Source organism: Oncorhynchus tshawytscha, linkage group LG17 (assembly GCF_018296145.1).
Source record: "Oncorhynchus tshawytscha isolate Ot180627B linkage group LG17, Otsh_v2.0, whole genome shotgun sequence".
Taxonomy (NCBI): Eukaryota; Metazoa; Chordata; class Actinopteri; order Salmoniformes; family Salmonidae; genus Oncorhynchus; species Oncorhynchus tshawytscha.
Window position 1 is genome coordinate 22,174,680 of NC_056445.1, and position 63,569 is coordinate 22,238,248.

The following is a 63,569-nucleotide window of genomic DNA, read 5'->3' on the forward strand; positions in this document are numbered from 1 at the left end:
GCACACGTCCATTAGCCATACTGCATATTTGTCGCGGAGCTTGAAAGATAATGATGAATTAACATTAACACTATAGCTGTAGAAGAGAAGGAATGAAATTAAATTCAAATGTTATCATAAGTTGAGGCTCAATCAAATGTCATTTAATTAGACCTCGTTGTCAAATGTTAAAAAAATAACACTAATATTTCACATACTTAAAAAGAGTTATGGTATGGTACTTGATTATACTAAACTGGTCAAGGAATTTATAAGATGCATTACTAAAGAAATCAAGTCGTATTTTTCAGTAGCTAATAATCAGAGCAATTTCTTTGTTGCATTTTTAGTTTATTCTGGGTACTACTTAAGCAATAAGGCCCGAGGGGTGTGGTATATGGCCAATATACCACGGCTAAGGGCTGTTCTTATGCACGATGCAACATGGAGTGCCTGGATACAGCCCTTAGCAGTGGTATATTGGCCATATATCACAAACCCCCGAGGAGCCTTATTCAGTGGTATAAAGTACTTAAGTAAAAAATACTTTAAAGTACTACTTAAGTAGTTTTTTTATCTGCTTTACTATTTATATTTTTGACAACTTTTACTTCACTACAGTCCTAAAGAGAATTATGTACTTTTTACTCCATACATTTTCCCTGAAATCCAAAAGTACTCGTTACATTTTGAATGCTTAGCAGGACAGAAAATGGTCCAATTTGCACTTATCAAGAGAACATCCCTGGTCATCCCTACTGCCTCTGATCTGGCGGACTCTAGGCACAACTCCTTGTTTTTACCTAATTTCAACAGCAGAGAGATCCAGCCAGGTTTATTTCACATTTTTATTGTTCATGTTACATGACATTGAAACAGCTTCTCTGATACAAAAATCCCCTTTGTTCAGGCAAATATACAATTTGAATGTTAGTTGATCCACAGGAAGCAGACACTGAACGGCAGGACACTGATGCTGACCCAGTGCTTCTTTCAGGCCAGGTTACAGATAAGGCAGATGGTTTTGGGGTAACACATTACTTAAACCCTCTGGCATGAAGCCTACTTTACGTTGTCAAATGCATGACACGCAGTTTGCATGCCAGTGTTTGGTCATTTAACATATATTAAAGTCAGCTGTCGTGACTACAGCATGTCATGCTACGACAGTCTTAAGTATGAGTGATATTGAGGGCATAGCGCTGAAATCCCCTCCCCAACCCAATTCTTGAGTGTCTGAGACCCCAACATCTGTGGTCTCGCTCTGGTCCTTCATTGGGAGAGAAAAAAAGGAGAATATCACTGTATGGCGGTCTTACACCTGGTGCCGTGCCTGACCCTAAGGTTTGCTCCCTAGATGAACTGAAGTTTGCAATTATTAAGGCAAAGGTTGGTTTCTGCATTCTCACTCAATAGTAAGGTTTTTGTCAATACACTTCATGAAGTGTATCTTCACATATAGTAACTGAGGCTGAGGAGGAATTTCAGCAAAGACCCAGCAGCCCCTATCGATGCGGACCGCATCTCAAATGTGACTGTAGGGTGGTTCTTACTAAAAGCAAGTGATCTGAACATCATTGATCTTTTGACAGCGCACCAACATGCATGGCATGAATCAAATACTTCAGCTCAACATAGGCAATATCTACCTAAGTCTCGCAAGACATCAACACTGACATTCTACTTGGACCCTGCAGCCCCTGTAGGACTGAGGAATCAGACAACATTACCGACAAACCATTCATTAATTCAAGGTCTACGTCCTCCAGATATGTAACTATAAAGAAATGAAAAGTGATAGAGATTTTCTACAAATGTACAAGCTTCCATAAAAGAAAGAAATATCATCATAGAGCAAAATCAAAAACATTGAATACTAAAATAACAGTCAGATTGTAGAAGACTTCTGGTAAAATCCCTTACAACCCCCCACACACATAATTCAGTGAGTACCATATAATACGATTATTTACAAAGCATATACAAGTTGTCAGAAAACCATGTTTGTAATCCAAAACATACACATTACATAGCATTTCATTTGAAATATCAATTTGTTTCATGCATATGTAGATCCACAAAGGATCTGTAAATGTTGTCCATTCTGGCTGGATCCAATCAGAAAAAGCATCTGCTTTAACACCTTAGAAAACAGGTATTCTATGCTTCGAATGCAAACTGTGAATGTTTTTTCAGCACGGCACAATTTGCACAACATTTTGAAATTCCTTTATCGTGGTGTTAATGAATCAATTAGGGCATTTTAAGACACGATGGTCTGTTGAAATTATGTAAATTACAGTAACAATAGTCACAATTACAGTAATAAACACATACTGTTTATGTTAACTCTACTATCAGCAGCAATCTGGCATAAAAAAATATCTGGTATAAACATCACCAAATGACAAGCCTGCTAAGTAACAGTGGATGCATTTAATTTCTCTAATCTTTTCCACATTTGACATTATGACCCATATTGAACTTAAAGGGGCAATCAGCAGTTGAAGCAATAACAAAGTGTAGTCCCCGGCTGTTCCGGAAAAAGCTGAAGGTTGAGATATAAGGATGCAAGGACTGACCTTCTATGATATAAAAATGATGGCTTTTAACCATGTTTTGAGGCTATATATTGTTTACATTTACGTTGTTTACAAACATTGGAGTAAACTAATCATATATTTTGGGATCTGATGGGGTACGACGGTTAAACTAAGCTCTTGAGGCATTTATAAGTTATATTTTTCAAGAATCAATGGGTACAAATCATTAATTTACAAGTAAAAAAATGTAGCAACTGCAGATTTCCCCTTTAAGATGTGAACTGCAAACACAGATAAAACAATGTATCTTGTGTCCCAGAAACAGCACAGTCTGGAAGTTCAATCCATTGCTTATTTTACCCAGAATATTTTTTCCCACAATTGAATTTTGTCACAAGATATCGTTTTACACACTGGGATAGAATAAAAACATTCTCATGGGTTATAGGATCGCTGTGCCAAGTCAAATAGCTAAATAACCTGTATGGTATACTGCCAGTAGACCTTTAACTCTCAGAGTTCTGTTGTTGTTCATCTTCACTGAAACTAGCGTTCACTAGTTGTATTTCATAGCACAGTTTACTTCACATGAAGTTTAGGAAGAGATGGAGTTACAAGTTGAAAATGATCTCAAGCCAACAACATGAGCTCATCTCCTGGTAATGTTCGCTGCAATTGACCCAAGGGCTCTGTAGTGTGACACATTGGACAAGAGTGAACAAGAAGGCAAAGAAAGAAACACGTAAACTGTCATTCAGTAGATCAGTAGACGTTTGGCCAAGTACCGGTACATTCAAAACTCGGCAACATTCAAATCTCTGCGACAATAACACAGAATGTAGTCTCTTGTTTGAAGCTCAGTCTACACGGCTGTTTCAGAATGGCTGACAGTGTGTGTTGATCATCACTATAAGTGTTGATTGGGAGAATGGACATGGCTGAAAATTTTAACTTGGTGTATGTGTCTGTCAATGTGTATGATTGCTAACGTCTGATCTCATGATTGCTGTCAAGGGATGTTTGAGAGCAACACACTAGCCACTGAGAAATTTGTGTGTGCACATAAACTGTGGTGATTTGATTGATTGTAAAAGTATAACATACAATATAAAATACTTTACCAAACCTAATTTACAAATATCCCTCAGCAGAACTTTTTCCAGGCTCTAACTCGGAAAACGATACTACACCTGTCATATGTACCGTTACATCGACTTTTCTTACTCCCCCTAGGTGTACAAAAATACATTTTGACAGTAAGCAAAATAGCTCCAATTAGTGTAGATGGCGTACTGTATGTGTGTGTGTTTCTTGTGTGTCTGGATGTGTTAAAAATACATTAAAACTTGAAACACATGCTAAAAGTGCTTTTTGTTTTTGAACCCTTGTCCCACCTCTCTCTCTAATATTCAAGTGTGCAGAGCCCATTGCCCTGAAGCCACACCTGCAATAACAACCAGCTCCAATAGTGGCAGCTCTCAGATCAGCTCTCATTCTCTTTGGGTTCTCTTGACAGTTTAATGGTTGAGGTCCCTGCTCGTATTTTTCCTTTGCTCAGGTAATATCACAGAGTAGGGATGATGGGCAATCTAGACAACTACGGCAGGGCACGCAGCAACAGCCACAGCGTCTGACGTCTTTTCTCCCGTTTCTAACCATCCTCCTTGATTACTTCGTGTCCTTTCGGCGAGCCCCTGTTGTGGAGGATTCTACAGAACTAAACCATCCAACAACAACAAGAAAGAAAAAGGATAACGAACTTAAAAGAGTCTGTTTCAGTCGTAGAACGTAGTCCCATCCAGTAATACTTTGTGGAAAGGGGTGGGGGTTGAGAAAAGCGAACCGCCCCTTTACAGTACGCTGACGTACTCAGTCTGTAGGTGATGTGTGGGGGCACCCCCCGGGCCCGGTGACCTTACCCCCAAGGCACAGTCAGGGGAGGGGGTTTGAGGTGAGAGGGGGTGGAGGTAAGGGGGGTCGTCTTAGTGACCACTGCCGGAGCCGGGAGGGTTGTGGATCCAGTCCATCACGATGAGCGACAGGCTGCTGAACATGAAGATGATGCCCACCACCAGGAAAATGGCAGCCTAAAAGACATCAGGAAAAATAATAATGACACTGTGAGAGGAGGTTGTGTGAAGTGTTCATATCTGTACATTCAGTGCAATCATTTTTTGGCAAGAATCTCAGTGGGCCTCTGGGAAACCCTGTTTTAGGGGACTGCTGTAAATCAGGGTTGTTGTGGATGGGGGTCAGTTCTAATAACAGCTATGGTGTGTCTGTGTGGGCATGTTGATGGGTGCTAATTTCGTCAGGCTATGTCATGTGTGTGTCATATGTTGCGTGTGTCAGTCAGAGTGGCTGTTCTGTGTGTGAGTCACCGTATGTAATTTTGAGTTGAGTGTTTGTGTGCGTGTGTTTGTGCACCATCGTTTCCTGCACAATTACCGAGATCTTCTGCACGGAGCGCATCGGCACAGACTTGACCAGGCGTAGATAGAAGGCAGCAGGGAGGATGAAGATGAGCATGGTGGCTGCAGAGGAGCCTGGCAGAGGGGAAACAGGAAGAACACCATCAGTCATTTAGTCTTTTCTGTCTAAACAAATGTCCTCACTTAGACAGAACTAGCCTCAGGAGGTGCGGGCGTTTGAGCCAGCCCAGCACTAACACACCCCATTCAATGAAATACCTCCACATCAAGACATCAATCAGTGTTAGTACTTGGTGGGAACAAAAGCCTGCACACACCGTAGCTCTCCAGGAATGGATTGGGGACCACTGCTGTGGTTGAGGACTCACCGATGAAGCCGAAGATGTCTCTGATGGTGGGGACGAAGATGACCAGCAGGTTGTTGAACAGGAGGATGAAGGCGGCGATGAGCATGTGACGCACCCAGCTGAACTCCCGTTGGCTGAACAGCATCGTATTGATTGAGGAACGGATCTGCAACACAAACCTCTTTATAATGTCTGATCAACCGCGACATACTGACGATCAGTTGACAATTAGGATACCACTTGTAAAGTGTTTTTTATGTATTGATTAATACAGCATTTTTTTCTTTATTTCTCTTTCACACACACACACACACACACACAAAATGTACACACAAACGCACACACACACAAACAATTACACACACATAGTCAAATTCAAGGGAGAGTAGGTAACAATATCGTCAGTCACGTCTGCAAACTAGTCTAAGCCCACAGGCCAATTCCCACAGTTGGCTGCTGACTGAAGTGTGTCAACTGCAGCAGGTGAGAGTCTAAGTAGGCAGCCAGGCAGAGAGGCAGGGAAGGAGGCCACCAGCTAAGAGGCTGAGAGCTGCACAGCTCAAGGCATTGAGTAAAAGACTTCACTGGGTGAGAGGTCATGGGCATCAGGTGAAAAGGAACTACTATGGGCCAGCCGGCCACAGGGGAAAGGTTGAGGAGGCGGGGCTTAACGCGCCATTCAAAAGGCAGAGGATTAACTCCGGGAGAGCCACCTGCAACGGCACCTTGGTATTGCATCAGCCGATGACCAGAGAAGGCAGGACTAAAGGCAGCAGGATAGGCGTGTTCTGCCTCCAGGCAACGTTTGTCACTTAACAATTTCCCTTTTTTCCCTTTACTGATATCCTCTCATTTGTTCTTATCACTAATGATACCTTTCCTATGTACACATTTAGAGAGCAGAAAGACGAGACGCTTGGCTGGTTCATGTTTCAATCTAAATACTTGTTTGGTGAGGGTTGAGGGCGCGCTGCTCTCTTGAGTTGTGGATCTAAAGCCAAAATGGCCGACACTGACACCTTGCTGAAAGAATGAAGGAGTGGCAGAGATTTACACCCTTATTTGTTTTAAGGGAGTGGCAGTAACTCTGCAAGGCAAAATTACCCTCCCCCCTATTGATAATAAACAATCCCCTCTCCCAGCAGTCACGGCATAATTGGGCCGGTGAAAACCTGGCACCTGGGCGTGACATTTCTACCCACCTGTACGCCAAGGCTCTGAACTATTCAGCGCCCAACAGAGATCCTGCCTTTGGAGTGCACCATGCAATATTTGCCTGCATCTCCCTCCCCCCACCTGCTATGACAGCTCTCACTGGGGTGAGATATGTGGCAAAGCGCCACCGCTGCTAAGGTACCCAGGTCTACCAGGCCAGCCAAAAGCTAGCAACATGGCCCAAAACCAGGGAGCCTCCTGGGCTCCAACCAGGTGAAAGATGCTGCAACCTTTTCAGCTACAGCTAGATATATGGCATAGTATTACTACGCCTTGGTTTGCCCCTGCTTTTTTCATAGGGGAGGAAGACATTAAAAAAGGAAGAGCAAAAAGGTAAATCCTCCTTAAGAGAAACAATCACACCATAAAGTCAGGAATAAGATAACTTGAGATTTTTGAAATCCTCAATTGACTGACCATCAGAAATAAAACCCATGTTAATCCCTTTTCCACCACATTTAACAAGCCTATTCAACCAATATCAAAGACAGGTGACAGGGTTCACTTTGTAAAGCCAGTCAAATGATCCTGAAAATATTGTATTACAGCAATAACAAGGGCAGATATATAATTAACTCACAAACTATAAGCTGTTTTTCCATGAAGTCACTGTGAAAAGACAGCATGCATGGCAGGCTACTTTTGGTCACAGCCAACTGGGCATTGTGCTTGTGCACCATAGGATTTGTCTTCTCTGACCTGCCCTCTAGTGGAAAACTCAGCAGCAACCTAACATCCCCATCACAATAATAACATCACTACTAGGCCAATGTAACCATCATAACTGACTGCAACACAAACAGAATCACTTCTCATTACAGAGCCATAAGCAGCAGAAAATACCAAGGTTAATAGATAGAAGGACCTATTTCCTGCATGTATATTTCTCAGACAAGTGGTCCCACTGCTTTATTTAGAAATACGATCAAGAAAAGGTCAACCACCTTGAGATGAGGCCATAGAATATCACAACATAACAGATCATATCACACACCAACATTCAATAACAATGTAGTAGGTAAATTAAAATGACTCATGAAAACAGGAATCATAACACTTAAGAACGCTTTAAGTGACTTTTTAAACATCAAAATGAACAGTTGACTTGAGGCAATTTAATTATTTCTGTTCCTGTTATTGAGGAGCCATGAAACAAAGAGAGCATGGGAACTAGACAAGTCTGCCTACCACATCTAAACACTGTTTCATTAAAACCTGCTGGTTCGTGACCAAGTATCTTTACTGTTGCCTTTAGGTTCTTTACTGTTTGAGCCCACCCTTTCACCTCGCCCCTCCTACACAAGCCCAGCCCTCCTGCTTGTAATAAAGGACATAGTGCTTGAGAGACAAAGCAAACGTTAATCTAAGTGCTGAAGGCTTCTCTGCCAAATGAAGGGCAAAGGACTCTCAAGGGAAGATCTCACATGTCACGTCTCGTGATTCAGAGGGCTGGACACCTGGCAACGTGATGCCAGCATGACTGGTTACTTTCATCTCACCTCTCCTATGTCTCCACAGCTATATCCTCCAAGATTGTTCGGTGAACTGAACTCACTGCCCTGTAAATGCTGAGGTGCACGTGATGCTTTGTTGAAGCCTGAGCAGCAGTCAAGGTGGGGAAAATCAATGGTTTGATGTTGCTGCTGGGTTATCTAGGCCTGGACTAATGTGTTTGGAAAAGATGCCATGCATATGCTATGCCCCACAGTTTTTCAGGTGTAACAGACCAGTAGCTAATGGCTACAGAGAACACGGCAGCAGACACATCAACATGATTGTGTCCAAACATGTATTCCACATGCTGTACTTTCTTTATGTTCACATCGCCTCCCTTCATTTCTGTGCTTGACTACGGCCTACTCAAGGAGCCTTTCTGCTATGGGAGAGGCTGTACAGACACTCCTGGTGCCCTCTGATTCAGAGGAGTTGGGTTAAATGCGTTAGACACATTTCAGTTGAATGCATTCAGTTGTACAACTGACTAGGTATCCCCCCTTTCCCTAATGGATGATGTACACCTTCAAAGGATGCCACCTTTCCAACAAGTCAGTTTGTCACATTTCTGCCCTGCTAGAGCTGCCCCGGTCAATTGTAAGTGCTGTTATTGTAAAGTGGAAACGTCTAGGAGCAACAACAGCTCAGCTGAGAAGTGGTAGGCCACACAAGCTCACAAAATGTGAGTCCGATGGACGAATCTGGGAAATCTTAATGCTGCAGCATACAATGACATTCTAGACGATTCTGTGCTTCCAACTTTGTTGCAACAGTTTGGGGAAGGCCCTTTCCTGTTTCAGCATGACAATGCCCCCGTGCACAAAGCGAGGTCCATACAGAAATGGTTTGTTGAGATTGGTGCGGAAGAACTTGACTGGCCTGCAGACCGTCCTGACCTCAACCCCATCAAACACCTTTGGGATGAATTGGAACGCCAACTGCAAGTCAGGCCTAATCGCCCAACATCAGTGCCCAACATCACCAATGCTCTCATGGCTGAATTAAAGCAAGTCCCAGCAGCAATGTTCCAACATCTAGTGGAAAGCCTTCTCAGCAGAGCAGAGGCTGTTACAGCAGCAAAGGGGGGACCAACACATTATTAATGCCCATGATTTTGGAATGAGATGTTCGACGAGAAGGTGCCACATACTTTTGGCCATGAAGTGTATGTGACGCAGCTGAGAGTAATGTCGAGACAAAGGGGTTTGGTTCAGTTAGTCATCCTGATAAGCCTCTCCCAGATAGGTAATGCTGGCTACTTGGCAACAGCAGCAGCATGGCACTAGTTAAAACCTGTTAAAGAACGTGATGATTATGTCGATGGGCGAGGGAGAAATAACTTGTCTTATTGGTCACCATATCCAATTTGTTCCATCAAACATGATTACTTGATGATAACTTCTAATTTGTAGTAACCATCTGGATATAATCTACGCTCAATGGGGAGAGTTTGTGCTGCAAGCATGCAACACAACAACACTGGGAACAGTGTCCTTCGCTTCCGCTTGCCACAGTAAGGAAAGGGTAGCTAGATAGCGTAGCCAATAACAGACCCTGGTGACAGCTGAAGCACATTTATTGTAGTTTTCACCAAAAATGTACAACTCCTGCATTAACGTCTGACGTTACATTCAAAAACATATATATACTCAGATAAAAACAAAATTATTTCAACTTCGGCAGACAAGTTTCAAATTCTCGCTGAAGTTTCTAGCCACAAGCATAAACTAGGTAGCTGGGAAGGGCTCATTGGGACTGAGTGAACCCAATCCATTCGTCTCTACTCGACTCTCAGTGCGCAAGAAACGTAATTAATTTGGGCACTAGGCGTGTCCATATAGCCTCCCTTCTGACACTGCATTTTGGTGTCAGCTGCAGTAGTCAGTGAGTGCATTGTCTCTCACTCCCTCCCTCTGTCTTTCTCTCTCCCTCCCTCTCTCTAAGGGGGAGGTCATAGTGAGGGTTTTTCCACTGTCTGCTCAGGGCTTATCTCCTGTAAACTTCCACTGGGACTGTGAGATTCACTCGCACATTTCCATAACCAAAGAAGCTTTCACTCCCACAGTGAGAGAGCTGGTGAGTGTGAGTTTCTGTGTGTGTGTGTGTGTGTGTGTGGGAGAAATAGTGTGTGCGTGTAAGAGTGTGGGAGTATTAGTATAGCCCATAGACAAGGTGTGTGTGTGTACCACTGCAGCCCACAGACAAAACGGATACTCCCCCCACCTCTCTTTCTCTCTCCAAGCAGGGCTGACTTGAGCCATGGGGCTGACAGTTCTCCCCTACCCTCTGCTGGTGGCTCAGTGTAACAACATGACCAACACATACTCCATTAACCCTTCCACCCTAAAACGGTCTCTCCCATCACTCCTGCAAGCTACAGTGACTGTAGGTAAACAGTGGAAGTTTGGTGCCGTTCCCCTGTATAGCACTTTGATTGCTTGGAGAAAAAAACATTCCATAAATCTATTCTATTATTACCATCTTAATGTTCCTTGGGTCAACAAAGTCCTTTGAGAGGATCCATTCTAACAGGCACTGCTAAGTGCAAATACATGGTTCATTGTTGGCTACAAAGGAGGTCCATGACACTTCTGATACCCTCAGCCCTTTATGGGCTCCTGTGCCAGGCTAGGGCCAAGACAAATATAGCCCACAGCCATATAGGGGGGTCAGGTACGGCCATGCAAGGCCAACGCTCTCATTCAGTGACTCACACACCAGACAGGCAGGCAGGAAGGCAGGCAGGAAGGCAGGCAGGAAGGCAGGCAGGAAGGCAGGCAGGCCGCATGAACAGGATATTACATAATAACCAGTGGAACAGAAACACAGTATCAGACCTGAACTGACGCTACAAACTAAGGCTAAACTGTACAAACCAGGGCTAAACTGCAGCTTACACTTGAACAAAATAAGGATGGTAGCAAATGACTTTAAGGTATTTATTTGCAAGGACAGCATCTGGTGACAATGTGCAACTTAGAGCAGAGGGGGAAATGAGAGACAGGGGAGTTGTGAACATTACACTGTATTCCTTGCCAGCCAGGCTAAAGAGCTTGTGACGAACAAGACGTCTATTGTACCACTGCTTTTTCACATTGACATTTTAGTCATTTATCAGACGCTGTTATACAGAGAGACTTAAGTGAATACATTTCCGTGCTTTCACATGCTGTGTCTATTGATGTGTGTCCATCTATGTGTCTCCTAGAAGGAAGAGACTGAATATGTCTGGCATCATGTGGGGAGCAGTGTAGGGGTGTAATTGTTTCAAAGCTGTGTATGCATGTGCGTGTAAAGTTGTGTTTATGCTTGTATTTGTGTGTCTAAAGTATGATTGAAAATATGATTGGAGGAGGGACAGAGTGCTCTTGTAAGGAAGCTTACGACAGACAAACAGAGCTTTGAAAACCTGGGCTGGTTCTCATTTGGGACCTGGGGAGTTGGATTGACGGGATTGCTGAAAGTCAAATAATGAGTCAGCTAACATCACATCAGAACAGTATGTGCTTTACTAAGTTCAGCAAGAAAACCAGCCGTGTCAACACACCCACTCACTCAGCCAATACAGAAGGAGACCCTCATGTTGGTATTAAAATATATAATGGATGTTTAGCTCATTTGGATAAAATGACCTAGGTGTTGAGCAGCGTGTGAATGTGTCTGCATTAATTGTAGGTGTGAGAATATGTGCATATGTTTTGTGTATGTGGGTGTGTGTGTGTCTGTGTGCATGCATGCGTGTGTGAGTCTCTGCTTGTGTGAGTGTGGATGTGCGTGTGCCTGTGTGCATGCGTGCGTTTGAGCAGATGCCTCGTTGTACTTACAGGGAACAGGACAATGGGGACAGTCAGGGTGACAGCGGTCAGGACAGCCAGACGGACCAGCAGGAGCATGGTGTCAAACTTATACACCTTGGTGAAGGTGTGGAGCAACTCCGCCTCCACATTTCCTGTGTTTGGGAGAAAGAAGGAATACGAGCTGTCAGAGACATACCAAGAGAGAGATATGGTAAACAAACACACAATGGTTATAGTAGCTTACTAGTGTATTTTAATACATACTACTGTCTCTTTTTCAAACATTTCACTTATAAAACACATATAAACACTTATAAAACATTAACACATAACGGCAATAAAATCAGAAACAAAGTAATACAATTGCTGTAAATGTATCTTATTGTGCTTGTGTATCGTACCATAGAAAGTGAGGTAGCCGAACAGCGCTGAGAACATGTACATGACCAGCATGGCAAGAATAGACAGGTTGGACACGTTCTGCATCTTTCTCCGGGAGCGACTGGGGAAGACGCAAGTTGAGATGTGAGTTGTATGGAGAAAATGTACCGCAGCAATTTATATGAGCGTCTATGCAAACGTGTCTTTTGTAATTCACTTGGATGCACTTACTCTTTGAGTTCACTGTAGATGGGTAGTATTTCAGGGTGGCACACAAAGGAGAAGGCTAGGATGGGAACAGTGTAAGCAGTCTGCAATGACAGGACAAGAGATTGTGGATGAAACACAGGCCCAGATACACACTCACAGCAGCTAACTATGTTTGGTTTGATTTCATGTACGTTAAGAATTGCGTTCTTCTAAACCTTGATTAATTCCGTTTTGGGAATGTTTTTCAGAGGATATTGTTTCCAAAACACAGAATTATGACATGAAGCATCCCGACTCACCACATATACACACACACACACGTATGCACACACCCCACCCACATACAGTAGCTCCACACCTCACCAACTCACCTGAGAGTTGAACACAAAGTACTTGGGCGTGCACATCTCCTCCACGTCGTCGGGGTGTGGTTCGAAGCGGACCCCTGAGGTGTGGTGGTCGTCCAGGTAGGAGGCGGGGGACATGTCAGCTCTGGAGAAGTCCATGAGGACGGTGCCGTTGTGCGGGGCGTGGGGACCCAGGGCTGTTCCATTCATACTGTGGTTGGTATGGTACATGAAGGGCATCGGGCAGGGGAGGTTGTACTTCTTATAGATCAGCTGAGAGGTATAGAGGAGACAGAGGGGTGAGATGGGGACAGAGAGGTGAGATGGGGACAGGGGTAAAGAGGGGGGAGAGGAGTGAGATGGGGACAAAGGGGTGAGATGGGGACGATTAGCAAACATAGAAATGCATTATATTACATAGGCAGCATTCCATTATATTGCAGAGCAATGAGTTCCTTCCATCCTGTAATCTTTCATTCTGTCTTCAAAGAAACAGACGCTGAACGCTAAACTATGTAATTTCAGGGTTACTAACTACATAGGATGTCTCTCTGATAGCTATTATGGTATAAAACCTGTGTAAAGCTGAGTGTGGCCGCACACACAGATTTATTTCATTAATGATGATACAGACTGTGTCAGGGTTTAATATGATACAGCACTAGACAGCAAGTGGGCCAAAGTAGAGTTTAAGATATCAAAAGAAGGCTATTGATAAACTCATCTCTAATCTCATGTACGGTAACTAACCAGCTGAACACCACACCAGGCATATTCTAAATGTTACTAGGAACTACCATGGCATGCAAATCACCCACATTGCCTGTGAGAGCAAAGCCAGAATTGGCATAATACCCTACAAACTGTCAGGATGACATTTAAGGAGGATTAAGTAGGTATGTTCAAGGCGCTGTGTGCCAAGAATACAAAAGCAATGTAGGCGAAATGTACTATTTTGGCAACAAGTATGTTCTGTCTGCCTTGAAACATGACTGGACAGAAAAAGAATGTCAGAGTTGATAAAAAGCTGTAGTTGTTGGCATATTGACAGAAGGTGAAATGTAACCGTCTTATGTCACATCTGATGCTACTTTATATAATATCAACACCATCATCCGTCATTGTTCAGTCATTGAGAGGGCTAAAAATGCTAAACTAGCGGAGCAAGAGGAGGCAGATTAAACTTACCACTCCCAGGAAAAACACCATGCAGGATAGGGAGAATCCACTGGTGTAGCCAAGGTAGCCTAGACACAAGAGAGAGAATTAGAGAGAAACTCATGTACTATCAAGCAAATACTCACACACATTTATGTAAACAAAATATACAAAGACTCACTATGAAACACACTCGCAACCGCACACCCACACACACACCCTCACGCACTCACACATACACCCATACACACACCACTTACCCAGGTTTTTGAGTATGCAGAGAGGCAGGATGATACCGATGGACACAAACACAACCAGGTAGTTTCCGTTCATGTACCATTCACTGTAAACAACGCAGAAAGAACAGGTCTCACACACAGAGCATCAATCCATCCATCTATCTATCAATACACCAACCAAACTGTGTAGTATGTTGTGCCACCTGTGCCAAATGAACTACAAATAATAGATTTTATGAAATAGTTAACCAATGACAGACAGACACCTACCCAGAGCTCTGCTCCAGTCCCATGAAGGCACGGATCACTTCTGGCAGCTCATACTTTACAATGAAGAGGTAGCTGGACATGGCTGTGTGCAAACAAACACAAATGTACATTTCAATATAGAATCATAACACTTCAATGAATGCAACATTAGCTGTTCACTTACCACCAATATTTTGAAGGGTTATCGATCCAAACGCAGCCATTTTCCCCGGCCAGCCAAAAGCTCGCTCTCCCAACTTTTCATAGATGAGAGAGCCTGTTAGAACAACGACAATGTGCTGATGAGTGATATTCAAAGATACAGAGGAAAAAAAGCAGAAAGGCGAGGACAGATAGACAGACAGAGGCTGATGAAAGACAGACATGCCCATGAGTTAAAAAATGACACCTACCTCCTTCTTTTGCAGTCATTAGCAGCAAGTGAACGGAGTACAACGACAAGATGGCCACACCCAAGAGTAGGACTCTACGTTGGGATAGAAACCAGTCAGACATTAGCATTGGGCTATACCATACGGAAATATTACGCAAATCACGATGAACAACACTTGGAGGGGAATCAACCGGGTTACAAAACACCCTACATAATAACTTTCACCAGTTTCCCACCCTAGTCACTCTCACTCTGTTTTCCCCATTACCTATTTAGGGAGGTAAACTTAGCTTTACAACTGCAGTCGTATTTAACTTGAGGGGGGAGGGGTCCGGATGCTTTCTCTGGCATGCATTTATTGCCTATTTGAGAAGACCATGTTCCAATGCCTAAAGCACATGTCAAAGACACTATCATGCCATGTCAATATATGTGCCAGCTCAGACAAAATAGTGGTAGATTAATGCGTGTCAGTGCTTAGAGACCAGACTAAACTCTGAGCTATTATATAAGTCAATAAAGTAACTTGGGAGTTATGTATGGGATGTATGGGTTTCCTGCATCGGCTGAACATGATCAGCCTTAAATCCTTACACTTAGAGGTCACAAAGGGCCTTCGTCACCAAGGAGCCTCTAACCCAATCATCCAGCATTCAATGGGCTCCAACGTATTAAACTAACTGTTTAATTACATATGTTGTTTTTGAATTGAGAGTTACACCTCTACCCCTCACTGTACTATTGTTGGCCAGAGACAGGCAAGCAGGTGAATGACTGTATCAAATGGGTGTTATGTGATACCACCTTACAGAATGTCAGGGAGTCCCAGAATAGATGGTGCAAATGATGAGGGGGACTGACGTTAGGGGACTCCCTGTTAAACTCTTTATAATCATCACGTAAGTAGGTTCCTAATCTCCTTCCTTGTCTCCTGTCCTTCAATCACTTTCAGGGATATATTTTTGCTTAGTGAAAGTACTCAGTCACCAAATTCTTTCTTGGTAAAGCCCAGCCATATACAGTAGAAACAGGGCTGAAATAAAGCATCACCATCCTGTTTTGGACATTTGAGAAACCTGGTTAAAGGGACTAATTGAACAGACTTATGGACCTTAGTCACAATCCGGGGAAGCTGGGAATAGATTGGGTGATGGGGTTCCGAGGCGGGGCTGTGACATGGATGTTCACGCTACCTTTGCATAAATGCTGGGGATGGCATGTCACAAAAAGGTCCTGACTTCGAGCCAGAGTTAGTGTCTGTGTCTGCCTATTCTCGAATACATACCCCACCACTCACCCTGTTGTCAAACCCCACTTGCTATACCAAGGACTCTGAAGCTATTTCAGTCCTATCAGTAACACTATACGATGCAGACAGAATACTTTACTTTATTAGCTGGTGCTTTAATCACTTGACTGTTGCAGAAACCAAACATTGACCCCGTTCCACATGGTCTCTATGGCAGAAGTTGACACACACTTACACAAAAAGCACAATGCCAGTGTTGGCCATGGCGTAGGAGAGACCCAGGATGCCGCTGCCCATGATCGCATTACTCAGGTTGAAGACCGACATACCAAAGGAGGTATGTCCTGGGTGCTGAGAGAGAAAACGTTAGAGAGAGAGGGTAAGAGAGATTACTATGAGTTCAACTGATCGTAAACAAGAACATTTCATACACACACACACGCGCACACACACACACACACACACACACACACGTGTATGCACCACCCGTCACACACACACACGTAACTATCAGTTCCTAGGAAAAGGTTCCTCGGAATGAAAGTTTGAATAAAAACAGACAGCTTTTGAGGAAATGGTCAAGGTTGTTGCTAAGAGATACAGTGTCCATAAGCAAGAGCAAACAGGCATGTGTTGTCATCGATAGTTCATCATCAGTCTTCTTACGTATTCTTCTTGATACTCCTCATACTTCTTCTTCTTCATAATCCCATTAGTGAGAAACTTGTGGCTCTCTGCGTCTCCATCCTCATCCAGGAAGTGACTGCAGATGTACAATCATTGAATCAATCTCTAGTTTAAAATACTTCTTTATGGCTAGTTTATGAAAGCTATGTTTGGACTTTATGAGTGGTTACAGGGTCAGTTAAGCTAGTTCCAGCTTCTATATGTTCATTTACATTTTTTGGGTGATTGAAGAAATTACAGTGTAGCTAATCTGTTGGTGGTTTACAGTGAAGCTATGAGCTGAGAGATTCTCCTAACCAGTGTATTGAAAAGCATTGTGTACATTAGACAATGATAGGTAGGAGACAATAAATGTATGATAAAGAACATAATTTCTGAACAGTTTGGCAAAGAACACATTCTAGTTGCAACAACTAAGGAAATGTGCTTTCTTTCCTGTTTTCTATCTGTAGAAAGTCTCAGATAAAATAATTCATACAGTATTGAACCACACCTGTTGATGGTGGCCTTCTCTGAGTCGATGGGCTCTGTGAAGCGGTCGTCCAAACTGTCTGTGCTGTCATCGTCTGCCTCCGTGCAGACTTTCTTCAGCTCCATGCGGTCCATGGTTACGGCTATAGTGGTGCGGGGCTGGGGAATGGGTCACGGTCCAAAGCAGAGCAGTTGTACTCGGTAGGTTGGCGTGCTTTATCTCAGCCTTACACTATAGGGCAAATACCTGCAGAAAACGGCAAAGGGAGAGATAGTAAATATTCAGAGAGCTGCTGATGTGGCAGGAAGCCCTTATAACCAGCAAACATACAACCAATCATTCAATGTTGTCTAAACGTTGACTAAAAGTTGTGGGCCTCAACTAGCCATCATTTCTTTGTAATGACACGTTGACTAGCCCTCTATAAAGTGACAATATCCCTAATAAGATACAAAGTAGTACATGTCCAGTCAAAAAGGCCATGGCCACAAGTTCTCTGATTTGACTGTCTAACCTGTCAACAATGAGCTAGTTACTGTTAATGTTATGAAGATACATTCAATGAGTTGTATCTGACTGGCAAGCATTCTAGGGCCTTGACAAAGGACACTTCAAGGGGAAGAAAAGGTGTCGTTCTACACAGACCCTTCTGTGTCACATTCCCCTGAACCCGCAGCACCATTTTATCTCCCCATTCGATACATGTTGGCTGCTCACGCACTTCAGTGAACTATGGCGTTGTTCATAAACGTTCATAAACAATGTTCCTGTCACGCATTGGAATCTTGACGTTCCATGCTGACTGGTTTTGGATACCTTTTGTACTCTGCTATACACTGACAGTTAACAAAATGGCCTCTAACTGTATCAAGTTCAAAAGGATTTTGTAGTCGATGTAGAAGTAATTGTAGTATTTTTTTGCTTAACAGACTGTAAAATCCCATATCAATTGTGACCTCAATTTTACATATCATATTTTTAGAGATTAGCACACATTATTTTCCCCTAAAAGAACCTCTAAGTAACCCTTTCAGACACAAGTCCATGTTCTTTTGCTGCTGTGCAGTTTCCTTTATGATGCTATAACCACATTCAATATAAAACGTGGTGGTTATAGCAAGTCTCAACATTATGTCAAAAACACGCCTGAATCCTAAATTCAGGTCAAAGAGGTCGGCTTATGAGGCAGGCAAGTTTCCAACCAAATGTTCCTAACCTCTGGGAGAGCATGCTACAAAGACCTGTCTGTATTGCTGTCCACGGTAAACCCAATTCAATTGAACGCACCGAGTGCACTGAAGTAGTGGGCCAGCAGGAGGCATGTGTTCATATTTCCATTCTATTGAACATTTGATTGCTGCTATTACATAACAACAAGATGGGGCACTGGGGAGCGCACACAGAGCTCTGCTAAATGATTTTAACAGCCAATTACCCACAGTGCTGTTCTTCCCATACAAAGGCTTCTTTGACAGGAATGGGTAAAAACAGCCGAGCAGCCAGGGCCCTTGTCCATCCAGGTTCCCAAAAGTCGCACCCTGCTCCCTCCCCTGTCCTACCGACCAACACCCCAGTAAAAACACAATGGTGAAACACATCTAAACCTTAGTAACACACATGGATGTACAATGTTGTGACAAAGCCATAAACAAACAGCTATGGAACATAACCTCATCCACCAATCCAAGTCCATGAATTAACATTTCAGCGCTGCCCATCAAAAAACAAGCATTGTAAAAACTCTTTGAAAGGAAGTTTTAGTGCTAGAAAATACATTTCAGTCACATGCTATTTCAACTCTGGCTATTTACACTCTGGCTATTTACACTCTGGCTATTTACACTCTGGCTATTTACACTCTTGCCCCAGACATTGAAAGGCATTAATGAAACTGGGCCAAGTATAAAATCCATCATCCTCACATGAGCGCGCCACATGAGCGCGCCACGTTAACAGTCAATAAAACATTACGTAAATGAGCCTATGCACAGTAGGTCCTCCATGTTGTACCCAGTCAGGACAGAGATCCATGGCCTTCAGGACTGAAACAGGTCATGTAAGGAGTTCCATGTTTCCCTTTAACTCCATTCTGTGGAGAAGTCATAGACAGACTGAACCTGTATCTTACCACACACCTCTATTGTTGTGACTGCTGTCACCTACCCTGTATGGAAACGCATAGCCAAGCCAATCATTAGCTGTTTGTGAAGCATTTTTCTACATACTGCTGTGTGTCCTAGTACATTTCCTATGTCTCTTCTAGATAGACAGATTGACTGGTAGGCCTCTATCTTCGTATTGGTAGATATTTGTATCTTTGTGATCGAAAGTGTGCATTGCATACAAATACAATCAATCATGGTCCCAACTGTACACCTCCCCAGTGTGCTACCCTCGAGGAAATAAGAAGGAACCTGCTCAACCAGACTTCACCCCTCCACCCAGGCAGCTAAGCACTCCACTGCTCCCCGTGCGTATACCTTGTGTTATGCTATGACTAAGCTACCTATAGCCATAGACCCAGCCCCAGCAAAATCCTTGAACCTTTGCCTTTCATGCACATCTGAAATGTATGCTTTACCCACTGTAGTTAAAACCACTGCTACTTTTGCATATGATTGTTTGAAACACGTTTTATATTGAATAACAACAACTGAGTGAATGTGATTTAAAGTTGTTACAGTGTGTTTCTCAATGTGTCTGTGTGTGCATTTGCTGTTTGATAAAACCAATGTGATAAATGCACGCAAGTACAGACGTAGGATTTTAATTTGAGACCATTTTTGTTACAGCAGGAAAAGAATCCTGCAGCAACAGGAAATGTAAATTATTACGTGGATTATAATTAATGGACATTTTGTGTAGGGGTTGATACCTTTTTCGTTAGGGCAAGTCAAGTCTGAAATTTTAAAGTGAAAATCACAAACTTTAGAAGCTTTTTTAAACCTCAAATACACTACAAGTTTGCATGTCCTGCTGTTAAGGAAAATTCCTGCAACAACAGGATGATCAAATTAAGATACGGCACCTGTATGCCAAATCGTTGCATTATCAAACACAATATTTGATACCAAGCCTTGTACATTGTGCAAATCAAGAACCTTCTTGAAAATGCCTAACGCCTAAATCTAATGTAGTGTGCTTGCATACAACAAGGCACTTTTAATAGAAAAGTCAGTTCTGTGACACAACAAACACTGATCAAAACTTGAGATTCTTCTTATCCAATTTGCCAACAGCGTGACATCAATCATCTGAATGGGAAAAACATGAACTTCATTTGTTTTATCTGTCCAAAAGTAGCAGAAAAGGAGTCTGTGCAACTTACATAACACTCAACTCCAAGTTTAAGGACACAACAAAAGTACAGTACCAGAGGATCCCATTCTTACTGGAGGTACACAACACATAATTAGCTCAAAAGATTAGCTCTGTCTAACTCAAACTACCACTCAAGTTATGCAAGTCCCACTTCAGCAGTGGCTTGGTTATCTCAACAACCCAACAAAACATCTAATAAACCCACAAACAAATGCTCAAAGGAAACCAACTGAATACTTCAACCAATGAAATACCTCCCACAATCTCAAAAGCACAAAACAAACTAATTCAGCTAGGTGCATCTAGTTTCTCAAGAAAACTGTGGAAAATTCTCTACTTTTTTCTACAAGATTTTTTATTTTCTCAGCAGTTACAACTTAGTGCCTGCCTATTTGAATAACAAACTTAGACCAAGGTAACTAAAGTTCCCCGACATGAGAAGCAGATAAATCATGTGGGAAAGGAGATATACTCACTCATTCAGAGATGACAGTGTTATTTTTTTGCTTGTTTGGGGGGAGAATGAGGACAGTGCTAGTGAGCAACCAGGAGAGGCAAGAGCTGCTGCTTTTTTGTAACCCAGGTGAGAGGAAGGCTTTTAAAGAGCAGGGGAAGGACCCACCCTGGCCAATCACGTCAGGAGCCTGAAGCCAAAAAATGCCCCGCCCTCCCCCTTTCCCCTAGTGAATAAAAAAGAAGCAAGAGAGAGAAAGGCAGAGAGAGGAATTAATCAGTAGAAGAAGAGAGGGAGGGGTTAGAGAGAGAGAGAGGGACAGCACACAGACATCCTGAAAGCTCGGCCAAGATTGCACAGTGAGCGTTGTTGCATCAACTGCTGTTTGTTCTGTGATGGCCCGCCAAGCACACACCCCGGGTGGTCATCCCTGGGTGCAAATGGTACCGTCCTCATGCTGCGGTCACTGTCCTACCCTGTCCTGCCCTCAACCACACACCCTTCCCTTCCCCCTAACCCTACCCCCTACTACCATGTGTTGACTCAGCGTACCGTTAAGCATTCAGAACCTGCCAGAGACAACTGGCATCCACTGGGGAGGTTGTGACACTGCCCGCCAATCAGGGGCCACAGCTGAGTGTGCCGCTGAGCGCAAGGTCACACTCCGCTGAAGGATGGGGTCTTAACAGTCCAATTTTGTAATCCCCCTCATACACACGTACACACACACACACACATTATACACAGAGAAACTTCAAATCAGACACATGAAATGCTTCTTTTGAGTCCACAACCCACCACATTTTCTGAAATAAAATAAATATGACTGAAAGTGTTGTCTAGTCCACACCTGTTACAGCAGAGAGTATTTTCTGGTCCACACCTGTTACAGCAGAGAGTATTGTCTAGTCCACACCTGTTACAGCAGAGAGTATTGTCTAGTCCACACCTGTTACAGCAGAGAGTATTGTCTGGTCCACACCTGTTACAGCAGAGAGTATTGTCTAGTCCACACCTGTTACAGCAGAGAGTATTGTCTAGTCCACACCTGTTACAGCAGAGAGTATTGTCTGGTCCACACCTGTTACAGCAGAGAGTATTGTCTAGTCCACACCTGATACAGCAGAGAGTATTGTCTGGTCCACACCTGTTACAGCAGAGAGTATTGTCTAGTCCACACCTGATACAGCAGAGAGTATTGTCTGGTCCACACCTGTTATAGCAGAGAGTATTGTCTGATCCACACAAGACATCTGCAGAAGCAGAGCAGTATAGTCACATAACATCACTCACACATACAGATCTAAAATCTCCACAGAATAACCTAAATAGCATGTTGTATATTCACATGTACTATTTGTAACTAGTTACAAGTTAAGAGACAAAACAAACCAATTTTGCAAGTAAGTTATCTCAAACATTCAAAGACTGAGTCAGTCAGGACGATCCAAAGCTGGAAGATATGTCAACTCCATTTATACCTCAACCATCATTCACGGAAAATGATCTACTACTAAGCATCAATAGCCTGAAAACACAAACAAAAATACTCTTCTATGCTACCATTGGCAATGCATCACCACTGTGGCAAATTACATGGAAAATATCCAGCCTATTCAGAGGTGAGTGCAATTTATAAAAAGAAGCTCAGAAATTCAATCAGAGCTCAATCAGAGTGAAATTTTAATGAGAAGGTAAGAGAAATTAATACAGGGAGAATTAAATGAAAATGTTAATTCGTGTGACAGTCCTACTGACCATGCCTGATATCTTCACAGATCTTCACAGACTTCCTTCTGGCTATGGGAGCATTCCTTAAAAGGTGTCACACTTCTGGAGTGCAACGGTTTCACACCAAACGGTCTAAAATCTTTGAGCCAATCATTAGCGGTTCTAGACCAGCCCAGGTCACACAGGAGAAGCGACTGACTGGAACAAGCATTCTCCAGCCACTACTCAAACGCACAGAGATGTGCTTAGTCATTACAACACAAATTCTAAACTACAACACAAAAAGCCTTGACATCAACTTTATTAAGACAATAACTACTACATTGGCTGAAGCAAAGCTCAACATTATAGAAGCCAGTGAAACATTCTAACCAAACATTGTTTTATCATGGCATTTGTCATGTCATATTACATCTCTCACACACAAGATGCATATTTACTCGACCTCACATGGATTGACCACGGAAATAACAACAGCTTAGCCCTCCGACCAGTTGCACTCCTTACCCCAGCTATTTCCCCATGTCAAAACATTCCCATCTTCAAACACTCCTTTTTCAAATGTGGATATAAATGAAACCTTCCTGTAAATATTGTTCCAGTAAACATTTCTTATTGACATTGAGGAACTTACGGAACACTTTGCATTGGGCTCATCTGTATATTAGAGGCCATCTTCAATCAAATCAATGTCCTTTTCTGAAAATCTCAAACATCTACCTGGAGGATTATACAGTACCAAGCATTGTGGATAAAGGGGCTATAAATAAGAGCCAATGTTTTCCTGCTGTATATCAGAAGTTTCAGCTACATGGGCTGAACTTTCTATGGTATTTTTTTACAGTAATTTGAACTCTCTCTCCCTCTGTGTCTCTGTGAAGACCAAGAGCCAGATCCCTGCATTAACTGCATTACTGGAAGTACTTCAACTGTGGTCTCCCAAAAACCCACTGGACTGGAGGCAAATACTCCCCCTCCAACTTATTCACTTTTTACGAGGGGTCTCTGACGTCGGCAGAGTAGGATCTGGCCTGTAGATGCCCTATAGTTGAGTTATCTCTGCAGCAGGAGACCCACATGTTGGGTTAACAGCGGTTGTCAATTACAGGTCAAGGGGCCTCCTGACCTCTCTTATCTTCCAAAACAAAAACACCAAACCAGTCCACTGGCACCAGCAGGTAACTGGAACAGCTGAAACACCATGTCACCGCAATAATACAGGGTCTTGTCCAAAGAAAGACGCATGCACTCTCACAAAATGTACACAGCACTCCAGTCACCAGACTCTTGCCAGCGCAGTCGTTCAGCTAGCCTCATTCCAGCAGCCTCCACAGTTCTCTAACCAATTATAGAAAACAGGAATTTTAAGGCAACCAAAATAAGTCGGTACTCCAGACGCCATGTGACGTGCTGCAAATAGCTCCGGTAGGTGGTGAATGAATGGCCAGATGACATATCACCAGGACGGTAATGGAAAGTGCCGCTTTTGTTGCATCAAACAAACCAACATCTCTTTCCGTCCAACATCAACATTGCTGGAAGAATGTCTGGGCCCTTACATCATAACAGTTTAGAATGTGTTGAGAGACACATTTTGATCTTTGCTATGTAACTCTATGCTTACGTCTGGTGAACCATTGGAAGCCATTAGCCTGTGCACTAACACTGGCATTCAAAAGCAAAGAGGATATAACACAACGCTCCTTCTGGTAATCCCTCAAATGCTCAAAGGTCAATAAGGAATGAATACAGTGCAAGAGATACACCAGCCCTTCCACACACTTGTTACAAATACAACAAGTGTAGACCTTACCATGAAATGCTTACTTACAAGCCCTTACCCAACAATGTAGTTCTAAGAAAAACAGGGGTTAAGAATATATATATTTTTAAATAACAATAACAAGGCTACATACAGGGGGTACCGGTACCGAGTCAATGTGGGGGGAACAGGTTAGTCAAGGTAATTGAGGTAACATACACATGTAGGTTGGGGTAAAGTGACTATGCATTGATAATAAACAGTGAGTAGCAGCAGCGTAAAAAAAAAGGGGGGTCAATACTAATAGTCCGGGTACAAGATGATGTCAAAAAAGACTCAGGTTACAGTGATCAGCTGACACCTCAGGGAAGTTTAGGAGAAAGTCAAGTGTATCCTGCATGTGGGACTACTCCGAAATTCACAGAGTAGAGTTACATCCGTGAAGATTCTTTAATGGCATTGTCGAAGAGGTTTACAACCAGTCAAAGCACATATCAAGAAGCACCAAGCAGAGACGCATCAGTTCCCTTTTTTACAGTATGACTCGGCCGGGGATTACATTAATATCTCCACAAGGTTGGTGGTATTAATGTGTTCTAACCACCCTGTCAGTCAAGCTGATACCCACAAATCAACTATTTAGATGTTGTCTGCACATGCAAGTTAATTATGAGTGGCATGTACATCTCGTTCTCTCTCACAGACGTGTCACATTCTACATGTCCACTCTCCGAGTCTCCCTGCCATAATTTCAGCTCCACCATAAATGCCTTGGGTGTTATGGGAGCCCAGTTCAAGATGGGGTTGACTCGTGTAGCCTACCTGGATGCATCTGATCCACTGCTTATCTACACTAGCTAGTTACTATTGTTGGCTGTGTGAGTCCTTGTATCCATCTGTACAACTAGAAAAGCTTTGAATGTCGGCCACTGATCAGTTTTAAGCCCCGTGTTGAATTTAGGTGTCCCTTCTTTCCATTCAACTCGCGAGAATGGTTTCTGAATGTCGGAAACTCAAATTTGCAAATGCAGCATTTAGCTATTCACATAGAAAAGGTTGCTTCATAACACTGCTGCTATTCACCTGTATGGTATCAGTAAATACCCAAAGGTATCCATCCAAAAACTTGCAAGGTGTTTGGTTAGGCCTTTGCCAATAACATCTAACAAGTAGGTGTGTTCGCTAGCATTCCCACAGGTCAGAGCATGTGAGTTGGCATCGATGGAGATGAACATGTGGGTTGAGGGTAAAGCTCCAAAACATGCAAATATTTCCATGAGGATCTCCATACACATTGACTACAGCCAAATAGTGCATTTGTTAAGAACCAAGTTAGCATTGAGAGCACAAGATATCTTAAAGAACCCATGTTAGCATTAAGCACAAGTTAGCCCAAAGAACACAAGTTAGCATTGAGAGAACAAGATTGCCTCAAGAACACAGGTTAGCACTGAGAACACAGGTTAACAATGAGAAAACAATTTAGCACTGAGAACACAGGTTATCCTTGAGAACACAGGGTTGGATTCATCTATGGGGTTTGACTTAGAGCATAGCTGGGCTGGAGTGGGAGAAATTATCTGATAGCGGCTGAGAGACTCCCATCAGGCCAAAGTCCACATAGCAACAGAGCTAAATATAAGTCATTCCTCAGAACCTCACATCTCTACACTAGCTGTGACATGCCTGCCATGCTTTTACCACTTCATGCAACACTTACACCTGAATCTATCAAACCAATACAGTGCTGTAGAAGTGCACAAGGCAAACTGTTCAAGAGAACATCTGGTTTAGTATAAAAGATCTTGGCAACCCATGTGAAAGTATCAATATTGTTCAAGTTCATTCTCTCAGTGAAATCTGCTAAACATGAAACACACGAGAATCTGACTGCCGATAGGTACTTATCAAAGTAGGAGGCCAATCCTTCTCTTGCTAGAACAAATGGCGTACCTTCGGTGTACTCGTAGAATCGCAATGGTCGGCAGTGGCCAACAACTTGACTTTGAGCCAATCAGAGAGCACAAACCTACACATGGTGAAGCCGAAAGGAGTGACAATAAAAAGGGAAAAAGGAGAGCTAATCCACCCTTTATAATTAGAATTGTTCTACCTAAAACAATAAAGCTGCATAAAACATAGAAAATCTATAGCAACTGTTTACATCTTTTACGTCTAGGTAAGGAGTTTTGTACTTTTTCTGGTAGGTTTGATAATGTGTACTAGCTTATTAGTTAGCTAGCTGGCTAACGTCAGCTTGCTTAGTGAGCAACCGTCACACACACTTCATAGTAACAAATGGGGTGGTAAGTGCAGCACAATACACACAACACTAACCAAGCATGCTACCTAGCCACAGTAGCTAGTAAAATTATAATTAAATCACAAGGTATTTGTTTCCATGAAGCAGCAGCTGCCTGTAGCTGTTGAGAGTCAATGCAGTATCTTTACTTTACCTAGCTAGCACATCATGCTAACCATTTAGCTAACGTTAGCCAGCTAGCTAAAACTGTATATATGGACTGTATGCGATCATGGAGAGTACATACAACTCTACTGCCACCTTCTGGCATGGTGTATTTTAATAAGGCTGAGTGGCTGACGACTTCAAGGTCTTTGCTGTCTGAACATAGAAGAGATTGGCTGCCAACACTGTTGAGAGGTGCTAAGTACTGTCGGCAGGCAAACGTTTGACAATCCTACTAGTGTGTCTGAGCCATTGTACTTCAGAATTGGAGTTGGGCTTGGTCAAAGAAAATAGAGGCCATCAATGTACAAAGGTACAGTATGAGTTACAGTCGCAAGCATGTACTGTACTAATCATAGGAGGTAGGTTGCACCTTAATTGGGGAGGATGGGCTCATAATAATGGCTGGAGCAGAATATGTGGAATGGTATCAAATACATATGGTCTCCATGCGACTATGTACATACGTATGACTCAGTGACCTTGTTGTACATACTTCTTTGCTCATGCCTTAGCATCAATACAGGCATTTCTCATGCTGTACATAATTTTGTAAAAATAATAATGAATGTACATACTCATGACAATCTTGTGAAGAGTGCGGTGATATGTATTGGTCTTGTCAGCACAAGAGCCTGATGTATGAGGCCCTGCTATTACTACGGTATAATCAAATACAACAATGTGTGACCAGGTTTGTGGTGAAGAGGATCACCCAAAGCATGGTCCCTGCATGTTTGAGCTGGACCTCTGCAGTAAGATCTATTTTGTTGGCCTGCTGGGATTCAGGCTGTAGTCGTTGTTGCTTCCTGGTACTGTACATGGTCCGTCGTAACTTTGTTTGTGAACACTTTCCCCAGGTCCCCCATGTTCTGATGGTCTTATCAGTCCCTATTGATCTGTCCATGGCTTTTGTTGGCTGATGACGAAGTTGCACTGCTTGACGTAGGCCCACATCTGAGTGGCCTTGAATTTGCTAGGCGAGGAGGGTGCTCCCGGGGACAGGTAAGGCCCTGCATGTCATTAGCCGCTTGCTCATAATTGCGCAATATCCGAGCCAGTACGTGCTGGCACCTGAGACATTTGAAACCGAGACTCATTTTTTAAAATAATTTATTTCACCTTTATTTAATTTCTTAGGGATAGCCCCCCCCCCTTTTTTTTGCCTAAATGACATACCCAAATCTAACTACCTGTAGCTCAGACCCTGAAGCAAGGATATTCATATTCTTGGTACCATTTGAAAGGAAACACTTTGAAGTTTGTGAAAATGTGAACTGAATGTAGGAGAATACAACACAATAGATCTGGTAGAAGAAAATACAAAGAAAAAAACAACCGGTCTTTTTCTACCACCATCTTTGAAATGCAAGAGAAAGATCATAGTTAGATAGAGCCATCACTCTGGTTGTAAATATGCAATAGGATGTGGTATTACATTAATCAATGCAGGTTAGTCTCATAGAGATAAGATCAATTATTAAGAGACCTGGTTCAAAGCCATTTCACAAAAATGAAAGCTAGTCTAAGAAATATTTCTTACCATCACTAGTGCAGGGCGTATTTAAGTTCCATATTCTTATTGTTCAAACTATTTAGTCATTGCATTATGCAATAGTAGTGGTAAGAATAGCCAGCCCTCACATTGTATGCCCTTCTCAGATTTCAAAAGGACATAGTGACAGTGTTTTGGAAAATCACCCCGAAATCCTTTGATTCCTTGGTGGAATAATAGTGGATTAGTGTTAATAGTAGCTGCCATGCACCACGCACCTCAAACACGACTTTGCGACCGGCTTAAGGGTAAGTTTGCTCTGTTCCACACAGTCTCAATTGCATCAGCCGTCATTGCTCGAACATGAACAGCTCTGGGCTTTTTGACCTACATCTGTTCGGTCATTCAAGACCCTACATCACACACCTCATACTGACCAATGAAAAGAGCATGCCCATTTCTCTACCCCCACTGACATGTGTGTGCAGAGAAAAAGTGGCAGGGCCTGCCCCTGCATTTGAACACACCTGCACACTGCTGACATGAAGGTCTTTGACATAGAATGAACCCATTTTCTATTAGACCGTAAACAATCAAAGGTGTACAGTGTTCTCTGTAATAGCCTAGGCTTCTGTCTGTCACCGAATGGTTACATCAGTAGATTAGCTGTGAAATCAAGATATCAAATGTGAAAAGTATTTCTCACAATTTGCAAATCATTTCCCATCTTTGTCTCTATAATTTGTGTTACCATTTGTGAGAATAAATAAAAAACACCACATCTTTACACTTTATTAATAATAGTCCCTTTGACAGGTGTCAAAAGAGGCTCCACAGAGATGACAAATTTACCTTATTTTATGGATACCTAGAAAATAGTCTGTGGACACAGTCAGCAACCCAAGATGTGGGTTGGATTTTACCAAGCAACAATTTAGTAATTGCATTGTAAAGTTCAAAATAATGGGAACTGTATGACCCCTTTTTGTATGCTCTATATAACAGACCTGTACTTTCACCATGATACATTCGGAAGTTAGACATTTTGTTGAAGCTTCATGTTTAACTTCCTGAACCTTCATGCCATAAAAACATTTCACTAATTTGTGAAATTTTGCTCAAATACTAACCTATACGTGTGCTGCACTTTTAAACATCAGCACTTGTCTACATATGTGCGAAACATTACCATTTAGGGACACACTTGAGGTCAGGTCATCTGAATTTGGTTGCCCAACTCAAAACCAATATTACTTAAAATAATCCCATCTCACAGTAGTCTAAAAAGTATGTTATTGGTGGCAAAAGTAACATACTAATGCATGCAGTTTCAGTGGAAGTTCACCAGACAATACATATAAATCTTTCCCTGAGTCACTTACTTTATTTGTATTTATGATATATGTCTGAACCTCTGTTATGGTAGGCTCACTGGGTTAATAATGTATGCTACAACCGATGCTGGTACAGAGAGGAGTGTTTTTAAACCACATGGATTTGAGAACCCTGCACTTTTACAATATATCTAGGTTTACATCTTCAAATAAAAAAGTAGCAAATAGAGAAGTGAAATTAAATCTGAATATTATCTGAGCCTATCCCTATCAACGACATAAAGAAAAAGTATACGGGTTAAAATGACTTAACCCTTTCGGAATCTTCCAGATATACGCTCCTCCCCAATCAACGAAAGAAGGTAGAATCTGTCTGTAGGCTAAACCACACACTCCAAAATACCTTTCTCGTTTATTTCACATGTCCAGATATTTCTACTATATTTATAATTGTAAAACTATTAAAAACACACAGATACAGAAATTGTATTCAAAAATAACTATTAATCCTATGTAAACTTTATAACTCCGACAGTGTCGTTGTGAAGGTTATTGAATGGTAAAAATAATAATTTCCACGTTCCTTTGTAGTATGCGAAATGCACACGCAGGGCAGTTGCAAACATTGGAAGAAACTGCATTGTTTCTTATCCAAAACACATAAAAATATTTAATTCATTTGGCTAGTAAGTGAATTACACATGTAATATCACTTACTGGCGTTATAATAATAATTAACGGTCTACAATAAAATATTCGCCATTCATGTAAACTACACGACACATTCGACACGTGTTATTTTCGCGAAAAAAATATATTATTTAACATTCCGGCTACACCAAACACAGAAAATATACTCCAGGGCTAATACCTAAGAACGTGTTTTAAATATCCCATAGTTCCTTTAAACGACACATTTATTGGCTAAACAAATTACCTGAGAGATTAAACGGCAATTTTCAGCCTTGGATAATTACTCTTGTGGATGTTTTGTCAATAATGTCAACATTAACCATTAGCTTTCCGGTGCGAATTGAAATGGGATACAGTGTTTCAAAATTCCGACGTTGACAAACAAGTATGCAATACCTACACAACTATTGGAGAACATATACAGGCTAAACATTGGAAAAAAGCTTAAATGGGGACCTACCTACATAAATTTTAATTGTTCGGGGCTTCAGAGGTGGAGGACAAGTAAGCGTAGTGAACACCAGTAAGGGAGACCCTTCCCATTTAACAACCGAGGGACACAGTGGAAATTTCCACCATGTGATGGCAACTCTTCAAGCATCATGTTTCACTACCAAGACACCCTCCGACTAAACGCAACCAATTGTTGTATCTCACAGTCCTCGATAGGCAATGGCAGAACATAAAAGTTGTATGTTGTATGATGGACAGTGACTGTGGTCGACTAAAATATGTCAAACGTAGGCAATATGAAGAGCACAATTGATTTTGGAGCGCCTTCACGTTGGTGTAATTCATTTGTTGACACTACACATTCTGTTTGTAGAGTAGACGCAGTCAAGGAGTGGGCACGGTTACCATTGTTTGCGCGCGCTGCATAAAGTTTACAAAAACCTTCAATTGTGGATGCATTTTCATTCAACACGTTCACTTTCAAATTAATTTCAGTTTGATAACTGATTTTAAGAAAGTAATTACTTATATGAAATAATTGAACATTGCAACAACCAACAGTGTTTTTCTAAAGATGTCTTGTCTTCGTAATCCTAGAACTAAATCCTAGAGCATTAGGGAAAGTGTTTTGCAGTTTATTACTGTAGGGCAAGCTATGCTAAAAATGAAGACAATGAGTTTATTATAGATTACATTTTCATAACCCAGGTATCATAATAATGCATTAAAAACAATTGCCACCTAGTCAGTCACCATCATTTCAGGTAAAATATTGATATAGGACAAGTAGCTTAATTATGTTGGCCTTTTGCATTTTGGTAGGCCGTAATTGTAAATAAGAATTTGTTGTTAATAACTGACTTGCCGAGTTAAAATAAAGGTTATATAAAAAAAATATTAAATAAATATGCTCACTCCACTTTACAACAATTTATGAATGGTTTAATATATGTGTAATATATACAGCCACAGAGATCTCATAAAGACATGGTGCTAACTTTTTTATTTATTTTTTAGCTACATAAATTGCCTAACAACCTACTACAGATGTAGAATCATAATTTGATCACCCTGTTGCGGGATAACTTTTCTTGTAGTGTATTTGAGGTTTAAAAACGCTTCTGAAGTTTGCAATTTCCACTTTGAAATTTCAGATTTGATTTTCCCTTACAAAAATGTATCAACCTCTACAAAGAGTTATATGAATTATAATCCACATATTTCTAATTTCCTGTTGCTGCAGGATTATGTTCCTGCTGTAGCAAACTGGCTCAAATTAAGATCCTACAACTGTATGCAATTGTCTGTATTTAAAAAAATTATTGTTACAAGGTAATAACACCCCATATAGTGACCTCATAGTTGGTGAGCTGAATAGAAAATGTTCTATACAGTAGCAAGTCAGATGCGAGGACGTCAATGGAGCCAATGTAATCAAAGAACAGAGTGAGCTGTATAAATTGGATACATAAAATAACCAGCTCAACTGGCTATACTTTGCTTGTCTCAGCAGCTCATAAAATCAGCTTTAACATTCTCAAAGCTGTGAGTCAGCAACGAACCGATAGAGCAAGCCTGCTAAGCAAACTAAAAACTATATAATACATTACCAAAAAAATTGAAAATCTTCATTCATGCACTGAAGATGATATTGACACAAATTATTTTCCTGCAATTAACAACAGATTTAAAACTTTGGCATGACAAGGTTTCATCAATAACTCCACAAACCAATCAAAAGGGACATATTCAGCCCAACTTGGTTTCCTGATAAGTTAAAAACAACTTCCTGTTCAGCGAGAAAGCAGTCATACTAATAACAAATGAGTATGTAGAATTATTTTCGTTTTGCACTATATATATTTTTTTCAAGTGCAAAATAGTCCTCTTCTGGACTTTCCCTGAATAATGGCTGATTAAACAAGGCCTAGCTAGTGAAATAGTCAATATGACATTTATTTTTTTATTTCACCTTTATTTAACCAGGTAGGCTAGTTGAGAACAAATTCTCATTTGCAACTGCGACCTGGCCAAGATAAAGCAAAAGCAGTTCGTCACATACAACAACACAGAGTTACACATGGAATAAACAAACATACAGTCAATAATACAGTAGAAAAAGTCTATATACAGTATGTGCAAATGAGGTAGGATAAGGGAGGTAAGGCAATAAATAGGCCATGGTGGCGAAGTAATTACAATATAGCAATTAAACACTGGAATGGTAGATGTGCAGAATATATATATATATATTTATATATATATATATATGTATATATGAATGTGCAAGTAGAGATACTGGGGTGCAAAGGATCAAGATAAATACCAAAATACAGTATGGGGATGAGGTAGTTGGATGGGCTATTTACAGATGGGCTATGTACAGGTGCAGTGATTTGTGAGCTGCTCTGACAACTGGTGCTAAAACCTACGTAGTGAGGGAGATGTGTCTCCAGCTTCAGTGATTTATGCAGTTTGTTCCAGTCATTGGCAGCAGAGAACTGGAAGGAAAGGCAGCCAAAGGACGAATTGGCTTTGGTGGTGACCAGTGAGATATACCTGCTGGAGTGTCTGCTACGGGTGGGTGCTGCTATGGTGACCAGTGAGCTGAGATAAGGTGGGGCTTTACCTAGCAGAGACTTGTAGATGACCTGGAGCCAGTGGGTTTGGCGATGAGTATGAAGCGAGGGCCAGCCAATGAGCGAGTACAGGTCGCAGTGCTGGGTAGTATATGGGGCTTTGGTGACAAAATGGATGGCACTGTGATAGACTGCATCCAATTTGTTGAGTAGATTGTTGGAGGCTATTTTGTAAATGACATCGCCGAAGTCGAGGATCGGTAGGATGGTCAGTTTTACGAGGGTATGTTTGGTAGCATGAGTGAAGGACGCTTTGTTGCGAAATAGGAAGCCGATTCTAGGTGTGGAGAGCATGCATTTAATTTTACTTGCATTTAAGAGCAGTTGAAGGAGAGTTGTATGGCATTGAAGCTCGTCTGGAGGTTAGTTAACACAGTGTCCAAAGAAGGGCCAGAGGTATACAGAATGGTGTTGTCTGTGTAGAGGTGGATCAGAGAATCACCAGCAGCAAGAGCGACATCATTGATGTATACAGAGAAGAGAGTCGGCTCGAGAATTGAACCCTGTGGCACCTCCATAAAGACTGCAGAGGTCCGGACAACAGGCCCTCCGATTTGACACACTGAACTCTGTCTGAGAAGTAGTTGGTGAACCAGGCGAGGCAATCATTTGAGAAACCAAGGCTGTTGAGTCTGCCGATAAGAATGTGGTGATTGACAGAGTCGAAAGCCTTGGCCAGGTCGATGAATACGGCTGCACGGTAATGTCTCTTATCGATGGCGGTTATGATATCGTTTAAGACCTTGAGCGTGGCTGAGGTGCACCCATGACCAGCTCTGAAACCAGATTGCATAGCGGGAGACGGTACGGTGTGTTTCGAAAAGGTCAGTAATCTGTTTGTTAACTTGGCTTTCAAAGACCTTAGAAAGACAGGGTAGGATAGATACAGGTCTATAGCAGTTTGGGTCTAGAGTGTCTCCCCCTTTGAAGAGGGGGATGACCGCGGCAGCTTTCCAATCTTTGGGAATCTCAGATGATACGAAAGAGAGGTTGAACAGGCTAGTGATAGGGGTTGCAACAAATTCGGCAGATAATTTTAGAAAGAGAGGGTCCAGATTGTCTAGCCCGGCTGATTTGTAGTGGTCCAGATTTTGCAGCTCTTTCAGAACATCCGCTATCTGGATTTGGGTGAAGGAGAAATGGGTAGGCTTGGGCGAGTTGCTGTGGGAAGTGGAGGGCTGTTAACCGGGTTAGGGGTAGCCAGGTGGAAAGCATGGCCAGCCGTTGAAAAATGCTTATTGAAATTCTCAATTATAGTGGATTTATCGGTGGTGACAGTTTCCTAGCCTCAGTGCAGTGGGCAGCTGGGAGGAGGTGCTCTTATTCTCCATGGACTTTACAGTGTCCCAGAACTTTTTTGAGTTTGTGCTACAGCATGCAAATTTCTGGTTGAAAAAGCTAGCCTTATCTATCCTAACTGCCTGTGTATATTGGTTCCTAACTTCCCTGAAAAGTTGCATATCACAGGGGCTATTCGATGCTAATGCAGAACGCCACATGATGTTTGGAAAGAACCAAGGGCTATATCTGTTCTTGGTTCTACATTTTTTGAACGGGACATGCTTATTTAAGGAAGGCACTTTTAAAGAATACCCAGGCATCCTCTACTGACGGGATGAGGTGAATATCCTTCCAGGATACATGGGCCAGGTCGATTAGAAAGGCCTGCTCGCTGAAGTGTTTTAGGGAGCGTTTGACAGTGATGAGGGGTGGTCGTTTGACCGCAGTCCCATTACGGATGCAGGCAATGAGGCAGTGATCGCTGAGATCTTGGTTGAAAACAGCAGAGGTGTATCTGAAGGGCAAGTTGGTTAAGATGATATCTAGGAGGGTGCCCGTGTTTACAGATTTGGGGTTGTACCTGGTGGGTTCATTGATAATTTGTGTGAGATTGAGGGTATCAAGTTTAGATTGTAGGATTTTCTGGGTGTTAAGCATGTCCAGTTTAGGTCACCTAGCAGCACGAGCTCTGAAGATAGATGGGGGCAATCAATTCAAATATGGTGTCCAGGGCACAGCTGGGGGCAGAGAGTGGTCTAGAGCAAGCGGCAACGGTGAGAGACTTGTTTCTGGAAAGGTGGATTTTTAAAAGTAGAAGCTCAAATTGTTTGGGTACAGACCTGGATAGTAAGACAGAACTCTGCAGGCTATCTCTGCAGTAGATTGCAACACCGCCCCCTTTGGCAGTTCTATCTTGTCGGAAGATGTTATAGTTTGGGATGGACATTTCAGGGTTTTTGTTGGTCTTCCTAAGCCAGGATTCAGACATGGCTAGGACATCCGGGTTGGCAGAGTGTGCTAAAGCAGTGAATAAAACAAACTTAGGGAGGAGGCTTCTAATGTTAACATGAATGAAACCAAGGCTTTTACGTTTACAGAAGTCAACAAAAGAGAGCACCTAGGGAGTAGGAGTGGAGCTAGGCACTGCAGGGCCTAGATTAACCTCTACATCACCAGAGGAACATAGGAGGAGTAGGATAAAGGTATGGCTAAAGGCTGGTCGTCTATTACGTTCAGAACAAAGAGTAAAAGGAGCAGGTTTCTAGGCGCGATAGAATAGATTCAAGGTATAATGTACAGACAAAGGTATGGTAGGATGTGAGTACATTGGAGGTAAACCTAGGCATTGAGTAATGATGAGAGAGATATTGTCTCTAGAGACATTTAAACCAGGTGATGTCACCGCGTATGTGGGAGGTGGAACTAAATGGTTGGTTAAGGCATATCGAGCAGGACTAGAGGCTCTACAGTGAAATAAGACAATAATCACTAACCAGGAAAGTAATGGACAGGGCATATTGATATTAGGGAGAGGCATGCATTGCCGGGTGATCACAGGGGTCCAGTGAGTGGTTGGGCTGGCTGGAGACATGGCGATTCAGACAGCTAGCAGGCCGGGGCTAGCAAGCTAGCAGAAGGGTCTTAGAGGGATGTCTCGGTGGAGGAAAGTCTGTTTTACCCTCCGCGTGTGGTGACGTCGATAGACCAGTCGTTATAGATTAGTAGGGTTCCAAGTTACAGAGGTGTCCAAGTCCAATTGGCCAAATAGATATAGTGGCCCAAGAAATTGGCCGATGGATCTATTCAGCTACCAGTCCAATATGCTCTAGACAGCTAGCGGGCCGTGGCTAGCAGCTAGCGGGCCGCGGTTAGCAGGCTAGCAGATGGGCATTCAGGGGACGTCGCAATGTAGGGGCCAGTTGAGTACCTCCTTGAGCAGATTACGTCGTAATCCAGTCGTGAAGGATCGGCGGGGTTCCGTGCCCCGTACCGTCAGTAAAAGGGGTCCGGGTATTGTAGCCAGGAGTGGCTGATGGGCCTCTTCAGCTAGCTGGTAGAATGGGCCTAACATGGGCTAGCTCCAGACTAATTGGTGCTTGCTTCGGGACAGACATTAGCCAAGAGTAGTCACTCGGGTAGCAGCAACATTATTACCTTGCACACCATTTTTTTAAGGTTCAGGGTTCAAGTTTTAGTCTACTATGTGCACTATTTCGACTGTGACGGCCATACATTATAAAGTGGTTCATGAGCGGCATGTCATCTTGATCAATGGCAGGACTTTGACAAGTCTATTTATGTGACTACTGGCAAAAACATATTCCCCATGATTTTGGAGCAAAGTCTCATGATTACTCTGTCTGACCATACAGTCTCTCTAAAAACAACAAATGCTGCTCAGATTAAAAACATACTTGAATGTCACTAGTCACTAGTCAGGTCAGTCAGTTTCTGATTTTTACTTGTGAGGATGAGATGCTATTCTGGCATTATCCTTTGTGTTCTGGGTTGAAAAGCATGGCTTCTAGAGACCTTGTTTTATATGAAATTCAATTACATATTTTATCCATTCTGTTTGTATGACTTTTATTTAATTTAACCTTTATTTTAGCTATAGATATAGTTGTAATTTTTTTGTCACTCAAACACCACATGAATACACATTAGACATGGCAAAATGTATAGAATTGCAGGAAAGAAGCTTAACAGCTGCAAAATTCAGTGCTTATTCCCATAGAAATAGGTGAGGGGGGGGGAAATATCACATAGACATCAATTGTCAACATACAGTACAGATGTAGGGGGGGACGCGGAATGTTCCCCAATGCTGGAAGGGGGCCCTGAATGAAAAAGCTTGGGAACACCTGATCTAAGTGACAACTACATAACCCATATATACCGTACCGTATGATGTTTTGGTCGCAAACTTCATGTTGGTATATCACATAGACATCAATTGTCAACATCAATTGCTGCAGGAAAATTACCATGCTGCAGGAAAATAATCATGCAGCAACAGGAAATGTTGTTTATTATGCGGATTATAAATAATGGACATTTTTGTAGGGGTTGATACATTTTTCTTGCTCAGGGGCAGAACAACAGACATTTACCTTGTCAGCTCTGTGATTTGATCCAGCAACCTTTCAGTTACTGGCCCAACACTCTAACCACTAGGCTACCTCTAGGCTATCTGCCACACTACAGTACATCAGCAGATGGTGAGTATGTTACTCTAATATTTCTCTATCAGGACTCTGATTCTGGATCTGCTATTATTAATGGATAAATTATCTCTAAACAATTTCACTGAAGTCCATGGAGAGGCTGGCTTCTGTCGTGCATTATCTGAGATCAGCTGTCTCATGCTCTGGTTTAGAGAGTGACACCTACTAAAGCACTCACAGGAGGAGGGTCAGTGCCTACCAGCTGACAGTGATTAAAGACTCCTACACTGTAATGAAGTTTGCAATGAAGACATGTAGGTCTGATCTAGGGAACCATTTGAGGATAGGAGTCAGGTGACGCCAGAGCAGACACGGCATGGGTGCCGGTATTCCCTTTGAAATAAATATTTTCCCTTTTGTATATTTAACCGTGATACCAAGCATTTCTAATAAACATACTAGTTAAATATGTATTGCCAGTAACAGTGTGCTACATCAATAATTCACCATGTTTTTACAAGTTCTGCTTTATGATAAAGGAGGTATAAACAGCATTTGGGGTGGGTATGATATTACAAGAAACAGCCTGTTTAAAAGGGGAGGATGATATAGCAGAATGATGACTTCTATGTGGGATTGAGTAAAGGTACCTGATGGTAAAATCACGGGCACACATTGTGCACACACTCCTCAGGTTCCTGCGTCAGAGTGGCTGAGGCGTTGGGTATTTCACAGAGGTGGGAAACATGGCTTGCAGAGGTGGCTGACCCAGTTAGCTGAAATAGACTGGCTTTAGATTTGGGGAGGGGACACAGATAGGGGTTTGGGGGGGGTGCGGGGGTACAGGGGTCAGGAGTGACGTGACAGGTGTGACTGGGGTCACAGTCCCCAGAGTAACCTCATACTAGTATAATGCTCACGCCACCTTCCCATACTCAATTCTCCTACTCAAAACAAAGCTTTCAAAACGAGACCCTCCCCACTCACTATGCCACCCCCCAAAAACCTCTCAATAATTGTTTCTCATGATGTATTGGAAATTGCCATTGAATTTCCCTTGTAGTAATAATGGTGAATTGGATTTAAATACTATTTTAGCAGGTGTTCAAAAACCTTTAGGTGGGGGGGGACTTAGTAAAGACTTGGAATAAAAACGGGTATGGTCTATAAAGGTACAACGATCTGTGCAGTGTGACCATTTTTTACATTTTAGTAGACACTCTTATTCAGAGAGACTTACAGGAGCAATTAGGGTTAAGTGACTTGCTCAAGGGCACATTGACAGATTTCACCTTGTCAGCTCAGGGATTTGAAACCAGCAACATTTTGGTACTGGCCCAACCTCTTAATCACTAGGCTACCACCCAGCCCAGAATTAGTGCAACCTGTAATAGTAGAATGGTAATTTGGACTATTGTAAGATGTCTGATTTTAGTGAGTTCTAACAACACCTTAAAGTGATAGTTCTCTCTTTTTACATTTTAGCTTCTTTTTTACTTCCCTGGGACGTTATCATTTCCTCCAACATGTTTTTAAATTCGTTAGCTTGTTATTTAGCAACGTACAAAATCTCCTGGCTAGCATTTTTGGAGAATGCCATTTTTGGAGAATGACATTTTTGTTGCTACATTGTTTAATCTACTTATAGCCAGACATTTTGCCAGATAAACAATAGGAAACCATCTGTATTATGGAAAGATTATATCACCTTTTTATACCAACAAATCCCTAATTTGCTCTTGGGGATAAAGCAACCAATTTATAGTAAAATAAAATAAAAGCTTATCCTGGTCTTTCTCTGTGAAAGCTGAATGGTTTTCAACATAGCATGTATTGATCAGATATGGGTGCGTCTTTAGCTTGCAGGTATAGCTCTATAAATACCAAGAGAGTTTATGCAACAAATACTGCATATTTTGATCTGTTAGCCAAATGGGAGTCCCTCCATTGAAACAGGTCTAGTGTTTATACAAGTTCTGATGTTATTTTAGCCATGACTGTGCCCATCTGTCTTTAAAAGAAATAAAATGTTATTAGTCACATACACGTATTTAACAGATGTTATTGTGGGTCTAGCTAAATGCTTGTGTCCCTAGCTCCAACAGTGCAGTAGTATCTAACAATTCACAACAATACACAAATCTAAAAGTAAAATAATTGAGTTAAGATATGTATGAATATTAGGACGAGCAATGTCGGAGTGGCATTGACTAAATACAGTAGAATAGAATTAAGCAATAAGGCCCAAGGGGGTGTGGTATATGGCCAATATATCACGGCTAAGGGCTGTTCTTACGCACGACGCATTGCGGAGTGTCTGGACACCGCCCTTAGCCGTGGTATATTGGCCATATACCACAAACCCCCAAGATGCCTTATTGCTATTATAAACTGGTTACCAATGTAATTGGAGCAGGAAAACAAATGTTTTGTCATACCTGTGTTATACGGTCTGATATACCACTGCTGTCAGACAATCAGCATTCAGGGTTCAAACCACTCAGTTTATAATACAGTATATACATATGAGATGATAAAGCAGTATGTAAACATTATTCAAATGACTAGTGTTCCATTATTAAAGTGGCCAGTGATTCCAAGTCTATGTATATAGGGCAGCAGCCTCTAAGGTGGTAGCCGGCTAGTGATGGCTATTTAACAGTCTGATGTCCTTGAGATAGAAGCTGTTTTACAGTCTCTCTGTCCCAGCATTGATGCACATGTACTGACCTCGCCTTCTGGTTGACAGTGAGGTGAACATGCCATGGCTCAGGTGGTTGATGTCCTTGATGATCCTTAGGGCCTTCCTGTGACATCGGGTGCTTGTAGGTGTCCTCGAGGGCAGGCAGTGTGTCCCCAGGGATGCGTTGGGCAGACCGTACCACCCTCTGGAGAGCCCTGTGGTTGCGGGCGGTGCAGTTGCCATACCAAGCGATGATACATCCCGACAGGATGCTCTCAATTGTGCATCTGTAAAAGTTTCTTAGGGTCTTAGGGGCCAAGCCAAATTTATTCAGCCCCCTGAGTTTTAAAGGTGCAATATGCAGAAATTTCTTTGCCATTTCCTGGTTGCTAATTTCAGTTTGTGACAAAACAAACAAGAAAGTATAGAGCCTTCAAATTCAACTCTGGACCTCGAAGCCAGTTCCACTTCATTTTTTAATTGTTCCCCTTTAATAAGGGACTGATTTAGACCTGGGACACCAGGTGGGTGCAATGAATTATCAAGTAGAACAGAAAACCAGCAGGCTCCGGACCTCGTAGGGTAAGAGTTGAATACCCCTGGTGTAGAGAATCGTTGTACCATCTAAACCGCTGTGAAATATCTTTTACATAACCAAAAATATTGTATTTTCAGCTGTTTTAGATAGTGTACAAAACCAAAAGTAAAAGACATAAAAACTAAACTTTAGAATGAGAAGCATACTGCACACAGAACAGATCTACCACTTGCTTACAATGAGAATGACAGATCTATAACTTTCTATGTGAATTTGTTTGGGTCACCCAAAAAGTTGCATATTGCAGCTTTAAATAGTGGGTAGGTATGGTGTCCATTTCAGTAGAGTGATTTTTGCTCAACCCCAATACCTGTCAGTCAAATAGAAAGCAGACGGGAAATGGGGTCACTGAGCCAAATAGGGTTTAGCCAGTAGCAACTGACAAAAAGTCCAAGTATATATATCCAGATTTTCAATGTATTTTCATGATCTGACACGGTCAAGTTACAGTAGACATGGGACCAAGTCCCAATTATTTCAAGTTCGGAGTAACATCAAATCAGCCATGTTTTTTGGACAGCTGTGAGACGCAACTGGTACAACTCCACAGATGTCAGTGTTGCCTGCTGCATCAGTTCTGTAAGCTGCATGTAAGTGCAGCAGCAACGCATGCAAGCAGACTTACATCCCTGTTGTGTGTACCTCCGTATCAAGTCTATTTTCTATGGAGCATAAATACACAGTGTCTTACACTTCAGACTCAGACAAGTTATGTCTCTGAGATTGCCTGAGGTTGTAGAAGTTTGTGTAAAACTGAACTTGGTAGAATACTCACCGTATGCTAACCCAATACTTCTGCTGTAGTTAATCATAGTTAGTATTGACCTTCAAGTCTCAAGAAGGTTCCAAGTTAAGAGCGTCAAGTCTCAAGAAGTCGTCCTGTGAACATAGTGAAAGTGGGAATGGTATTTGTATCAAAAAAGTGTTGAAATGGTATAACTCATCTGTTCAGTCAGTTTTAGTCTTACTCAAGTCCCTTTCGGTCTTAGTGTAAGGTTTGCCGTAATTTGCTCAGTCATAAAAATTGGAGTCTTAAGTCATGAAACACTTGGTAAGTCTGGGTGGAGTGTCATGTCATATTTTTCCTACTTTGAATCAAGCCTACAACTCTGTTGTGTAGAATACATTAGGCTGCATTCAATATGGTCAATAATCAGGATGGAAAATGAACATGCATTATGTAAAGTCAGGCTTCAGATGGATGTGTTGAGTCAAATATAGGAAGACCAAGCGTTTTCGAACAGCAGACGCCAGCTGTTCTTGTAGAATAATAAACAACTGTATTTTATTGGCTCTCAACATGACCTGGACTTTAATTATTCGAGGGACAAACAGTACTCAAGAGTGAATGTGAAAATGTGTCTATTTTTGCATGAGAGAACATCTGTGTACTCAGTTCATCTCACAGACAGACACAGAGGAAGTTCCCCAACCAACTGAAAAATAGAAGGCCCCCTATGGCTCCCTGTCCCTGTTCCTAGCTGTTTACTCAGGTGGGTAGGGGCCACTCAGTCACAGCTCTGGGATCAGTGTTTAAGACAGGGCTCAGCAGAGCAATTTGTTCACAGGCATTGTCACTTACGATGGCCCCTTTAAATCCAAACATGCATAACAGGGGCACTGACAAAAAGCCAGCGTTATGAATGGTTAGAAGATCCCTAATAACACAGACGTCGACACATCTGAGTGGTATCATTTCCATTACATCATGTCGCACTTCAGCAAACGTCTTTTGCAAAGTACTTTTAAATTACGATTAGACTCTTGATCAGAACAATGGATACTGTCTCCTCAACTCAGATTTGGGTGTACTTCTTGTCATTATGTCTGGGTAATATTTGTATTCTTCATCCATGCATGCAAGCTCATTCATGCACACCAGGTTTTGCTCAATGGTATAGCAATGGCTCCACAGTCTTGGTCATAAATTAAATTATACAGTAATAGGTGCCTCAGTTCTGTCCCTCTCTGTTACCTTATTTTTATTTTGGGGACTCTGGCTTGACATCAGACCAATTATCAAATTCCAGTCTCCTGTTTTCAATTTGTAAATTAATTCACATTTTTAACTATGGAAACTACTAAAGAGCTATTCCATAAACCATAGGAAGTTGTATTTATTTATACATTTTATCTGAATAATTATAGAATTGTCGATTTCCATCGGAAATTGATTACCGGTAAGACAAATTAGTTAAAATAGGTAAAACATAATAATAACACATAGCACTATGATTCCTGTCAGTCTTATGACATCTACCCAATCCATCTCTAATTGCACAGTTGGTTGCTCTGACTGGAATTCAAAAGTTGCCTAAGGGGTTTCTGCATTACACTTTCAGAAATGTGTTTGATTCATACAGCATTTTATCCAACATGGAGGAAATTGACACCATTAGGGCATTTAGCCACCATTAGGGTTACCATTTAGCCAACATTAGGGTTACCATTTAGGCCCCATTAGGGCATTTAGCCACCATTAGGGTTACCATTTGCCACCATTAGGATTGCCATTTAGGCCCTATTAGGGCATTTAGCCACCATTAGGGTTACCATTTAGCCACCATTAGGGTTACCATTTAGTCACCATTAGGGTTACCATTTAGTCACCATTAGGGTTACCATTTAGTCACCATTAGGGTTACCATTTAGCTACATTAGGGCATTTAGCCACTATTAGGGTTACCATTTGCCACCATTAGGGTTGCCATTTAGGCCCTTTTAGGGCATTTAGGCCCCATTAGGGCATTTAGCCACCATTAGGCTTACCATTTAGCCACCATTAGGGTTACCATTTAGCTACATTAGGGCATTTAGCCACTATTAGGGTTACCATTTAGCCACCATTAGAGTTACCATTTATCTACCATTTGGGTTACCATTTAGTCTCCATTCAGTCATTTAGCCACCATTAGGGTTACCATTTAGTCACCATTAGGGTTAACATTTAGCCACCATTAGGGTTACCATTTAGTCACCATTAGGGTTACCATTTAGTCACCATTAGGGTTACCATTTAGTCACCATTAGGGTTACCATTTAGCTACATTAGGGCATTTAGCCACTATTAGGGTTACCATTTAGCCACCATTAGAGTTACCATTTAGCCACCATTAGAGTTACCATTTATCTACCATTTGGGTTACCATTTAGTCTCCATTCGGTCATTTAGCCACCATTAGGGTTACCATTTAGTCACCATTAGGGTTAACATTTAGCCACCATTAGGGTTACCATTTAGTCACCATTAGGGTTACCATTTAGTCACCATTAGGGTTACCATTTAGTCACCATTAGGGTTACCATTTAGCTACATTAGGGCATTTAGCCACTATTAGGGTTACCATTTGCCACCATTAGGGTTGCCATTTAGGCCCCATTAGGGCATTTAGCCACCATCAGGCTTACAATTTAGCCACCATTAGGCTTACCATTTAGCCACCATTAGGGTTACCATTTAGCCACCATTAGGGTTACCATTTAGTCTCTATTAGGGTTACCATTTAGCCAACATTAGGGTTACCATTTAGCCACCATTAGGGTTACCATTTAGTCACCATTAGGGTTACCATTTAGTCACAATTAGGGTTACCATTTAGTCACCATTAGGGTTACCATTTAGCTACCATTAGGGTTACCATTTAGCCACCATTAGGGTTACCATTTAGTCTCTATTAGGGTTACCATTTAGCCAACATTAGGGTTACCATTTAGCCACCATTAGGGTTAACATTTAGCCACCATTAGGGTTACCATTTAGTCACCATTAGGGTTACCATTTAGTCACCATTAGGGTTACCATTTAGTCACCATTAGGGTTACCATTTAGCTACATTAGGGCATTTAGTCACCATTAGGGTTACCATTTAGTCACAATTAGGGTTACCATTTAGTCACCATTAGGGTTACAATTTAGCTACATTAGGGCATTTAGCCACTATTAGGGTTACCATTTAGCCACCATTAGAGTTACCATTTATCTACCATTTGGGTTACCATTTAGTCTCATTCGGTCATTTAGCCACCATTAGGGTTACCATTTAGCCACCATTATGGTTACCATTTAGCCACCATTAGGGTTACCATTTAGTCAACACAGATACCATTTAGTCACCATTAGGGTTACCATTTAGCTACATTAGGGCATTTAGCCACTATTAGGGTTACCATTTAGCCACCATTAGAGTTACCATTTATCTACCATGTGGGTTACCATTTAGTCTCATTCGGTCATTTAGCCACCATTAGGGTTACCATTTAGCCACCATTAGGGTTACCATTTAGCCACCATTAGAGTTACCATTTAGCCACCATTAGAGTTACCATTTATCTACCATTTGGGTTACCATTTAGTCTCATTTGGTCATTTAGCCACCATTAGGGTTACCATTTAGCCACCATTAGGGTTACCATTTAGCCACCATTAGGGTTACCATTTAGTCAACATTAGGGTTATCATTTAGTCTCCATTCGGGCATTTAGCCACTATTATGGTTAACATTTAGCCAACATTAGGGTTACCATTTAGCCACCATTAGGGTTACCATTTAGCCATGTCCTCTCAGTCTTTTAAGTGTTGTGTATTATCCTTCCAAGTTGTGTGTGTCACATCTGTCTTCAACACAGTTGTGACTGACTAACAGATGGCTTTCTGCTTATTCTGGTGTACTGTTGTGTACATCATCTGACCCCAGAATGACCTCTGACTTCTTGAACTGGATTGTCTCGTGATTGTTTGTCTTAAAATGTATGTATCACAGCCCATTGTTTTTGTACCCTAATCATTAAAAATGTTAATGGTTCTGGAAGTTTCGAAACGTGTTAATTTGTAAGATCAAGGACACAAAACCTACCAGAGGTATAAAGCAGTAATCTTACTCTTTTGGCAACAGAATTGAATAAATGCTTGTTGTATGTTGATATGCCCTCTATGGTTAGAGCAGGTTGTGGTTTAGGTCAGCATCTGGACAAAAGTAAACAAATAGTCTCTTCAGCTAACCCTATAAGTTCAGCTGTGAGGCTACAGGTCAGTATTTGTACATTTATTTTCTCATCAAAACGATGAGCTAAGAGTATCTGCTGGGTGGGATACTTCTCCAATAGTCATCCTCAGCTAATTCTCCTTGGACGGTAGACAATCGGCAGAATATTTTGCCCTAACGGAAGATAGGATGAACGGAACCCCCAACAATATCCTCCCTCTTCTTTATTTCTGGGTAATAATTATCTTTCATGGAGGGAAAAATGCTATCTGTTCTATGTACATTGAGCCAGGATGACACTTTAAAACATCCCACGTCTGTAATGTGGTGTATAGAATATTAAATTCAACAGCTAGCTGTCTCTGGGTCAGAATTAGGTCACATACATATCTGTCCTCTAGCTGTTTCTAAGTCCATTGGGGATGTCTTGTATGTTTACGGTCTAACCATGACGGGGGGGCAACAGTAAGTGTCAGTAGTCTGGAGGTCATGACTAGTTTGGGGTCATGTACTCTGAAAATACCACAGGTGTGTTTACTGTTTTTCAGAAGTGGCAAATCTTGTCACAACATAAGGGCACCATAGAAACTTATAAATATAGTTGTTTGTCAAATGACCCTTGGACTAGTTTTCACCATTTCACTATTCACAACACTTTGTACCTTTAGGTACAAAATGGCCATTCAGGTGGAATAGGCCTAACTGTCAATACAGATTTGTGTTGAGAGTGAAAATCATAATCCCCATTATCCAATTAGATAAGGCATATATAGCTGTTGTTATGACTGCATTTAGGCACACTGTACCATTCTCATTAGAGACTAACCCTTAGGAGGCCCCTGCTGTGCCTCAAAGACCAGTCTGGGCGCTCAATGCCAAGGTCAACTGCATAATTTCCAAATTTTTCCGCTCCTCTACCCTCGCTTTATTTGTTGAGGTCGTTATGTAAAACCCATTATGTAATCTATTTTTCAGACGGTTATTTTCCTGGCCCCTGTTCTCTAATGGGGAAGGGGTTAGGGGGTCGCATCCCTCTGTTGACGTTCACATAGCCATGATAAGAGCCCAGCTCATCTCCTGCTGTTGTGCTTCATTCACAAGGCACCCAAACACGCAAACGAATGGTCAGGTCAGATTGGAGGAGCGCTGCAAAAATACACACGTGTCCAACGGAACTGTCCACAACATGCAGCAACACGTGCCAGTCCACCCTCCACATCATGACCGCCAGTAACATGCCGATCCACAGTGAAACCAACCGACGCATGAAACTGTAGACGTGTCTGCTGAAACCAGACCCGGCTCACTTTCTTATTATTTATTTGTTTTTATGAAGGACATAACTGCTGCAGCTGTACATAGTCTATCGGTAAATAGCCCACCCAATTTTACCTACCTCATCCCCATACTGTTTTTATTTACTTTTCTGCTCTTTTGCACACCAATATCTCTACCTGTACATGACCATCTGATCATTTATCACTCCAGTGTTAATCTGCAAAATTGTAATTATTTGCCTACCTCCTCATGCCTTTTGCACACAATGTATATAGACTCTCTTTTTTTTCTACTGTGTTATTGACTTGTTTATTGTTTACTCCATGTGTAACTCTGTGTTGTCTGTTCACACTGCTATGCTTTATCTTGGCCAGGTCGCAGTTGCAAATGAGAACTTGTTCTCAACTAGCCTACCTGGTTAAATAAAGGTGAAATTTAAAAAAATAAAAAATAAAAATAACAGGTGTCTCATCATACCATAAGAGGCTACATTTGTTTTGAGGCTTTATAAACGTATATTAAAGAGTCTAATATTATGTAGAGCATTATGACCCTCTATGTCATGCTCATAAAGGCTTTATGAATGCTACATTATCACCACTCAGAGGTGAAGTTCACTACACCGCTGGATCACAGTCAATACACACCTCATGGACTAGAACATGATGGACAAACTACTAGCATGTGATGGGATCTGAGGACAGCCGATTGGCCTTCCCACATGGTCATACAGTGAGTATAGAAAACATTAAGGACACCTGCTCTTTCCATGACATAGAATGACCAGATGAATCCAGGTGAAAGCTATGATCCCTTATTGATGCCACTTGTTAAATCCACTTCAATCAGTGTAGATGAAGGCGAAGAGACAGGTTAAAGAAGGATTTTTAAGTCTTGTGACAATTGAGACATGGATTGTGTCTGCCATTCAAAGGGTGAATGGGCAAAATGTAAGTGCCAAGCGCACTGGTTTGTGTCAAGAACTGCAACGCTGCTGGGTTTTTCACCCTCAACAGTTTCCCGTGTGTGTCAAGAATGGTCCACCACCCAAAGAACATCCAGCCCACTTGACACAACTCTGGGAAGCATTGGAGTCAACATGGGCCAGCATCCCTGTGGAACGCTTTCGACACCTTGTAGAGTCCATGCCCTGACTAATTGTTCTGAGGGCAAAAGGGAGGGAAGGGTGGAGGGGCAACTCAATATTAGTAAGGTGCTCTTAATGTTTGGTATACTATATACCACCCTGCATACCACTGCTGGCTTGCTTCTGAAGCTAAGCAGGGTTGGTCCTGGTCAGTTCCTGGATGGGAGACCAGATGCTGCTGGAAGTGGTTTTGGAGGGCCAGTAGGAGGCACTCTTTCCTCTGGTCTAAAAAATACCCCAATGCCCCAGGGCAGTGATTGGGGACACTGCCCTGTGTAGGGTGCTGTCTTTCGGATGGGACGTTAAACAGGTGTCTCTGAGGTCATTAAAGATCCCATTGCACCTATCGTAAGAGTAGGGGTGTTAACCCCGGTGTCCTGGCTAAATTCCCAATCTGGCCCTCAAACCATCCTGGTCACCTAATAATCCCCAGTTTACAATTGGCTCAATAATCCCCCTCCTCTCCCCTGTAACTATTCCCCAGGTCGTTGCTGAAAATGAGAATGTGTTCTCAGTCAACTTACCTGGTAAAATAACGGATGAATAGAAATAAATAAATATACTCTGAACTTCTGTCTGGCCAGACAGGAGAGGTGTTAATTTTTCATTGTCAAGCACTTCATCTCACGGGATCTCACACTATCAAATGGTCACCATTCAAAATGTGACAAACCACTACAAAAACAAGTGCGAAGGTGACAATCCCCAAAATGAGATTAATGTGTATGTCTACCGGCTTCACACAACCCACTGGCCTATCGACTTCACACAACCTACTGGCCTATCGGCTTCACACAACCTACTGGCCTACCGGCTTCACACTACTTACTCGCCTACCGGCTTCATACTACTTACTGGCCTATTGGCTTCACACTACTTACTGGCATGTGATTGTCTCACAGAAATGCTACTGACACAATCATGCGACTGTTACAAGTGTGTTATTATGTACCACCAGTGTAGAGGGGAGGATTTGATGCATGTGCACCCTTCTTGATCTGCAGCAAAATAGTCACTACTTCATGAACTAGCACACCTGATTGAACTGACCAATGGCGTGTTACTTTAACTTGTTAGGGATAGGGTCTAGTTTCCTGAATTTCCGCCCGACAGACGTGCCCAAAGTGGATATTGTGGGCAGATTTGGAGAGAGTTCCTCAGTGAGATGAGGTATTCCGTTCTGGGAGTTTTTATGCTGTGTCACTGAGCAATTCAAGGCTGCCCCTCGTGAGGTGCTCGCACAAACAAGGACTTTGTGTAATGAGCATCATGCGCCTGTTGTTTTCATAAATTCAATTGCGCTAATTTAACAAACAGCACTGGAGATTGGGAGGCTTCAGTGGTGGTTGTAGTGGGTTGGCACTGGGTGAACGTAGCCCTATACTTCCATGAAGCAGTTGAAAAAGCGGACGCCTGTCTAGCGTCACAGCACCATCATGCTCTTTTTGAGAGCTGTATTCTGCTCTTTCATCCCACTCCTCCAAGTGAGGGGAGGGGGCAAGGGAAGCGACTCAGTGGGAGGTTGTTATTGTTTTCTGTGTGTTGGACTGAGTGGAGCCATGGACTGTAGATTACATGATTTTAGCTGCATCTGTGTTCAGCTCATTGTAAGGATGGGCGACCACCTGTACCCTCCATTAGCTTCCCGTCAACATTATATTTTTGGACTTGACCCCGTGACCCCCAAGCAGATCACAACAGGAGCCATTCCCCAAGCCCCTGCGCCTTTGGTTCAAAAAGCAAGCCACCAACATGTCTGGGTTTAATAATAATAAAATAAAAAAACAAAGCCAGAATCTTAGCAATTACATTCAATTCTAATTTACAAACTGTCTCTGGTAGCGAACATTCATACAAACTTTCAAGCTATTTAACGTCAGAATCTAATTCAAGGACCCCAGCAATATGTTCTACCTGGAATTCAAACCCAGTGATCTTCCCTCTGATGAACAGGTCGTATTATTTACCTCTGTGTAAATACAGGATACAGGACGGGTATTTTCTGTCCCAATGGGTTCAAAGTCATGATGTCGGGTGCAGACAAAAATGTAGGCAGTTGCCTGTTTGTCGACTTTTAAACTATAGGAGTCACACACACCTCTACATACAGTAATAACACTAAACTGACATGGCCGACAGGAACGCACAAGTGCGCACGCACACACATGCACACACACACACTCAAAAATACATACAAGTACTAGAAACCAGTTCCATTAACAGTGAGATTGTTATTAAAATGAAGAACTATCAAATACTTTGAATTTGCCTATAGTTCTTTGCTAGAATGGTGGATCTTCTCCCTTGCAAAGATCCATACCGCAAATGGTACTTAAGTATGTAGCCTTGCACAAACGTTGGCTTGTGTGAGCCAGAATGGCTAATAGAGGCAGGAGCCTATCTCCTGTTTCTGTAGTGTGAGGCATCTTGATGTAGAAGTACACCCCTGGAAGGGACGCTAGGCTATTGCAGGGCCTTACCCTCAATCTATCTCCTTAATGCTTAGTGCCAAGCAGGTCCCACTTTTACAGTCTTTAGTATAACTCGCCCGGGGATCAAACTCCCAATCGTCCTTAATTACCTTCCAGGGCAGCAGGTAGCCTAGCGGTTAAAAGTGTTAGGCCAGTAACTGAAAGGCTGCTGGTTCAAGTCCTGACTAAGTGAAAAATCTCTGCGATGTGCCCTTGAGCAAGGCACGTAACGCTAATTGCTCCTGCAAGTTGCTCTGAATAAGAGTGTCTGATAAAATGTCAATCTCAGGGCTGACACTAACCACAATGCCACAGAGTTGGTAGACAGAATGGACTCATTGTGTATCTGTCTCAATACTCAGACTGTGAAAACATTGTATGAGTATATTAGTGTTATGGACATCTTTTATGTTTCCTTTAACAACTTTGTCCAGCTGTGTTTGTCATATAGATAGCAACAGACAACATGGGTAAAAAGTTACATCGCATGGAATTACATGGAGAAACCAGAAACTACAAAAATGAGAGAACATGTTCCAAGTAGCAGGACTTTGGATGTGTGCTGATTTGGTGTTTGGCGGTAAAGTTTACAATCAATAATTTGAGACTATTTTCCTTCGGTCATGGTGAACGATTTGGGTCCTTTGATGGCAATCATTAGCAACCATGAACAAAGATTATCACAGTTACAGACTATGTCTTGTGATGCTACAACTGGCTTGCATCTCAGTAGGTACAACCTCTTCTTGGTCACAAAATTGCAATTTGTAATAGTGTTACTAATGTAGCACTGAATTGGTAAGGCATCTGACTTCTTGTAAATGCTTGTTTATGTCTCTGGCTTACAGTCGGCTACATTAATATTTGGAATGGTGACTCAAATAACCTTTTTTAACCTGATTAACAGTGCTAGGCTGGACCATTTACTGGAAGCATGCATGTCACAGGTGAGTAAAGTTGCAGGTCAGACAGCTTGTCATTCATTCTTGATTGTACAGTACAGAGTATAAAAGCTTGCTCCCATTCAAAGTAGTGTACACACATCCAACCAGGTACACAGGCGCAGAGTACAAAACAAGACCGTGGAAAATATGCTTGACATTTAGGTTGTGAGAATTAGAAAGCTACTTCTGGAGAAGAAGAAAATGGCTTCTTAGGCCTTGCTAAGCAAACGACCTTCTGAGAGAGACAGGGAACCTGTTAGAAAGGTCAAAATGCCAAGAAAATCACGTTGGGAAAAAAAAATCATGCGTTGACACAATGTGAGCCATTTTCTAAGAACGCTCATGTTCTCCAACTCAACACATTTGTCATCCTAATGATTTATATGCCTAATGAATAAACAAAATCAATGAATATTAAATGATCACTGACGTATGGGAACTATGTCACCGTCACAGCCAGCGCTTGAACTGCACATACAACACTGAGATCTACTGTAGCAAACCCCTGATTTCTACAATGTGCAGAGTGTGATAGTAGATCTAGGAAGTTTACTAGCTCCATCCAGTGGCTACTCACAACCGTTACACAGAGGGCCCTATTCTAATGAAGCTGCTGCACTGCCTGTCATGCATTATGATAATGGTCATTTAGTATCAAATCAATAAAAGTGTTTTGATGTTGAAATAAAACTGATGATTTCTTTTTTTTAAAACACATTCTCTTTCTGCACAGAATGTGGTTTAAGTGCACACAGTAAACGTCAACATACCAATTGGGATCCAACAGGGCTTTCACCCTGGTCCTGAAGAAAGGTGGTAGGATGACAACCCATTACCATCTCATCCATTTAAATTAGGAATTATAACTTGTCCTGAAATCTATTTGATTTTACCTTCTGGCCTGGACTGAATGGACTTGAAATAGAATACTCTTCAATTTTGTATGAGCACTTTCATAAAGTTTGTATACAAATATATTTACAGTACATATGGTATGATATTGCCATTACCCAATTGCTATTCATTATTACCCAATAATAGCAGTAACTCAAACCCTAATGTTGTTGTGGTTTGTAGTCTACTGTTTAGCGTGCTTGTAGCGTTTATATGTTCCAAGGAATAAGCCGAACGGTACATCTCTGTCAGAACATGTGGCACCCTCAGTCAAAGCACGAGGGCGCCACTTCTCTACGGATGCCACCAATAGGTTTAAAGTACCAGAAAATACCCAACGTTACCACATTATTTCCTATCAAATACCAGGTAAATACCAGTCAAAACAGCAGTGGTGGATAAAGTACCCAATTGTCATACCTGAGTAAAAGTCAAGATACCTTAATAGAAATGACTTACGTAAAAGTGAAAGTCACCCAGTACAATACTACTTGAGTAAAAGTCTAAAAGTATTTGGTTTTAAACTATACTTAGGTATCAAAAGCAAATATAATTGCTAAAATATACTTAAGTATCATAAGTAAAAGTATTAATAATGTCAAAATCATTATATTAAGCAAACCAGACTGCACCATTTATTTTTATTTTTATGTACTTACTGATAGCCAGGGGCACACTTCAACACTTAGACATAATTTACAAACAAAGCATGTGTGTTTTAGTGAGTCCGCCAGAGGCAGAAGGATGACCAGGGATGTTCTCTTGATAAGTGCGTGAATTGGACCATTTTCCTGTTCTGCTAAACATTCAAAATGTAACAAGTACGTTTGGGTTTCAGGGAAAATGTATTAAGTAAAAAGTGAAAGTAGTCAAAAATATAAATAGTAAAGTACAGATACCCCCAAAAACTACTAAAGTAGAACTTTACACCACTGCAAAACAGTACTGATCATTTTATTGTGCTACAGATAAAATATGCCTACTCTACACATACAGAAGGTAGAATCATTGAGATATGATGCACTCATTACTCAAGCGCTAATAATTCATTGATATCAACAGGAAATGTGTCGTTTCATATTTGCATATCTCAAGTTGGGATTGAATAGTACACTAAATAGTGTGACATGACAGAGTTACACAGGAGTGTAAAACCTTCCCAGTATGAACAAAACAGAGAGGGAGAGAGCAAACCACCCACAGCGCATACACTGGTTGAATCAACGTTGTTTCAACGTTGTTTCCACATAATTTCTATGAAATTTGGTTGAACCAATGTGGAATAGACGTTGAATTGATGTAAAGGACAAACTTTCATGTAGTAAACATCAAGAAAACCCAGTTCTGTCAAGGGGAGCTCAGGTAGGTCACATCACAGACATGCATTAGCTGAAAAGAGAGAAAGAGGGAGTGTTCTATGATATGGAATGTACTGGATATATGGAAGTGTTTTCGATTCACTCTATTGTAGTGCTTTAATAGAATGTAAATTTAATGGTAGCTATTTTCAGGGGCGCAACTTTGGTTTTAGAAGTGGGGGGACATACCTTTTTTATCCAGTCGGACAAACACTCCAAACAGCCTACCCGACCGCTCGCAGGTGTCCGCATCTTCCTAAAGCACACCGTTGCCTCGTTTTGTATCACATTTCAATTATAAAATTGGGGGGGGGACAAAAATGACATTTCAGAATGTGGGGGAAACATGTCCCCCCCCTCCTGTCCCCAGTGAAAGTTGCGCCCCTGGATATTTTGAATGATAAAACATTTAATTGCCTTGAAATGAAATGTAGGTATTCTGGAATAACTACCTTCTCTGTTATAAGGATCGTGATGCATTTGGGCTCCAGATCCACTAAGACTCAAGTAAGCTTTATGCAGAAACAGCACTATGAAGTTATTTTCAGTTTATGTGAATGGAAATTGCATCACTTGTAATTCTCAGAAATCCACCCCTAATATATTTAGATGACATCAGTGTTTTCCCAGGAAGATTGCATCAAATGGGCTTCCAACAACTATTTAAATGATTGAATTATTTTTTATTTAACCTTTACTTAACTAGGCAAGTCAGTTAATTAAGAGCAAATTCGTACATTTACAATGATGGCTCCCGAATGGCGAAGCGGTCTAAGGCACTGCAACTCAGTGCTGGAGGCGTCACTACAGACCATGGTTTGATTCCAGGCTGTATCACAACTGGCCGTGATTGGGAGTCCTATAGGGCGGTGCACAATTGGCCCAGCCTCGTCCGGGTTAGGGTTTGCCCGGGGTAGGCTGTCATTGTAAATAAGCATTAGTTTCTTAACTGGCTTGCCTACTTAAATAAAGGTTAAATAAAATCTAAATTAAAAAATAAAACCCTGGTCTAACCTGGATGACGCTGGGCCAATTGCGTGCCACCCTATGGGACTCCTGATTACATCCTGTAGTGACGCCTCTAGCACTGCGATGCAGTGCCTTAGGCTGCTGAGCCACGCGGGAGGCCATTCATACTGAATATTTCTGTTTTCTATCATTTACCCCAAGCACATGAAGTGTCAGTGACTCAATGCGTCAGTTTTACATTTTCTGTTCACTTACTTATGGTGACAAAGCTAGTAACCGGAAGGTTGCAAGTTCAAACCCCCGAGCTGACAATGTACAAATATGTCGTTCTGCCCCTGAACAGGCAGTTAACCCACTGTTCCTAGGCCGTCATTGAAAATAAGAATTTGTTCTTAACTGACTTGCCTAGTTAAATAAAGGTAAAAAATTAAATAAATATACACTACACTGCTAATGTTGAGAACCTTAACATTGGACTGACTGAGGGAAAAGTTGGTTTCAACAGTTACATGTATTGCTTAGTTATTACATATTAACACTTACAATCACCTGTCAACATGCCAATTTAAGACACATGTACGTGTTGTAACCTGTGTATGTATTTAACACAACTAGGGATCAGTTACTGTAGCTACTAGCTGGAGGTGACAAAATACCCAGGACATGACTAAAGGGGAGGACTGAGTCTTGGGAAATTGTAGTTTTACGTTCCATTTTACAAACATTCTATACCAAATGAAATACAATGAGTAGACTGAAAGCAGCTCCAAGTCCCTCGTTGTTTACAGATCCCATGAAACCGGATAGGTGTAAACAATATGGCAGAAGCTCCCCAAAGTCCATTGAAAAGGCTAGATGGTGCCATCACCATTATTGCTTACATTTATACGGCTCCTTCAGATCTGTTAACACAGAAGGGATGGGGGCTAGGGGTTCAGGTCAAACATACATACAACTTTTATGAGGGCCCGATTACACAATTGAGTTAGAGTTGTTTGCACTAGACAACACAGCCTTAAACGGTCACAGATTTTAGTCCATCAGATTCCTTTTTCAGATACTTCAAATCACTAGGTTCCATCCTGATACTACATGTCTGTACAAGTCACATTTAGCTGTGGTATTACATTATACTGTGATCACGTAATACTCACAACACAGTTTGTAAAAAAAACAACAACCATAAAAACATTGAACTCTGGCCTTTGTCTATAAACATGTAGGTTTGGTACAGTGACCATTCAATTTGACATGCTAAGTCACATCTGGAAGCCAGTTACCTTGTCGTCGGTGGGAATGGGAACCTACTGTAGTTAAATATGTCCCCTAGAGAACTGTCAGTGGGGGTGGGAGTGGGAACCTACTGTAGTTAAATATGTCCCCTAGAGAACTGTCAGTGGGGGTGGGAGTGGGAACCTACTGTAGTTAAATATGTCCCCTAAAGAACTGTCAGTGGGGGTGGGAGTGGGAACCTACTGTAGTTAAATATGTCCCCTAGAGAACTGTCAGTGGGGGTGGGAGTGGGAACCTACTGTAGTTAAATATGTCCCCTAGAGAACTGTCAGTGGGGGTGGGAGTGGGAACCTACTGTAGTTAAATATGTCCCCTAGAGAACTGTCAGTGGGGGTGGGAGTGGGAACCTACTGTAGTTAAATATGTCCCCTAAAGAACTGTCAGTGGGGGTGGGAGTGGGAACCTACTGTAGTTAAATATGTCCCCTAGAGAACTGTCAGTGGGGGTGGGAGTGGGAACCTACTGTAGTTAAATATGTCCCCTAGAGAACTGTCAGTGAGGGTGGGAGTGGGAACCTACTGTAGTTAAATATGTCCCCTAGAGAACTGTCAGTGAGGGTGGGAGTGGGAACCTACTGTAGTTAAATATGTCCCCTAAAGAACTGTCAGTGGGGGTGGGAGTGGGAACCTACTGTAGTTAAATATGTCCCCTAAAGAACTGTCAGTGGGGGTGGGAGTGGGAACCTACTGTAGTTAAATATGTCCCCTAGAGAACTGTCAGTGAGGGTGGGAGTGGGAACCTACTGTAGTTAAATATGTCCCCTAGAGAACTGTCAGTGGGGGTGGGAGTGGGAACCTACTGTAGTTAAATATGTCCCCTAGAGAACTGTCAATGGGGGTGGGAGTGGGAACCTACTGTAGTTAAATATGTCCCCTAGAGAACTGTCAGTGAGGGTGGGAGTGGGAACCTACTGTAGTTAAATATGTCCCCTAGAGAACTGTCAGTGAGGGTGGGAGTGGGAATCTACTGTAGTTAAATATGTCCCCTAGAGAACTGTCAGTGAGGGTGGGAGTGGGAATCTACTGTAGTTAAAGATGTCCCCTGGAGAACTGTCAGTGAGGGTGGGAGTGGGAATCTACTGTAGTTAAAGATGTCCCCTAGAGAACTGTCAGTGGGGGTGGGAGTGGGAACCTACTGTAGTTAAATATGTCCCCTAGAGAACTGTCAGTGGGGGTGGGAGTGGGAACCTATTGTAGTTAAATATGTCCCCTAGAGAACTGTCATTGGGGGTGGGAGTGGGAACCTACTGTAGTTAAATATGTCCCCTAGAGAACTGTCAGTGAGGGTGGGAGTGGGAACCTACTGTAGTTAAATATGTCCCCTAGAGAACTGTCAGTGGGGGTGGGAGTGGGAACCTACTGTAGTTAAATATGTCCCCTAGAGAACTGTCAGTGAGGGTGGGAGTGGGAAACTACTGGTGTTAAATATGTCCCCTAGAGAACTGTCAGTGAGGGTGGGAGTGGGAACCTACTGTAGTTAAATATGTCCCCTAGAGAACTGTCAGTGAGGGTGGGAGTGGGAAACTACTGGTGTTAAATATGTCCCCTAGAGAACTGTCAGTGAGGGGGGGGGGATCTTGGCAATCAATTCCTGTCCACTCCATCACCTCAAAGGACGTGAACACGCTTTTTAAAGCCTTATTCCATTACAGCCTAACGCTAAGAGAAAATGACGTGTTTTCTTTCGAAAAATGGTGTCTGCAAGATATAGCAGGTTTCTTGCACTGTTTCGAGATCATTGATGGATAAAAAAGCCTACTCATCTGAAATGCATATATACTTAAATGAACATACAACATCAAAACAATGAAATGTAGGTCTTCTAAATGAATGTCAATATCCAAGTTAGTTCAATATATTAATACCAGCAGTAACATATCAGTCCCTTTCTTACCTTGAAAAACTCTATTCACAGTCACACCTGCAAAAATAACCGAGAACAACAATAGTATATAGGTCATGGGAGGCTTGGGGCTAGAGCTGGCTAGTCCCCAGACACTGATCAGGGTCGACTTTGGCATCTTTGTCTGAATGCATCCATTCCACCCGCATATAATACATTAAGAATACATGTACAGTCAGTGTTCGCCTTGTTATGATCATTCATAGTAGCGCACGACACCTTATGACAGACTAGGAGACTGCAAGTAAGCATTTGGATGGACAGTGTATACCATGTGCATCCTGTAATAACATTATAGATCCATGAATGCCTACATAAAGCATTTCACACAGGTGTTTCACAGAATGTATTTTGTTTGGAACTATTTCTTTATCTGCAAGTTCATATGTATAAAACTTTGACATAAAGAAACCAACTACTGTTTCCATATCTGTCCACACAGTAGATCTAACATTAAAAAGCAGTCTGATCACTGTTGTGAAATAACAGGTGTTAAAACTACTTTCATGTATGGATTCTCAATGCGAGGTTTCAATATTTGGCATTTTGAGAACCATGTTACAAACAGTCCATTTTGCATGGTGTAGTCTAGTCCAGTGAAAGCCTGGTGGGGCTTGAAGGACACACCCTGAATGCTACGCAACGTGTTCTTCGAGGACCTGCTCCAAGGCCCTGCTTCCATTCTTCAAAATGCCCTCTGTGGCTGCAGCGTCCATTACTGGGTGGTTGGCGCTGCATTTGTGGGGGTGCTCGTCCCCCGTTTCGAGGAAGGCCACCCTCTTTCCACCGGTGACCCTTCTGTCTGCGAGCTCCACCTCTCTGGGGTCTGCACAGAGGAGCATGGCTCGCCCGCCGCACCCACCAACGCCCCCGGCCTTTCCACCATGGCAACGGCAGGGAGTGAGGTACAGGTAGAGGAGCACCAGGACGATGCTGACCACACAGGACGCCAGCGTGGTAAATGCCGTGTTAAAATGCTCCCCGCCGCTGCTACGTTCCTCCCCACTCTTGCCCAGTCCGCTGGGGTTACCTACGGAGACGGTGACCTCCAAAGTCTCGTTGGAGCTCCGGTGTCGCCCGCGGACTGCCACGCATGAGTAAGTCCCTGAATCCTCCCGGAGAGCCCCTCGGATCTCCAGGGTACCGTTGGTGAGGACCGTGAGGCGGCTGCTCTGACCGTCTGTTACGCCCAGTGCCGGGGATCCATCGCCCGGGGTCACCCAGAACACCATCAACCCTTCCCGGAGGGGGAGAGAAACGCCAGGGCACGGCACCATGAGCCAATCGCCAGGCTCTGCCTGGTAAGACACTTCTACAGTTCCATGGAACCCAACCTGAGGGCTAGCAGAACAATTTAGCCACTCCTCCTGACCCAGGCTGCATGGATACTCCTCCCTGAAGTCTAGTAGGGGACGGTACTGCCTCCTCTCCCAGTACTCCAGCATGGCACGCAGGGCACAGTCGCACACCAACGGGTTCCCCTGCAAATAGATGCCACCCTGCTGCCAGGTGGCCAGAGAGAGTAGGCTCTGCACGGGCACCTGCCTCACCATGTTCATCGACAAATCCAGGAAACGCAGACATGGCAAAGCCCCATCTCGCTGGTAGAGCTCCAGGGGGAAGGCAGCCAGTCTGTTCCCGCCCAGATACAGCCTTTCCAGGCTGCTCAGCCCGTGGAAGGCTCCCGCCATGGTCTGACTGATGCGGTTTCCAAACAGAAGCAGCACTTCCAGTTCCCCGAGCCCATGGAAGGCAGATGCGTTGAGCCGAGACAGCCCATTGGACGAGAGGTCCAGGTGGCGAAGGTGAGGGGTGGGGGCGAAGGTGTCCGGTGCCAGATGGGTAATGGCGTTTTGACTGAGGACCAGCGTGGTCAGCCTGTCCAGACACCGGTCTGGCCAATCCAAAAGCAGAGCAGATAGGACATTGTGACTGAGGTCCAATCGGGTGACATAGCCAGGGAGGTCAGGGGGAACGGTTGACAGATTGCGACCACTGCAGGAGACGATGTCGCTGGCACACAGGCAGGGTGGTGGGCAGGCGGCCGTGAACATCATACGGGACAGACACATGGACAGGAGGAATGCCAAGGTAACCCTAAAGCCATGTAAGTGCCCGTCAATGGACACACACAGCGGTTGTGGCACAACGGGATACATTCTACTGTTTGAGGGCTGAGTCTCAGCTTGTTGGTGAAGAAGTTGCAAACATCTTATGAGCCCCATTCAAAAAGAGCTGTGAGAGCGAGAGAGAGCGAGAGACACACAGAGAGGGAGAGATGGGTATTTTTAATTTTTTTATTTTATTTTACCTTTATTTTACCTTTATTTAACCAGGCAAGTCAGTTAAGAACAAATTCTTATTTTAGCATCCGATAATGTCATATGACAGTGATGAACTTGTTTTCTTTGCAAAATAACCTTAATGCTAGAGTCCTTAATTAAAACAATAAAACGCAGCCATCCCACCTCTGTTTTGGTAAAAAACTGAGGGATGGAGATGGAGAAATGTAACCACTCTCAAATTCATAGACAGAGCTGTGGATGTAAGGACTGATGATCCATTATATCAGAATTATAGTTTTAACCACGTTTTGAGGCTTTACAGTGTTTGTTTACATTGTTTACAAACATTGGAGTAAAATATGCTTACATTTTGGGTTCTGATGGGGTTATACAGTTGAACTAAACTCATGAGGGATTCGCTATTAAATTTGATAACCATCTGGTTTATGCTCGTTTAGAAGGCAATTTACAGTGGAATTAGCTCGAACCATCATGTAGTTTGTACTAGTGAAACTGTTATTTTACCAGCTGAAAATTAGGCTATAAGGGAATAGATTGAGTCTCATAGAAAATACTCCCAGAGAGCTGCAGAACAAAAGGAAAGGTCCAAGCAATAGAAAGTTTAACATAACCACTTACATTTCCAAACGATGAAGAGCCTCACAATAATACGACATCGTTTCTTCGTATTGTGACCAAAACCAATGAACGTATTTCGCTCTCAGGAACTGTTTTCATCTCATACAAGATGCCTAGGCTATATTCCGTTATAAAAAAAAATGGAACCAATACTTCATACAATAAAATACACTTTCTAGTGTATTGTCATCTCCAAACAGACTCCAAAAGCGTCCAAATGAAAGCAGGGCTTGCGGTTGCTCACAAAATAAATATGGCACATCAATAGTAGGCTAAGGCTATTAAACCACTTAGGCCACTTGTTTCCTCGCGTCTCCGACAAATTAAACCGTTGCTTGGATGCCACGGTGTGTCTGGGTAGGTTACGTTATTGCGCAGCATCAGTTGGTCTACAGCCCTGAATTGATTTATATATATATATACAACGTGTGTAAACACAGAATGAGCAAATAAACATGTTTCATTTACAAATAACAACAATGGATACTGTCGGCTGATAGATGGACCTATTATTGATAATCAGGCTGCAACAATTGCATTATAATATTGGCATTAGCGTTATTGGCTGAAATGTATAAACATATAAACGCCACATGTAAAGTGTTGGTTACATTTTTCATGAGCTGAAATAAAAGATCCCAAACATGTTCCATAATGTACAAAAAGTTTATTTCTTTCAAATTTTGCACACCAATTTGTTTACATCCCTGAAAGTGAGCCTTTCTCATTTGCCAAGATAATCCATCCAACTGACAGGTGTGGCATATCAAGAAGCTGATTAAACAGCATGATCATTAAACAGGTGCACCTTGTGCTGGGGACAGTAAAAGGCCACTAAAATGTTTTGTCACACAACACAATGTCACAGATGTCTCAAGTTGAGGGAGCATGCAATTGGCATGCTGACTGTAGGAATGTCCAACAGAGCTGTTGCCAGAGAATTGGATGTTCATTTCTCTACCATAAGACGGCGCCATTATTTTAGAGAATTTGGCAGTACATCCAACCGGCCTCACAACTGCAGACCATGTGTAACCACGCCACTTACACATCCAGCTTCTTCACCTGTAGGATTGTCTGAGGGGAGGGGATGAGTGCTGAGGAGTTTTTCTGTCTGTAATTATAGGGGGCTACTACTACCATATTTACAATTTTTGTTGCTAAAGGCTCATCAAATGTAATTTGTAATATACAAGTCTAATCAAGAAATGTAGGCTATGAAAGCAAAGAGATCATTACTGATATTGATCAAATCCATAATCAGTAAGTGCAATCAAAGGTTTTTTCTTGAATTATGTAGGCTACATCCCACTGGGCACAGACGTCAGTTCAACATCTAGTTTTGATTTATATTTGGTTGAGTTGTCAACTAAAGTGAATTCAACAACAACAACAAATTCACCGTGTCATTGGATTTAGGTTAAAAGTTGGCTGAAAACCCCCCGATATTCCCTTATGTTGATGACTTTTGGAAAATCCAATCAGTATTCCACTCAACCAGTTTTTGCCCAGTGGGATGTTTCTTTGGCCAAACATGTTATTGCATGTTGTTCATTGAAAGGATCCTGTGTTGACACAATTAGGTGGCCTATCCCATATCTCTCAAGTCTCCACTTTTTAAACCTTTGTTTAACTAGGCAAGTCAGTTAAGAACAAATTCTTATTTACAATGACAGCCTGGGAACAGTGGGTTAACTACCTTGTTCAGGGGCAAAACGACAGATTTTTACCTTGTCAGCTCAGGGATTCGATTTAGCAACCTTTTGATTACTTGCCAAACTCTCTTAACCACTAGGCTACCTGCCGCCCCACTTAAAGGGCCAATCCTCTGTTGAAACAACAACAAAGCGTCAACCCTGCCTCTGTTTTGGTAAAAAGCCAAGGGTTGAGCCTGGAGAAATTTAAACATTCAAATTCATAGACAGACGACTGACCATACGTTACATCAAAGGTGTTGTTTTAACCATTAATACCATGTTTTAACTATGTTTTGAGGCTATACAGTGTTGAGGCAATACATTTACAATGTTTACAATCATTGTAGTAAAACCAGCTTATATTTTGGGTTCAGATGGGGTGTGACAGTTGAACTGAGCTCATGAGGCACTAAGTTATATTCTTCAAGAATGTGTATAT

At 42.2% G+C, this 63,569-nt stretch overlaps 2 protein-coding genes across 5 annotated transcripts; both read right to left on the minus strand.

Annotated features, from left to right (window-relative positions):
* Positions 1 to 808: 808 nt before the first annotated feature.
* Positions 809 to 31,018, minus strand: LOC112217082 (sodium-coupled neutral amino acid transporter 4-like). 4 transcript variants are annotated; one of them, XM_024377358.2, is made up of 16 exons: positions 30,915 to 31,018; positions 17,215 to 17,439; positions 16,701 to 16,797; positions 16,270 to 16,385; positions 14,805 to 14,878; positions 14,576 to 14,668; positions 14,413 to 14,494; positions 14,164 to 14,246; positions 13,934 to 13,992; positions 12,770 to 13,018; positions 12,420 to 12,499; positions 12,209 to 12,309; positions 11,835 to 11,959; positions 5,323 to 5,467; positions 4,971 to 5,068; positions 809 to 4,609 (listed from the first exon to the last, which is right to left on the minus strand). In XM_024377358.2, exons 2-16 carry the CDS (start codon positions 17,325 to 17,327, stop codon positions 4,505 to 4,507), a joined length of 1,620 nt encoding a protein of 539 aa, XP_024233126.1. In that variant the 5' UTR covers positions 17,328 to 17,439; positions 30,915 to 31,018; the 3' UTR covers positions 809 to 4,504. The 4 variants fall into 4 exon arrangements, with proteins under 4 accessions (XP_024233126.1, XP_024233125.1, XP_024258014.1 ...); XM_024377357.2 differs by having other exon boundaries at positions 30,911 to 31,012; XM_024402246.2 differs by lacking the exon at positions 30,915 to 31,018 and adding an exon at positions 20,991 to 21,107.
* Positions 31,019 to 59,144: 28,126 nt separating this feature from the next.
* On the minus strand, positions 59,145 to 60,581 carry LOC112234252 (amphoterin-induced protein 2-like). The gene has a single exon (XM_024402310.1). It carries the CDS (start codon positions 60,579 to 60,581, stop codon positions 59,145 to 59,147), a length of 1,437 nt encoding a protein of 478 aa, XP_024258078.1.
* Between the last annotated feature and the right edge of the window lie 2,988 nt (positions 60,582 to 63,569).

Bases quoted from the DNA above. Each gene is read 5' to 3' on its own strand.
- LOC112217082 (XM_024377358.2), bottom strand. From the start codon at position 17,327: ATGGACCGCATGGAGCTGAAGAAAGTCTGCACGGAGGCAGACGATGAC. The intron at 14,247-14,412 runs GTAGGTGTCTGT...CGTTGTTTACAG, and splicing joins GGACTGGAGCAGAGCTCTGG to TGAATGGTACATGAACGGAA. The intron at 12,310-12,419 runs GTAAGTGCATCC...CGTCTTCCCCAG, and splicing joins ATCTACAGTGAACTCAAAGA to TCGCTCCCGGAGAAAGATGC.
- LOC112234252 (XM_024402310.1), bottom strand. From the start codon at position 60,581: ATGTGTCTGTCCCGTATGATGTTCACGGCCGCCTGCCCACCACCCTGC.